Below are 69,928 nucleotides of genomic sequence, written 5' to 3' on the forward strand. Positions count from 1 at the left end.
AAGCTGGAATCCAGAGGCGTTGATGAAGTGTTGTTTGTGGCAGTATTATAATGCCTTTGTGCCACAAGCCTGCAAATTACTGTGCTTGCTAATAATCAGTGCAGCTCATTTTACAATGCCTTGTTGAAATAACCATTTTGGGAGAGCCCTGACTGCTTTCTGCACCAAAAAGCCTGGGTCTGCTGCTGGGCCATGTGCACTGCCTGGCAGGCTCATAGGAAGGCAAGAGACCCAAGTCCAAGGGTAAGTCCCTCCTCAGGTGCTTGGGCAATTGGCAAAAATGTGTCTGGTGCTGTGAATCCGGGCTCCCAGAGCATCTCACTTGTCATCAGCCAATGCACCTGCCTCAAAGCTTTCTCAGTCTGGAGTTAACTCCTCTCTGCTCTTGGTAGTGACACATGTTTTCCAGATGATGACACTATTTCTTGCACCTTTCATTCGCTCCTGTATCTTCTCTTTCTGGATGCAAGGAGCAGCTTGTTGGGGAGTTCAAATCTGCTCTCATATGGGTCTACGTGGGGAGCAGATGGGGACTGGGTTGTCTGTCCCACACTGGGAAACTGCCCACCAACAAGTTGCAACTGGCAGGGATGAGGAGGAAGAGAAGGATTTATAAATGTCACCCAGACTCCAGGAATGCCTTATACAATGTCCAGCTCTGGCTGCTGCTTCAGGGCTATAAGTGGCTGAGAAAGCTGATGGGAGCTGTGCTGAGTGATGGACAAGAGGCTCATGGCCCTGAGCAGGCTCTGGGTTTTTAAGGGGAGGTGAAGATCTGGAATAGGATTTCTTTTACAAGCGCAATAACTGCTGAGAGGGACTCAAAGGAGCAGAAAAGTCTGGCTTCGGGAGGTGTTTAGCCTCTGACTCATTGCCAAGCTAAACCCCAGAAAGACCCTCTAAGGGAAGCTCCAAATTTTGCTATGTAAATGTCAGGGAATTCCTAGAAGACAAACCACCCCAGCACGTGCACTTGGCATTGGCCGAGAAAGAGCTCTGTCTGTCTTTTCTTTACGGCCTCATGTCTCTGGCTTCAGAGCTTATCCCACACATCCTGCAGAGAGATTGTATAAGAGGATGTCTCTTTGAAGGCTTTTTAAAATTTTTTCCCTTCCCTTAGAGCTGCAGGAGGTGAGGGACAGCACATGCCCTGGGAGAGGGTGATGAAGGTCTGCTCAGAGCTTCCTCCTCAGCCACACCTGGGGCCCAGGTTAGAGATTTAGCCCAGGAGGCTGGCATCCTGCATGGATGTGAGCGTGCTGCAAGCTGGCAGCCTGGGCTGATCCCCAGCTCTGCTTTAGGGTGGAAGGAAAATTGCTCCAGGCTTTAGGACCGTGCTGGAGCTCCTGCTTGGGAGCTTGGAAGGGGAAGCAGAGTTTGCAGAAGGTGCTCTGAAGCCTGTGGCTGTGAGAACAGCAGCCCTGGGTCTGGCAGAGATCCAGCCTGGATTAATAAAAGTGCAATCCTCCTTTTATTATCTAACTCACATGAAACACCTGCAGACCAGCACATCTATGGTGTTCACAAGGCGTTCCTACAGCTATTTCTCTCCTCGTTTCACTTATCTTAGCTTTCTGAGACTGGATAAAATTCCACTTAGAAACTGCTTGTACCTTTTCATCACAGCCAGAAGATTTCTTCTTCAGCAGAATGGCCACAAAAGTGTCTCCATGAGGAACATAGATACGAATTTTATGATCTTTTTCTCTAAAAGAACCTTTATGCTGTTTCCCTGTTGCATGCATAAAGCTGTTTGGAAAAACCCATCCTGGTGGGATTTTCATCTGAAATTTCTGGGATAAAGAAAGCATAGCCTAAAGATGTGCTCATAGTCCCGTGAGCATGTGAGGAGATTAAAAGCCATCGTACCCCTTACCCTTCTGGTGTTACCCCCCTCTAGATGAGATAAATTTGGGAATCTCTCAAGGGATGCTCATTTTAAAACCTTTGCACAACAGCTTGTCTAATTTGTCATGGGGCCTCATATAGAGGATGAGTTTTTATCTTCTAATGCCACATGTGAAGTCTGTCTTTCATTCTGTGTGCAAAGCTTTGCTGTGAAAGGAAACGGCTCATCCTTCCCACTGCTCTCATTTATGGGCTGCTCTTCTTGCTGTTTGCCTGCCCGAAAGCAACAGCATGCTTAGATGCAAAAGGGCGATCACAAAAATGCACGTAAGGGGGATTGTATGTCCAAAATCCTTCAGAGACTGGAGACCCACAGTGGCTGGACATATTCATGTCATTGCTGCCCTGTGTGAGCCTCAACAGCTCATTGCGTGAACCTTTTGTCACTTTAAGTGTGCATGTGGCTGTTGGTAGTGTAAGCTTACACCAAAGGAATTGCCTCACCATTGAAGAAGACTCCCTGCCCCAAATGAATATTTTTTGGAAGTGTGTTAGAGAAAATACTGGAGAAAGAAGAGTAGACTGGCACTTGTGAAATGAATTAACCACTGAAGTGGTAGCATATAATTATAACAGCTTTTGTGGGAGCTAAGCAGTGTTTGAGAGCTGGGAAGAAAACAAAAATGAACAAAAAAAGGGCCATATTCTTAGCATGAGCAAATCCATGCAGCTCCCCTGATATCAACAGAGCGATGTTGATTTCCACCAGCTGCAGATATGACCCAGGTCACCACTCCCTGCTCTGTCCCCCATGCTGGGTGATGCTCGGAGGCCTTTTGCTGAAGTCTCGTCACCCAGGACCCCCTCTCTGAGCTGGGTCCCACATGTTTGCATGCACCACACATTTTTATCCTGGCAGCCTCAGCATGCTGCGCCTGCCCCATGGGGTCACCGCGCGTCACGCAGGAGCAGGCCGCAGCTGACATGCTAGCCTGTAATTGGAAGTGGCGCTGTACAACCAGGAGCAACAAAGAGAAAATGTTGAAAAAGTGGCTTTTTTTCACATTTTCCAAGCCAAGAGTTGGAAAGTCAGAGAGCCCCAGAGCACTGTGGGCACAGCAGCCCATGGTGAAGAGAGATGCTTCTCTCCCTTATCCTGCCATCCCCATGCCAGCTTGCCTTCTAAAGGGCCTCTAAAGCAAATGAACCAGGAGCAGGGGACTTCCCCACTCTTAATCTTACAGTTTTGGACTATATACACGGGAGAAGCAAAGGGCGTTCATCCTCCGCCCATCTATTCACTAACCGCAGACAGATCCACTTACGGTGCTGTGTAGCTCTTGAAGGCTGACTGAAATAACTAGATTCATAGAGACAGGGTATTTCCCTTCCCTCCAGCATTGCTATAGGAGTCTGTCCCTGCTTGTTACTGGAGAAATTTTATAGCCCTGCAAGTTGAGTCAACAGTCTTTACCCATGTCTGGAAAATACACCCTTGTTATTTAGCCCTGGGATCTTCATCTTAGGGCTCTGGGTAATTGGGATTAGCTGTTACTCATGCAAACAGTGCCACTTAAGTTTAGGTTGATCTCATTTCCACCCAGAAAAGGACTGGAGGGCCTCAGAAGTGTGTTGAGGGCCTTCCACCCCTCACTGTTCTTCTCTCATTGCCACTCTGTAAAGTCAGAGCATCTCCTTTACAGTCAGAGCTACTGCACCATCAGAGCAGTGGCAGAGTCCCAGTGCTCACATGAACCTCAGCTGCCATGACAAAAAGCTTCCAGTAATTCTCTTTCCGATGCCAAACGTGAGTAAGACCAGCAAGAGCACTTCCAGCCTGGCATGTGCCGTGCAATCCTCTTTTCCTTAAGCTCCAGCAAGGAGGGTTGCTCCTTGTATAGGTGTGCCTATACCCCTGTATAGGTGTGATTCCTGCCTGGTACAATAGCTCTTCCAAAATCTGGTTGTGGGCTTGTCCCAGACAGGTGGGGTTAACCATATTAAGGAAAACTCCTGCTCTCTCTTGAACCCTGTCTGAATGAATTTGAGGACCAAAAAAACACAGTGAGGAGGAAAGAGCAGCTCTCTCCCTGCCCAGCAAAACCTCTCTGGGCACAGAGCTGACCACACCAGGCTGACAGACAAGTCACCAGCACTGCTCCTTGCAGAACACATTTTAATGACAGCAGTCATCTCCCATTATTTCACCCAACTGCTCAATGCTAGAGCAGTCAGCAAGGTCTCCTGTCCGTCTGTCCCAGCTTGGGCAGTGGGTGGGAAGTTTCTCAGGTTTCTCAGTTTTTTTATGCTGTTTTCTCTCTGCTTTTGGAAATCTTCAAACCAAGATGAGGCACCTTCCTAGAAAATAAGCCACAGTTTCAGGATAATACAGAAACTCCCAGGTGAGTTTTTCTGCCCTGCACCATGCAGAAGGTCAGATGAGATTAATATAATGGTCCCGCTGGCCTTAACGTCTGTGAAAGTTTGCTGCAATGCCTTTGAATAGCCAGTCAGCTTAGCAGGAGATGACTTTTTAATTTTTTTTTTCCTGTTGGCATGTTATCAGAAGAGATCAGGCTAATAGTGCATTTATCTGGAATTACAGTTATGAAGCTGCTCTAATAAGGCAGTAATTCGTCTCTTGAGTGATTTATGGCCCAAGCCTGAAAGCCCTCTGAATCCATTGACTCCAGCAGGATTTCCTAAGGTAGCAAAATACAAGGTCATTGTAGAGCAGTCATTGCATTGTCGATACCCCAATGGCATGGAACCAGCACCTTCATATTGCCACTTCCTTGTTAGTATTTATACAAAACATCACAAAATAGCCCCAGAATAAATGCAATTTGTGTGTTATTTTCTTATTCACGTGGCATATTTATCTAACAGCTCCAAAAAGCATCTCCTGCCTACCCCCAGTGTGGCACCTGGATGTTTTGTGAGAAGTTTTAGGTAACATTTTTTCTTGCTCTGGAACTTACACTGCTAAAATTCATTTAGCATCAACAAAGGAAAGCAAGGAGCTTTTATAGTCCCTGTGAAGTAGTTTTAACCTAGGATTCAAAAGACAAAGACTGTTGTTGAATAGCAATGTTTATTTAGCACTTTAACATTTAAATATTCCTACATTTGTATATCTTTCCTTTTGAACTGGAGGCACAAGGTCCTCTATTTGCCTGCAAAACTCTTTTTTTCATCTTGCACTGAATCCCCAGAAAATCCTCAAATATACTTGCAAATCTCAAAGATATTAAGGCATCAGCCCCCCCCCTTACTCCCTATTTAGACCTTTGAAGGCTGGTGTGACTGGAATGATTTTGGAATTGCAACTCCATCTGAATAAAAAATGAAGAGAAGGATTTTGTGATACTGTAGCCACTACGATAACTAATTACTTATAGATTTTAGGTCACATTTGGAAAAGACAAATACTGAAATAAATGGATAATCATTTGGAGCTACCACTAACAGTTTGCTTAAATACCTTGGGTTGCATTCAGCTCAGCGTCCCAGCAGAGCAGCTGCCTGCACTGACCCACGCTCCAGCTTTACACCAGTGCTGGTGGGAGCCAGGCTGGCCCCTGTGCTCAGAGCAGAAACTTGCAGCTCAGGCTCATGCATTGCATGGGATGGGTGGTTGGGTCTGTGCTGGACCATGCCAGTTCTGGGCCAATGGAGGCAAAAGAAAATAACCCACAGTTCTGAGGCCAGATGCTGCCTTCCAACATTAGATTAAGAGGGATGAAAATACCATTAGTGACCCATATATTACAAGATGAATTTAATCTTTAGATATGTCCAGCATGCATTTTCAAATTTTTGCTTCTCAAATATGAGCAGTCATTCCTCTTTTACACTTGACATTTAATATGATGGCTTTAATGTACCTTAAAAAAGAACAACAGCAACCCTCAGACAGAACAACTTCTTAGCTGTGAACCAAATGAAGTTGTCTTTTTACATTTTTCAGCTGGAATTATCAAATGTTTTGCTAGTATGAGATGTGTACTGGATGCATTCAACATCAACTCAAGGCTTTAAAACCAGAAGAGTTTTTTTATAGTTAGAAACATTTTGTTTTTCAGCATCTCTGTGTGCCTGGGTGGTGCTTTGAATTGTCTGTGACTTCTGTTGAGCCTACAAAAATTGCATTCAGCCTCTTTCCACACTCCATTTTTAATCTGCAGCCTTCTCTGTTGTTTTTTTTTGTTTTTTTTTTTGTGTGTGTTTTGACAGTTATGCCAATATTGAGACATTATTAAATAAATACCCTTGATTTATTAATACATCGGCAGGTTGATCTGCAATCTAAAGCTCTGGAGCCATAAGATCTGCACCTCACTGAAGAGCTGAGCTTTCCAGATCTAGCTTGCCTTAGAGGATATGTTGCCTGGGGCCTTCCCAAGAGACAAAAGATCAGAAATTTCACTATAACTGCTTCCTTGTGGATTTTGGTAAATTCTTCAGCCATGGCTTACACACCTCTGCCTCTGGCTGCTCCCTGTTCCTTCACAGTTGAAAAAAAGATTATTATTTTTTCCCCCAAATGGACAGAAGTCCCAACTTCTGCCAGAGACCCTCTATGAAATGTTCAGTTCCTTGAAAAAGTGGGGAAAATGGTGTCAGATATGTTGGAAATAATGTTTTAGGGTTCCAGAGAAAATATGTGTTAAAGAGTCTTACTAAGTTACCTGGGAAATGCATGTGGGTTACTGAGATGGGGAGACAAACTACCCAAACCACTCAATTCTCCCCACTCCGAATCTCTTCAGATCATAAGAATTGGTCAGGGACAGGCGTCTGGAAATAACAGCAATCCTAAGGGAAAATATTACTTTTTAATTAATTGTATCCCTTTTATCCATGATAGTGTAATTACATTTTGCTTAACTAAATCTTTTTAATTGGTACTGGGAAGCAATGATGAGCAAAGCTGTACAGTTCCTTGCTAGCTGTTATAGCTAGCTGCCATAGGACAGTGAGACCCATTAGCTGGGCGTCCCAAAATATGGGACCGATGGCACTGAGCTGGGTGAAGGACATGGTGTGGCTTTGCAAGGCAGCCTCTGCACCTCATGGCTACATGTTTTTGTAGACAGAAAGGCTTTCCACTCCTCCACAACTACCATGCAGTGACTTGTGGTGCTTTTCCTGCCCTGATAGACCTTCCCTTGGACTGAAAAGGCAGACGCAGGGGACATGAGCACCCTCCAGGCCTGCTGCCTGGGCGGCCCAGTGCTGGCTTTCAGGCTCCAAGAGCCACCGCTGGGCTTTGTGTCCTGTCCTCACAGTGATGAGGCTGGGGGAGACCCACATGGCCATGTGCCCTCTCTACTGTGGCCCTCCAAAGAGGCAGCTCTGAAGTACAAGCAAAATTGAGATTTTTTTTTTTCCTTAAAAAAAGATGCTTTTAGCTATTTAGTGGAGAGAAAAGCTTGTAAAACTGTCCTGAATGCACAGCAATCTCTCAGACCATGATACACAAGTGACTGAATCACACATTTTTTCACTCTTTATTTTTTCAAAATACAATTCTGGGAGGACCGGTGGACCACAGCTTGATTCAGTGCAGACTGGGAAACCTCCATGGCCTGTCTCACCCCTTTAGACCAAGCCACTCAGGTTCTGAGCATCTGTGCCATCGGCCTGTCAAACAGAGCAAAACACCTTTGTGTCCCTTGCCATCACCCGCGCACAGCAGGAGTGGAGTGGGTGGTGGCCCTTGAGCTCCCCTTAGTGTCAGGAAGGAGCATCTTTAATCAATAATAAACCTGTGTCAGCCGAGCCTGGGTCTGGGGTCTCTGTGAGGCCTGCCTCAGGCCAGGCCCAGCCGCGCCGCGGTATCTGCATGGCCAGCCAGTGCCCTTGCAGCTCCGCAGAGCTTTACGTGGCACAGTGCTTGGTGTCGGGGTAACTCAGCTCTCCCCGTGCTGGTTTTGTCCAGAGGTTCTGAAAGAGAGCAGTGTTTGGTTGGTTGGTTTTGGTTTGTTTGTTTGTCTTTGCTTTTTCTGGAGTTAAATAGGGGCTTTTCTTGCCTCAAGCAAAACATGGCATATGACAATTCAGACCAGGTGAGGAGCTGCCTGGCTGAGATCTGAATTAAAAGCAAGGAATTTAATGTGAATTGTGAATCTCCTAAAGGTGGACTTCATTTTTTTTTATTTATTTTTTTCTGGCACTTGGACTCCTGGCTTCTCAGGAAGCAAGGCTGCACCCTAGCAGACAGGCTGACAGCCTCCCTGACTCCTTCAACCTATCTACATCCAATGGAAACCACGAGAAATTTATTAGTGCTTTAGTGGCCATGTTAGAGACTTCTATCTGGTTTCACCCTGCTTTGGACATAAGAGGATCAGACATAAACCATGCTGCCACCACCTAGCAGCCTTTGCCATTTATTCTCGGCTGGCCAGTGCCTCTTCAAGCAGATCCTTATGGACTGACATATTGTGTGACTTGGCCACGAGAACCCTACTTCTTACACATGGCACATCCTGCACTAGGCTTGGTTCTTCTCTCGCAGCTCTGACATGTTCTCCTTCAGCAGGCAGGATTCATTGTGTTTCTGATTCTTGCATGAGAGCCAAAAGCTTGCATGGTTTTGTGCCTGCAACTCTCTGCCCAGCTGGATGGGCTTCCCCCTCTGCACTGAACACACCACAGTGGTTTTATGAAACCAGTGTTTGTTTTTCTGCCAAGATCTGGTTTCACCAGCATGGTTATATTAACACAAGTTCCAGTCCTGAGCCTTGTGCTTGGATGTTTGTTTCCCTTCCCAGACCAGAATGAACTGTACTGGTGTGAGCACATGTGCACTGGGTTGGCCACTGTTGGACAGCAGCTTGGGTTCAAGCTGTCCTTGTTGTGCTTAGGAGCAGACAGGCTGGGCTATGGCATCCTTTGCCCTGGTCATACAGATCTAGCCCCTGGTGTCCTCACCTTAATCCTGGCACAACACTTATTTTCTGGGTGCCCGTCCTCCAGAAATGAGATTTATGGGGATTTAGGTCAGCCAAAGGCTCGCCAGTGGGGACGTGCTGACTTTGCCTTTGGTGGCAGTTTTGCCTGTTCAGATTAAATGCCTCAGCATTTAGCCTGAAAATGGTGAGGAGCATAACCTAGTGTAGTAGTAGTAGTAGTAGCAGCAGTAGTGAGGAAATAGAGAAAATGGGAGTGCAAGCAGCACCTGCTGCTGTGACAAGACAAGATATTTGGCTTATAAATCCTTTATTTTCTAACAGTAGCAACGCTTCATTTACATACTGTCACCAAAAAAAAAAAAGAAAAAAAAAAAAAGAAGCCCACACAGGTTCAGCAGTGCCATGGGAGAGCCTGCAGAAGCTGCTAGCTTAAGTGTGGGTACTGAGCGTGCTGGTAGTGCTGACCAGGCTCCTCACCAGAACAGAAAGCTCTTGCCTCTTCTCATGCAGATGAGCCACTGTCTATTTCCACCAAATCTGCAATATTTGTCATTTGTCAGGTTTCATCTGTTGTAGGTTGCAGATGCTGTTTGCCTCCTCTAAACTGGAGCCAGGACTGATAACTGTCTCTATTCATTTTTCTGCTGTCAAAGGCGCCAGAGGGCATAGTGGAAAACTTCTGGGATTTTCCAGACTCTCCTGAGGCCTTAGACCCTGTACCAAACATTTCCTCTAGGTCAAAACAGCATTGTTGCAGACAGCACTGCGTGGTGCTGGGTCTCCTCACTCACATCATCCCTGGATGTCCCATTGTCTGCTGCTCTTACCAGCACTGCTTGTTTTTTTTCCAGTTATGTATGGATTTGTGAGCACTAAAAATGAGTTTTGAAACTGTGTAAACAAGTGCAGTTATGACTAACATTAAGGCAGAGATATGGGGTTGCTTACATCCATTTTTGATATTTTAAAAATAAGGTCCACAAGCAGGGTGCTGCAATGTGCACAGCTATTTATACACAGGCTGCTTGTCACCTGCCAAATGCCCAGTGCTGATGAAAAAGCTTTAGGACAGAAGAAAGAGGAGCCTTTCAGCTGTTATCTCAGACCTGTGTAAGACTTCCCTTTAAGGCAGAAGCTTTTGGTTTGGGACCATATTTTCACTCTGAAAGTTTAATTAGCTGGTACTTTCCCATTATTGCTTTTATTCATCATCCCTTTACTTTAGTGGATCATCTAATTTCTAAAGATCTGAAAGCACTTACACCAGATAAGGTAAGGGTTTTGTTCTTGGGGGCAGGATGGGAAATACTGACAGAGAAGGCAGGGGACTTGGCCAAGGTCAAACACCAGGTCTGTGCTAAACCAGGATGGTAAGGCACCTGGATGGTGGCAGTTTAACCTCTGATCATCATCTCCTCTGGAGAATCTTTGTGTTTGCACTCCAGATAGATCACCTGATGATTTCTGAGCACCTGCTGCCTTGGGTACTTGCATTTTACCGGGGTTTTTAGGTTCAGGTTCACAGTTGCACTGTGATGAAGATGGACTGGGCCAGCTAAGCTGCAATAACTGCTTCTTTCCTCAGGCTTGTCCTGTTCTCTCTCCCTGCACTGAGCCCAAGCAGAGCAGCTCTCCTGTGCTGCGGACTGAGAGGGCACACGCATGTGAGCTCCTACAGGTGGGCTGATGTCGGGTAGCTGGCAAAGCTGTGAACTCACTCGTGTCTGAGCTCCAGTTGTTTTGTGACAGCTGGGATGTCTCAGGTTATCCGTAGGTCTTGTGATTGTTATTGATTCATCGAAAGTTCAGCTTTCTCTGTCAACATGTTTAGTAAATATGTTATAAGCACAGCCTGCAGAAGTTGGTTTGACGGTATGGACACGAGGAGCCCCGCAGAGCACTTTGGCAGGCAGTGGCTCCTGGGGCAGCCCTGGGTCCCATCAGATACACTCCACCCCTGCATCCTCACTGTGGGAGCAGTTGTGTGTGCCCCAGTCGGATTTTGCGCAGTCATAAATTGACTCTTCATTCCCACTGCAATTCACGTCATCAAGCCAAATTTGCCCAGTGCCTTTGGAAGAGGAATTAAGACAAATAAGTACAACAAACAACCAAAAGCAGTCACTGATGTACAGAGGAAATGGTAGTGTGCACTTTTCTAAAGGGAACCCTGTGGGCTGCGGGCATGTGTTGGGTTGCATGGTTGGCATATTGGAAAGCCAGCCTTTGGGCACAGTTCAGGCAGCACCTGACATGCAGCTATCTTGTCCCAAGGGGACAGAGCTGTCCCTTTGAAGCCATCCTCTTTGCTCTCCCATTGCTTGCAGGGTGTGCGATACCTCCCGTGCCAGGTGGGTCGTGCAACCCCTGCTTCACAGCCCAGCCTGGGGGGCTGCTGTGGACTCACCTTCTGCCGCAGTGAAGGCAGCGATGGCAGAGCTGTATCCCAGCATCTTGCAGACCACAGAGGCGCTTTGCATGTCCCAGCCATCATCACATATCGTTCCCCAGGACTGGTTGTGAAGGATTTCCACGCGACCCCTCCTGCCACCACCCACGATTCGTATGTAGTTGCTGAAGCGACCTGATGGATTGGAAGAGAGAAAAATAACTGTACTAAATGTATGGGTGGGGATGCTAAAAGCATTTTGAAAGATGGAAGCAGTGACCGCCCAAGCCAGATGAATGGTCCCATCTCCACAGCTGCAGCTGGGGTGGGACCTGAAGTTTTTAGCTCAGATCTGAACAATTCAAGGCCCTGTCCCGACTCCAGAGGCTGCAGCTCAGTGAAATTTTTCAGCTGAGACCCCTCAGTTCTGGTAGCTGTGTGGCAGGTTAACCTGTGTGTGCAGGAGACCCACTGGTCTTGATCTCAAAAGTAGCTTTGATGCCAAAGTCAAGTGATAGAAGATAGATAAAAGTCCCATACCTGATCCCCGTTCACCTTTGCTGCCTTTCGTTCCTGGGGAACCTGTTCCAAATTGAAAAATAAGAAAATATTTGACTGCTGCTTGGGGAAAAATCCAGTTATTGTTTTTTTTTTGAGTAATTGGGTGGGTCACATATGAGCGAAGGTTTCTGTCTCCACATAGAAGGGACCTTCTGAAGTGACTGACAGTATGTGAAAGGAATGTGAAAACAGTGTAGCAAGAAAGGTAGGATAATGCATGGCACAGTTTTCCTAATGCATGGCCCAAGAAAAGATCAGTTTACAAAACCCCATCCACTTACTCTTAGGAAATATACCTTATTCCCACTAACTGTAAAATGACATCTCTGAGAGCCTCTGGGCTCTCCAGAAGCAGGCACAGTGTCTCCCAAAGCATTTACAGGGAGATCTACATCGTGGGGTTTGCTCTCTAGGTGCTGCCATGGGACAGCAGAAAGCCACTCACAAGATCTCCACATTTCCATACAGCACCCTGGTCCTGAGAGTGTAGGTGCTTGAAAAGACACGGTAAGCTCTTCACCCCCAAAGCTACTTTGGCAAAGCACATATTGCCATCTCCTTCTGCAGCAGGGTGGAAGCTGAGACCCACCCAGAGTGCACTACCTAGCTTGGGTTCACCCCAGTTAGGCTATTCCTTGCCTTCCACCCCTCTTCCAGAGGCAAAGCTCCGGAAGAGGAGTGCATGGAGGAGTCCCACATAGCCTCCATTTTACTTTATGTCTGAGGACTCTTGTACTGTTCAATGTGAACACTAAAAAAATAAAAATAATAATAAAAAAAAAGCTGGTTTCTTCCTGTGGCCTGTTCAAATAATATTTTGTTTATTATTTTACTACAGGCCTTAGGGTTTTGGGAAGCATTCAGTGATTGGAAAAGAAGTGGGTAAGGATGGGGAGTTGTTGTAGTGTTGGCCCTTTTGAACTGTCTGGTTTTTGTCCTGCGACTAGAGAGGCTTTCTTAAATAGCCCTTGTGTTGCTGATTCTGTTTCTTACCACCACGTCAATCCCAGAAGCACAGTACATTGCAAGATGTCTCTGGACATGGATTTGAAAAAATCCAGTGCAGCTGTTTACTTGTGTATCTTTTAGCAAGACTCCCAAGGTATGAATGTGATACTCCTCACATTCACCTCCTGGGAAGACTGATCTATCTGTTGAGTTGCTCCTGAAAAAGTGCCCCAGAGCAGCTTGTGCCAGGCTGTACTGTACAATCCCAAACCCAAATGTTCCCTCAGCTCCACAGAGCCCTTGGCAAACAGCCTTACCTGGAAGTCCACGGTCTCCTTTTTCTCCTTTTACTCCTCGTTCACCTTTTAGACCAGAACTGCCATGATCTCCCTTGCTTCCTTTTTGACCAATTGGGCCTGGGCTGCCTGTGAGGAAACCAAAAAAAGTTATTATTTTTGTTCCTTGCCAAAGAAACAGTGTGAAAAGCATTTCACATTGATGCAGAGAACTGGGAAGTGACATCTAAAGTACTGTGCTTAATCATCATCAGAATAAGTAGTGCTTTCAAAAAAGTACTTACCTTGTGGGCCCTGGTCTCCCTTTGTTCCTTTTTGCCCTGGAATACCTAAGATCATGAAAAGAAGAAAAAAAAAAAAAAAAGATATTTATACGATTAAAAAAGTTTATGCAAGCTATTATTTAGGGTTGGTTTCACTCAGTCCAGGTTAGTTGTTTACACTACAGTCATCTATTTCTGAAGTTGGTGTCTTACTTCCCACTATACTCAGGGCAGACCTCTTCAGTAGAGAAAATAAAGACAGTGGAGAGTTGTGTTCGGTAGTAGATGGATTTCGGGTCATTTATATCACATCCTAAACTTCACTGTTGGCAGAGAGACCCCACCTCCAGGTAGGTCCTCGCTGACCACAGAGAGCCTGGGCACAAAAACTCAGGTTCACCAGACAAACGCATAACGTTGGGCCAGGTGGCTCCCTATCATCCGGGTGTCCAGGAGTGCAGGAGGGTGCAGCACTTCAACCTGATGGAGATGAGAGGCTGTGTGCTCTACATACATTCAGAGTTAAAAGGGAAATACACCGGAATAAGTTTGTGCAGCAGAACATTACTCTGTTGTTTTGGGTGCCCATGGTACAGAGGTGGACTTCCTCAGGTGGAAGGTCAAAGCAAAGGCCTGGGCTATGTGCTCCAAGCTGGTCTCTGAAGAGACCTCTTCCTGTGATGCTCCTTTACCTGCTAATCCGCTGTCTCCCTTTTCACCTTTGAGTCCCGCATTGCCTGCCATTCCTGAAAGTAAACAAGTCCGGGAAAGTAAATCTATCACTCAAAGAGAGGCCAGTGGGTAATGGATTTTGGTAGCTTTGTACCTGGACTACCCCTGGGCCCGAGGTCTCCCTTCTCCCCCTTCTGGCCAGGTTTGCCGCTGGGGCCAGCAGCTCCCGGGGGGCCTTGTTCTCCAGCTGAGCCTTGAGGGTGAACAACAGAACGTGTGAAATGCAGGCAATACACGAAGGAGGAAAGCAAAAGATAGCTCTGTCACTGACCCCCATGCCGTGCAGACTGAGTTATCCCTATGAAAGCAAAGCAAACACCGGTTCTCCCCAAAGAACCATGCATGCACACGTCAGGAAAGATGCGGTCTTCCATGGTACAAAACCTTCCTCTCCCTCTTGTTTTCTTGCACACTGAGTAGCTTCAGGACGGGTTTGCACAATGTTGGCATGGTTTCTCCATCTAATCATCATCTCTTATCCATGCTGGGAGCTATCCTGGCTGCAGCTTTCCTTGTCGTGACACACCATCTTAAAGAGATTAGTCTCCTATTCCCAGAAGAAACTGCACCTTCTGTGCTGCTTACCTGCCTCTCCTTTCTGTCCAGGACGTCCAGGCTCCCCCACGCTGCCTGTAACAAAATCTTGGCATCAGTGCTAGCAGGACTTAGCTGAATGCTTCAGCTGGAGGAGCCCTCCAGCACAGCACGTGTGTCAGCTGTGCTGCATCCTCTGCACTTACCATTGAAACCTGGCAGCCCCTGGTCTCCCTGTTTTCCCTGAGGACCCATGGGTCCAGGGGGCCCCGGATCTCCCTTCTTGCCCATTTCACCTTTTTGTCCTTGGACACCTACCAAACAGCACAGCACATGCGTGTAAATTAAAAACGAACAAACAAAACAAAACTAATACAACACAAAGATTTGTCTCTGAAGGCAGTGGAGCACCTCCTTCCAGCTGTCCCAGCACCAAAGTTTGGCCCAGAGTGGTGGGTTCTGGTGATTTACTTCTGACGAGTCTCTAGCCAACCTATGCAAATGTCCTTTCTCATCTGCACCATGTACATCTCCTGCTTTCTTTTGCTATGCTGCTTTCAGCCTTTCCTTTCCAGGTGCAGCCTACTTGAGACTGTTGAATTTTGGTTATCTGGGAGATGCCCACTAATGTGTGCTGCACAGGAGAAAAAATGGTGCATAACTCTCCTACTTATGGTGTAAAAAAGGCTTAAATAGGGTATAAAGTTCTCAGAAGTAGGTTTTACTATAGTCAAAACTAACATCCATGTGCTTCTGTGGATAAATTATATTGTATTATGTTATACCATGAAAATCCTACTGTAAACGTTGCTGCTTAAATCTGGGATATGCTGATAATTGAATACTTGTGCCTTTCATTAGACAAAGGTCACTCTATGAGGAGACTTCCATGGTGCAGAGTCAACATTTTGCAGGTCTCCTTTCCCCCCTTTGCGAGCTTTGCTGGAACACAACACAAAATGAGATCCCTCCAGATCAAAACCAAAGTCCTGTTTTTATGAAATATGGGACCTATGAAGACTTCACCTGGTGTTTTAAGTGGAACCAATTTAAAGAGGAACACATGGGAGAATCTTAAAAGTGTTGAGACAGTGAAGAAGCCTTACCTGCAAGCCCCATCTCTCCTTTTTCTCCTCTTACTCCAGGTTCACCACTTGGGCCAGCAGGGCCAGGATCTCCTTTACTCCCCTTCGTGCCCTGCAGTCCCTGTAAGCCTGCATGGACAAAACCACACTTCTGATGCTGCAGTGGATATCGTGCCTAGTGAACAGCAGCAGCAGCAGGCCATACAACGTGAGCCAAACACTGCTCTCCGTGTACCTGAGAGCGGTGCCAGAGGCAGAGGGCAAGACAATTCTTTCAGACAATATTTTTTCCAGGTAAGTTTTGCTCTTGTTCGCACTAGTTTTACATAGGCTTATTTCTTCAACTCCAATGACATTCCTACTAACTCACATCTTAACTGAGGACAAGATTGCCCATAAAATTATCCATAAAGTCACGTTATGCTCATCCACAGAAGTGATTCAGGTGTCAGAAAAGCCTTACCTTGGATTCCTCGGTCTCCCTTAGTCCCCGGTGGTCCCCGTAGCCCTGAGATGTAAAACACATCTATCAGCTGATACACATCATCTATTCACAATAATGAGCAAGAAGAAGAGGTGAATTTTTTAACCATCCTTTGTGCATGTGCCTTCGGTCACCGCTGAGGCCAATCTTCAGCTGGCAGAGGTGAAGGCAGGCACTCGAGTAAAGTCCTTGGAGCTGGGCTGAGTGCGTGCTGGGCAGGGGCCAGCTGTCCCCCAGCCAAACCCCGCTGACCGCCTGCTCACGGGGACCTCTGGGGAGATCTTCCCTGAAAAAGCCCTGAGCTATTGGGCTTTGAAGAACAGTAACAGTGTTTGGCTGGAGGTTGTGTTTCACTGTTGTGAACGCAGCCAGGAAGATATGAAAAAGATGATTTTTTAAAAATCTATTTTTTTTTCTTCAGCAAAGCTCATCAGCATAGCCAAGAACTAGGGATGGATGAGATACAGACCTGACCTAACAAGGGATGCATCTTAGATCATCATTACAGGATCACAGAAACCTCAGTTTCTTTGGAAAGTGCCTGGTCCAACCTCTGCTAAAAGCAGAGCCAACATGAGATCAGGTCTTGCTGCATCCTCACAGTCTGCAAACATTTATCTCCTGCAGCTGGTGCAATTCCACCTGACACCCCCAAGGACCCAGCAGAGCAAATTGTGCTTGTGCAGAGGAGAGCTCTTGCTCCCAGCTCATTCCCAAGCCCACGTAGCTGTTCCCCCAAGGACAGGGTGGACAAGGTCCCAGGTCTGTCACTGCTCGCTACATGCACTGTTTGTCTGAGGCCCCACAGAGCAGGGATCGGGAAAGTCTCCTTGAATTGTCTTGGGCAAGCTGAAGCTCCTGGGGATCAGTCAGAAGTATGACAGGTCTCCTCATCGCCAGGGCACTGCGCATTTGGTAGGACAGGGGTCTAGTGACCGAAATCCCAAATCCTCACCTCAGATCTCTTACCAGAAAAAAGAAAAGAAAAGAGAAAATTTTCTTATGGCTCATCTACCCACATACCTGGTGGACCAGGATCTCCTTTGCGTCCAGGAGGCCCTGAAATAAATATTTAATGGATATTTTTCAGTAGTCGTTACTCAGGGAAGGATATACCAATAAGTCAGGGCTGAAGACAGCAGCCTTTTGGAGGGCACTGAGTTACAGGAGGGGAGAGCAGCCCCCAGCCCCACACACAGCTGCAGAGGGAGCCAGGTGAAGCACAGGACAGTGCTCTGGCTTCTCCAGCTGCACCAGCTCCATGGACAACATCCGACCCTGGGCACTGGAGCATCACTAACTACTGGACAGGAAGACCAAATCTCGCCCAGGTTATTCCTTCAGAACTAGATTTTCCTTGGTTTGGCCCAGCCTTGCCGGTGGTGCAGAAGAACCAGCTCTCCCCACTGAATAGCCAGCATGGAGAAATGAAGCCATACCTGCAACCAGGCTGATGTTGCTCATCATCGTCTCCAAGTTTGCATTGCTGTTTTTAATGATGATGATTTCCTCTTCTATGCTTCTCCTCCAGTTTTCTTCATGTCTCACGTCCCCCTCAAAAAGAAGGTTGTTGGCATAGGATCTTCCCAGCACCCCTTCTGCATATGATGCATTATTTTCTTGACGTTTCAACATCTCCTCCTCCATCTTAAACACTGAGGAAACAAAACATCTGTGCAGTGGATGTTCCCTGCCTGATCCAGCTGGGAAATTCCTGGTCAGCAGAGCAGCTCCCTAGTACCTGTGCAGTTAAGTACCACCACTGGGGCCTGTTTTCACATGCTGGGCTTTGCTGCAGCCACGGGTGCAGACATTTGGACCCAGGGCAGATGCAAAGCACAGGGATGGGTTGGGAATTGGCTTCCTGCAGCAGACACATTGACTGTCCGTGTGCCCACGAGCTCTCAGAGCACCCAGCAAAGCTCCTTTGGTACTGAGGCTGTAGTAGGTGGAAGTATTACCTTTGTATGCCAGCAGCCCCTGGCCGACCGTCAGCAGCAGTAGGTAGATGCAAAGGGCAGTCCGAGCACAGCATGTGGATGGCTTTCTTTGGCTTTGAGGCTCTAAAAACCAACAAAAGTAGGACAAACATCCTCTCACATCTCTCCCGTTACAAACTCTACTTGTTTCCAGCCATTTCAGGCTTGGCCACACTAAAACCTCAGTGCTTTCCAGTGGCAGGGAGTCCTGCGAGGCTGCTGGGGCCCATGAACCAAACCTGGCTGTGCACTGCGATTCACCCTTGGCATCTTTTCCTTAGCTGGTTTAACCAGCTCGTTTCCATCAGGACCTAATCCAGCCTGTGACAGTATGAGCAGGGCTGTTGTCCCCTTTCTGCATCAATGAGCTCCCCGTTTCCATCACGTTTATTTGTCCCAGGCTGCCATGCAAGGAGGGCTGGTCAGAGCACACGCTCTCCCTCCCCAGGCACTTGCATACCTGTGGCTCTAACAGTGATGCAAGTGCACATCGACACAAATGAGAAATCAATAACAGACTGAACTGCAGAGCACATGAAAACAAGTTGTAACATTTAAAACAAATTGTCACCAGCAAGTGTAAAAGAAACGAACTGCTTTGTCAAATTTGGCCTTTAAGGAGAAAAAAAAAAAAGTATTTTTGAAGCATTAATAACTACTTCAGACATGCAATAAGTTACCCTTGAGGGTTTTTTTTTTTTTTTCAAAGTAATGTAATGAGGAGTTTAAAGTCTTAGCTTGAATAGAGTACAAAGATTTAATTAGTTTTACAATAGAATGGTTTAGTCAGCAATAAAGTATTTATATTCAGCTAAAAATTCATAAACTTTTCTTTTTTTTTTTTTATTGGATCTGGTGATTTCAGTATCTTAACTATTAAGACGTGACAGTTTGACTCAGTGAAATTAGGCATTTTCTGAAACAGGGAGAGAACTATTTTATGATGCTCAGCATCAGCTTTGGCTGGAAAGGACGATTTCATATACTGCTCTTTTTAAATGGTCAGTTAATTTAGTAGCATAATTATTGTCAAAAGCATTTAATAGTCAGTATAAATACATAATTTCCTTTTTATGTTTCTCATAATAAATCCACATCAATCCATTTAATAAAAAGAAACCTTACCACTTATCTGAAAGGTTGTAGTAGCAGCTGAAGCAAACCCAATCTTGTCTGAAATACTGAAAGTGCTCATATCACTTGAATTTCCCTCTCCTCCGTATCTGTCTTTAATTTTCATGACAAACGTATTGTGGCTGACCTAGATCCTTCTCAGACTGGGGACAACAGAGAACTGAAGGGACTTCCTATCTGCCTCCTGATTTGATATGCTTTCTGATATGCTTTTCCTATCCGCTCAGTTTTTATAGACTTGTGAGAACTCTGATGTGGTAATTTGAACAGTTCCTCAAAACTTCCCGCAGCTGAGATGTTCAGCTGCTCTTCCCTGCTCACTCACCACATCCACAGAGCTTCAAGCGTGGTCCTGCAAGAAGTTGAACAGAAGTTTCAGTTATGAAACATCTCTGCACTTCAGGAGGGTTGCGTGCCAGGTGGCCCTTTGGCTCCTACCACAAGTAAACCTCCTCCAGAAGGAAAGGAGACCCCTGGTTCAATGCTAGCTTCAAGATCCATCCTCTGGGAGGACAGGTGAAGTCCTGCATGGCGATAAACCCCATGCTAATGGGATGATTTATGACTGAAATGCAAGGAGGAAAAGAATCAGGGGGAGCTGTAAGGACAAGAGAGTGATGGTGGGGTGGGGGCGGCTGAAGCCAAAGTGGGCTTGGGGTGTAATGGAGGAGAGACACTTTCAGCCTCCTACTGAGGCTCTCTCCAGCCCCCAGCCTCCTTCACCCAATTCCACAGACACCATTTCCACCACCTCACCGCCTCACCCACGCCCTGTACATCTCACCCCCATGGCATTTTGCCATCTCCGAAATTTGTGCCGGGGCTGGCACAGAGGGAAGTGACTCACCCAGGCCATCAGGCGAGAGCCGCCGGTAGGTGCTGGGCAGAGCCCTGCGCGCCCACATTGCCACTGCCACCCGCTGTCCCCTCCGAGGCACAGAGGAGCCACCATCACAGGGTCCCCTCCCCGATGGCAGGTGCCTGCCCGGTCGTGGCCCTGCCAAGTCCTCGCCACTTTCTGTGGCCATGGGAGAGAGCACGGAGCCAACCTGGGGCACAGGCGGCTGGAAGTCCTCAGCTGGACAGCCCGGTGCAGTGAGACCCTCACTTCTGCACCTGCCGCCTTGCTCTCTAAAAGGCTTAAACCAAAAATAAGTGGGGATTTTGAAATCGACTTCTGCGTTCGCCTTTCAAACACGCAGCTGTGACCTGGCTTGGCACCAACAGAGAGGAAGAGGATCTCTCTGCTATTAGGGTGGCTGGAGAGGTTACCACCGATCTGCCGAGCTGCAGTAACCACCCGTGCATGCTCTCCCTTCACAGCATCACAGGGGGGTGAGGACTCACATCCAGCCCATCTCTAATGGTGTGAAGCCACCTCCAGCTGGGCCAGGTGATGGGCTGGGCACGGTTGCAGGTGGATGTTTATAGTGATGGATGTCATTCAGGTGCAGCACACAGCAGAGCTGCAGCACAAAGTCTTTTAGCCACACAGTCCTGATCCTCACTGCTTCAGGGTTCAAACTCCAGTTCTTCACTTGGCTACTGCAGGAAAGTCAATAGCAAAGCCATGATCCTGCCCAACTCCAGCTGCCAGCTTTGGTTGCCCACCCAGGTGGTCAAGCCTGATTCTCAGGCACCTGGCTGCCTGGGAGCATCGCAGTGTATATCCATCTGGATGTCAGCCTCTGCAAACCGGTGGCAGATTTCCCTATTTTTTCCCTATTTTCGCATGGCAGCGGGTGTCTCAGTCATGCTGCTGGCATCAGAGATCATGCACCACCGTGCTCACTTGGCCTCTGCCACCTCCCACTTTCTGCTGTCGTTCATTTCTTGCTGCCCCGCCACTGGCTGCAGCAGCAGACTGACTTTGGTTGTGCAATCAGGGTTACTAACTCAGGGAAGAAAAAAGAAAAGAAACTGCTGATTCAGTGTGGTCTCCTGGGATCGAGGGTTTGCTGAAACAATATGATTATTAATAGAACAGCAGTTTCCAGCACATTATGGGACATGTCTGCCAGGCCATCAGCCTCGCCCTCCAGGCTCTCAGCCTCCTCTCCCTCCTGAAGCTCCTCCTGCCTCTTTTGAAGCACTCTGCCAAAGTCTTGGGGAAGAGCCTGAAGTCCTCCTGCTCACCCTAGCCCTTCCCTTCCCATGCTGTGATGCTGGTGGCTCATGCTGGGCAGAAGGTACTCCTCATGCTCTCATTGCAAAGGTGCACCACAGCTGAGCTGAGTTTTAAGGATGGACCACAGCCACATCAATGTCATGGGCCCTCAGGTAACTGCTGGTGGAAGGCAAGGGAAGTGTCTGCCCCCTGGCCATGCCCACTGCCTCTCTCATGTCATTTCACCACTTGTGTCAGCTGCAGGTGTTTGTCACCACCAGAAGTTGCCTACTCATGGCTGAAAGAAGAGACGTTACACCAAGCTCTGGGCTGGCGTTAGGTAATCACGGTGCTTCTCAGCAGTGATACAGCCAGGGAGCCTGGACAGATGTCAGCTTCCTCAAGATAAGCATTTATCTTGAAGGCACAGAATCTGTGATTTTTTTTAAGGTGTTTTTTTTGTTGTTTTGTTTTGCCAAATGAGATGTCCTAGCTCAGAAGTGTTTTTCCATCAGCATGGCAGTGTTTCCAAACTCACCTAATGGATTCCAAAATGTCCGAGGTATAAATGGGCAGAATTCAGGGGGCTTTGGTGCCCCTCAAAAGACGGGGAAGAGGTGAGGGCACAAACAGGCCACGTGTCAGGAGAGCCAGGGCAGCAGCCTCTGCTGTTTTAGCAGTTGCCTCTAGACTGAAGTGAGAGTGGCAGCCATAAAGGTAAGAGTCTACCCCATATCCCAACACCTGTACTCAGTTTCTGCAGATGGACATAAAATAAAAAGTGTTCCTGCCCACAGACCGCAGTACTCTCCTGCAGGACCTGGTAGCCGTGGATGACCTGGGACATGTCTGGTAGAGACCAGAGCCTCTGCCTCTGCAGTGGTAGGTTTGTTCTTAAACTAGCTGATTTTGTTTTGTTTTGCTTTTGCTATTTCACATGATTTTTCTCTCTCTTCCTCTTTTTAGAATGAACTGGGCTGGTAAGCTTTGACATCCCAGTGGGCTCTTGTGATGAGTGGCCACCAACCAAACACCTGCTCAGCCGCTTGCTCAGCCTCCTCCTCCCTTGGGACAGGGAGAAAACAGAAGGAAGGCAAGAAGACTCCTGCAGTGACATGATGGCACTTTGGTGGGGAAAGCAAAGGCTGTGTGTGCAAGCAAAGCAGAAAGAGGAATGAATCAATTCTCTACTTCCCATTAGCACGCAGATACACAGCCACTTCCTGGGAAGCAGGCCCTTGGCACGTGTGATAGTTGTTTTGGAAGAAAAATGCCATAACCACAAGCATTCCCCCTTCCTTCTTCTTTGCCTGAGCTTTTACTGCTGAGCACAACATCACATGGGGGGGAATATCCTCGTGGTCAGTTTGGGGTGTGCCTTGCTCTCCCCGATGAAGACCAAGATGTTCAGTGCCTGTGCCTATCTGGGGACACTGCTGAACTCAGAGGGTGCCAGAGCATGTTGTGAGTGATCTGCCCACGGGCAGCTCACTGAGGGGTCAGGTCTGGGGTGTCCCTTGTGAGGGTCCCACTGGCTGCCCGGCTCAGCCCTGGTCAGCACACCCTCAAAGAACAAGCGGATCTGACTTGAAGGACAAGAAATGTTGTGGTGCCTGGAGGGTTTCCATGCAGAAGAGAGGCTGAGGTGAACACACAAGATCTGAACATCGGTGATTTCTGCTGGGGCATTAAAGGTGGAGCCTGGACCCATATGGGAGCAAGGACTTATAAATATTTTCAGATCCCTGGTGTTTAAATCCACAGACCACCTGCGGATGCAATTCTTGAGTGGGTATTGCCACAGGTGAGGTCCTTGTCCAATGCAGACACCGCCACAGGGAGTCCCGATGCTACATGCCTGAGGTCACCACACTGCAAAACCCACTTTTGCCCAGGGATCTGCCTCCCCATGGGCCTCAGAATGAAAGAAGACAGAAGGTTGGCCCCCATTTTGTGTCCCTCCTCACCAGCCCGGGGCCCTTGGAGAGCCCACATCCCCATGTGCCACCGCTCCAGCTGCCGCGGCAGCACCTGGGCACTCGTGGGGCCGCGGGGCAGCACTTGTGCTAAAGCAATAAAACCCCTGGCGCAGCCTGCCTGATGTCTCTCCTCTTCAGCTTGATGTGTTGCTTGGCTTTGTTGTAGTGATTGAAACCAGATTTTCTTTCCCTTCCATGAGTTATGTTAATTTGTGTTTCATCAGAACTTGCCTCTTCTCCTCCCTTTCTTTTTTATTTTATTTTTTTTCCCCTTTTTTCCCTTTAGGCTGGATCCAGCTGCACCACGAATTCAAGGAACAACCTGCAAAATATTTTAATGACTTCAACCTGCTCTTTGAGGTGAATTAATACCAGGTTGGCCTCTGCAGCCTGGTGGAATAGTCAGGGTTGGCTGAACAGGCCACCCTTGGAGCTGAAAAAATATGTTCTGCAAAGCAGCCCCTCCTGACAGGCAGCTCTGCCTTCAAGGAGCCCACACGCCTTGTCCACGGCTGTCCCCTGCTTGGGTACAGCTGATGCCAGAGATCTGATGTGGCTTTGGAGGCATAATGAGGTGTGCAAAGGGCAGCCACATGAGGATGGTTGGAGCTGTTGCTGGTGTGCTGCAGGGAGAGGTCAGCTGCTCCCTGATGGTCCTCTGATGGGATTCTTTGGCTTGTCCCATGCTTTCAGCAAGGCCAAAAGATTTCTCTATGCACAGCAGACCATTCGACAACAGCCCTGCTTTCCTCTACCCCTTGGGCTTTTAAAGTCCCCGGGTTGTTTTAGATTTGCTGAGCAGCTCTGTGCCCTGTGCAATGATGCTGCGTGTGCTGTTGTGGTCGTCTCTGCCCAGCTGGGTGCCCACAACCCACCCAGCAAGGAGGTCCTTAACCTGTCCTCATCTCCTCTGTGCAGGAAAACCTCTAGAATTAGGCAAGGCTCAGGGCAGCTGTAGTTTTAAATCTTAAGCCAGGCAGGTAGCCAGCAGATCGTTCAGAAGGACATTCCTACAAAGGTTTATTATCCCGTATTGACCTTGCACTGGGGCACATCCCAATTAATTGCCTGCACATTAACGTGTTACTCTGGATTTATCGCTGGGTAAACAAATTAAAAATCTAATACATGGGCTTCCACGAAAGGACAGCATGGGGTGGTTTGTCTCTGATAAGGTTTCTGGCCCAAATTTCCACGTCCTGAATGCTACTGGCAAACACTTCAGCTTGAAAATCCATTAACCTCTAACCACCCCGAGCCCACGAATGCGGAGAGCAGACATGTGCGAGCAGCTACGCACACAGATTGAAGCCGTCAGTGACAGCAGTCCATGCAGAATTAACTCAAAGCAACTGTCCTGCAAAACATGTGTGCAGTGCCAGACATTGAAGTTCAGCCTCTGAAAATGCTTTTCATGCTCCTGTTTCTCTTCTCCGGGTGCTGACACAACCCAGCAGCCCCTGTCTGGCAGGCAGCAGACCTCAGCTCCCTGGCGGTGACGTCCCTTTCTCCAGTGACAGCCACGCAGGGCTCAGCTTGCTCAATCCACTGCTAGGAAATAAGCATGGGTGTGAAACTGCCAGCATCAGTACATGGGGAAAAGAAAGTGACAGAAAAGGAAAGAGACACCCTTACGGGAAGCGTCATTTATGCTTTCCTTTAATTAGGGCCAATAATTGATTGCTGCTTGTCCGGCGTTGTCTTTAGCGAGGATAACTGGTTTTTAAATAGTTCTTTTGATTCTCCAGTGTTTTTCAACACGAAGGTGTTGGCCTCGCTCTCATGGGTCAGGAAATAGCCCAGAGGAAGGGAATCAGGAGTGGCAAGAGGTGGAAAGAGTAGGGTGAAGCATCTTCACGGGCAGAGCAGGGACCCCATCAGAGTGGTCAGGTGCTGCTGGCTTATGTGTATCAGCCCTGCGATGGCCAGGAATTGTTTGGTGGCTTGGGGGCCATCAGCAAGGCTTGCCCTGCACCGGGGCATGTGTTAGGACTGGCTGTTTGTGAAACATTTGGACTTCCCTTCTCACATGCCAGCAGCGGGCTCGCAGTTCACATGCACAAGAAAGGCAAGTGTCATCTCTGCTCCTTTCCCTTGCTTTTCCTTCCCAAACAAACAAAAGACCCTGATTCGATGTTCTCATCTGAGCATCTCACAAAATGAGCTAATGTTAGTAGCAGGGCGGACTTAAACTGGGATCAAAAGAGCAAAGCAAGTGGCTTTTTCTCTACTTGCTTTCAGACGCTTTTCTTCTTTCTAGCAAACCTAGCTGGAAGTGTCCAAATGCCTGGGGAATTATGTCATGCTCAGATCTTGCCAGAGGCTCACTTGCCCTAGGCGTGGGCAAGTCTTTCTAGGGAAAAACAATTCTTTTGTACCAGCCTTCAGCCCTTGGTGCCCATTTCCATATCCAACACAGAGATCCTTTTGGGAACTAGCTGGGAATTCCCTTTTACTCCCTCTATTCTGGCGATGACAGATCAAGTGGAGCTGAAGTGTTTGATGAATAAAAATAGAATTTGCCTCACATCCCTGACCCTTGTCTAATTCCAAACCTTAACATTATACCACATTTCTTTTCCAGTCTCTAGGTCTTCTCCAGTATTTATGTAAGAGTTGAAAACCCAGAACGGCTCGAGCAGAGGGGCTGGAGCCTCCAAAGCTGTTAATTCAGGAGTACAGCTGTTCTCACAGGTCTGCGGATGCTTGAGCAGAGTTTTGACAGAAAACTGTTAAAAAGGTCTTCAGATGACAGCATACATGCTGCTAACACATTTTTCAGTCTTTTCCTGACCAAGGTGCAAGAGGGCTTTCTCTTTTCTCTTCCTGGTGCAAGACAGCTTTTCTTGAGGGCCTGCTGCCTTGCAAACAACTCCATTCACCCAAGACAATTTCTGGTGGTGTCTCCTAATCCCACTGCCAGTTTGAGCTAACGTCGGGTAGTTTTGTGCAGAGAAACAACAACGGATGAGGGGAGGGAGCTCGCACCCTGGACACAGGTGTCTTCTCCTCCAACCCCACCATGCCCCTCTGCATCCCCTGTGTGTCCCCACAGCACTGGTGGTGGGCACTGGTGGGAGAGCAAAGCGTACCCAAATTCAATCACAGGCTGGTCCAATATCGTTGTGAAAATCACTGAAAAAAAAAAAACTATGATTCTTAATAAATTCCTTCTGTTCTAACCACCAGGAAACCTGGCAGAAGGCACAGTTTAAGCAAAAACAAACATCAAAACCACACATGCATATGTACTTTAAGAGAAACTTATTGAGGAGGACAGGGAGAAATCCGTTAGAAATAGGTTTTCATTATTGGTCAAATATTTAACTATAGCCCAATAAAATAATAAGATCTGCTTGTCATTATTTGCCTTCGTTAATAAGTCAGATATTTTTAATTCAATACAGCGCTCTTGATGGCATCAAGAAGTTCTACATGGAAGGCCCCGATTTATGTTCACTGTTGTGCTTAAATTAACTGAGCTGGTGTAAATGCCTTCACCGCACGTTGTTTAACCTTCCGAGGTGTGTGCAGTAGCCAGGATCTAGGGCCACTTTTAAAGTGTGTTGAAGCCAAGTGACAGCTTCTGCTGGATATCAGCTGGCTTTGGGTCTGGCAAGATCGGGGAAAGGACAAGAGGGACGAGAGGCTTTGGGGTCACATTTCCCAAGCAGGCCGTTTCTGTGCCCGCTGGTGTGGCTGATGGGACAGGAGAACTGGAGGACATTGGCTAGAAGACCCATGGACTGTGATGGAACCCAAGGCCCTCCTTGGTGCTCCTCAAAGCCACCTCCTCACTGGGGCCATTGGAGGAGACGCAGGTGCCTCAGGTGGCCCTTCTTTTTTGGCAAGGCTCCTGCAGGAGCCAGCACCCATTTCTCAGGGCTGAAAGAAAGAGGGTGGGTGCATGCATTGGGTTGGGTGAGGGTCAGTGAGGGAGGTCAGCCCAGCTGGTGGGAGGCCAAGCCAGGCGGCCTGGACCCTGCTCCCCCGGCTTCCACATCTGAAAGGGATTTGCAGAGAGCTAAGGACAAGGCTTCCACACCTCCCCTTGCCAAAAATATTAAGAAGAAGTTGTGAAAAATCAGAGACCCCGATGTCAATAAAGCATGTGACAATTGCAGTGAGTTTCTGACTATCCTAATTTCCCTAAATTGCAGCAAGCAAGCTGCTAAGCAGTTTTCACTGTGATATAAGTGCATAACCGAGTGAACCGGACCAAGGTGCCACATGTTAATCATTATGGGATTTTGTCTGCACAACATCAGACTTGCATGGATCTGCTTATGAAATCATACCTTTCCCATTAAACACGGTTTGAGTTTTGAAAGGGAGTTCAGATTGGCTTGGGACCAACCTTTGTATAGGGCTAAGGAAGCCTGGGATAGATGGCCTCACTGTAGGTAAAGAAAAAAGTATTAACCTGACTTCTCTTTTGTGGTGCATTGAAAAGTCTCTGCTTAAGGACTGTGGATTGATGGAGTGTCCTGAGGTGGGAAGAATATCAAAATAGACGTCAACATGCCAATAAATGTGTGTGCCAAAAATAAATGCATTATATGTTAGTACATCAGAGAAAGCTAAAGAAAGGCATTCTTTTATGGAGGGAGACAGTCCAGTAGCTCACACCATTAAGGAAAAAAATGATCAAAGCAGAAATGAGCTCAAGTTTCTGAACGCCACTTCACCTTCAGAGTTCATTCCTTCAACCAGTCAAGGGCTGGGTATTTGAAGAATAAGATCTGGAAGGGAACTCATCTCTACATAGAGACTTGGGAGAACACTTTTCTTTCCCAAACCAACAAGAAGTATATCAAAACCCTAGGCAAAATGAAAAGAAAGTGTTTCAAGGTCATAGATTTCATTCTCCAGCTTGAGAGAGTGGAGATCCAGACTAACGACAAGCAGATGGAAAGTTAGGCACTGGTCTAAGTTGGCTGCCTTTGCAACTGCAGTAGGGCTCGGTCTATAGTGCAACATGTTTCTGGTGAAGATGTACTGGCTGGGGAGCAAAAGACCATCACACATCCTCACAGAAAGCTGAGCCAAGGAAAATTTTGTTTCAGATAGTGTTTTGTCAGCCTAGTAACGTTGCTGGTAGAGATGATACAGCTCTGCTGGCACGGAAAGTCCTTCGCTGGTGCATGCAACGGTCTGATGTGATGTCTGCAGTTGCATGGCCTTACCCAGAGAGGATGCATCATGCTGACAAGCTCACCATGTTCAGCTCCTCCTTGGTGGTCTTCATGCAGCTGCTGGCTGGGGGTGAGCCCAAGCGGTGGGAGGAGGAAGGACCCGCAGTGTGTCCGGCACTCAGCTCTGCCCCTCGTACTCACACGAGCAAAGGGACAAGAGATGGGGTTTTTTGTTTGCTCTTGACATAGATAAAGCCCTCCACGAGGATAAGTCCTGGTGCTTGGTGGTGTGTGAACGATATGTGTGAACAGTGACCCTGCGTGGGCCAGCGGTACATGGTGGGTGTCGCATCGTGCAGCCTCAGCCCTGTCCATCAGTAAGTGCCTCTGAACTTTGTTTTTCACAAAAAGAAAAGGTTTCAGAAAAAAAAAAAAAAAAAGGTTAAAGAAACATTAGGAAAAAAAAAAGACTGGTAGAAATACTGCCAGTCCTAGGACATAAACACATCCCAGCCCTGTGGCAGTGTCCTAGGCTGGTGGCAAGCTCATGTTACTTAATTATGATATATTGCATATAGCAAATAGCAGGGGACAAATGACCTGTTTTATTTTCACAGTCTAGAGTGGCTGTGTCTGCCTCGCAGCTGTTCAGAGCACATACATCAATGCTTCTCAGCGTCCCAGCACAAATGGAGATGCTGGGGATATAACCCTGCAGAGAGAAGCTGCGATGGGGAAGTTCTGAGTTTACCCTTGGGCAGTACAGAACTGCCCTCTTCATCTTGCAAGTTGATTTCCTCCTCATTTAAAGTGAATTAAAGTTCTTTGTGGGGTTTTTCCTCTTACAGCACCAGCTGCCCTTTCGCCTTGACACCTTCTTCTTTGTTCCCACCGTGGTGTGGTGCAGGGGGAGCAGGCACTGTGATGCCACCGGGTAGGGTAATGCGGGGAATAAATGCATTTAAAATACAGAATATTTTGAGAGTAGTGTTCCCTGCACTGACTGCTAAATCTCATGGTCCCATGGACAAAGCATTGAGGCCCTTGGTACCCAGATACGTGGCCTCTGTGCTGGGCAGACATGAAGATGTTGCAGCTCCAGGGCACCAGGAAAAAAACAACCTGGGAGCATGGAAATGAGTTTCCTGGACTTCCTCCTGACTTTAATTAAGCTCATTGTCATTTTGGTCCACTCCCGCTCTCTTTCCCTCCCTCTCTCTGTCTTTTTGCTCTGGAAGTCTGTTCAGCAGACTCTACCCAGCTCTCAAAGCTCCATTTTTAATTAAAGGCCTTCAGTGGCTTTGAATGTCTAATGACCTCTTATCAGGTATTGTGCTACAAATAACAGGCGGGTGACCTTCCCTCCCATTCCTCGTTCATACACTATTATTTTTTTCACACCGCCTGCCCCGCAAAAGAAAACCTCCTTGAAATACATTTTAACTAGGTGCAAAAGGCACGATTAACGTAAAGAGGCTGATGGATGAAGATGCACCATTGCAGGCACAATGAGAAACCTGGCCATGAAAGGGTATAGTTTATCAGGCGACTTTCAGCCAAGAAAAAGCAAGTCCTATAGGATTTCTGAAGCCAAGGCCCTCTCTGACAGGGATTTCTGTCTTCTGGGGTGGTGAACCAGAGTTAGCAGGAGGCAGTACCTCCTTGCCCTGTGCCTGCAGCCATGCAGGGCCATCATGGGCAGCAAAGGGGCCAGCGCTGATTTAGGGTGCAAAGGAGTAAGTGCAGTTTCCATTTTGACTATATTGTTGGATCTCTCCCTGTTTAGCTGCTGAGAGTTTTGATGGAGGAGAAAGTCCTCTATGATCACTGTCCTGAGCCACCCCAGCCCTGCTTGAGGAAGAAAAAGAGCTGAGATGAGCAGAAGTCATTGGTGGAGCCTTTGCTAAAGATACAGAGAGAAGTAAAAAGAACAACACCAGAAAACAGTTTCTTTTCCTAGGGGCAGTTCTCTTTTCAGGGTGCGGGGTGGGGGTGGCACCTGGCTGGGCTACCTCCGGGTAAGGGCTTCTCTGGGCCACTCTGTTAGCGCTGTCCTTGTCAACAGCAGCTCGCTTTGTCTTCTGTCTGAGCTCCTCCACATCCTCTGCTGCTGAAGATCAATGTTCATAAGTCTCAGGAACCTTCTGAGGCGTGAGCTGGGTTCCAGGGGCTGACCCGCACAGCATCTGCCTGGTGTGTTGCTCCTTCAGGAAATTTCATCAGGCAGGTTTCCAATCCTTCAGGTGTGTGGTGAGGCCTTCACCACAAATTCAGTGCTCTGATGACAAGAATCTAAACTAGCAGGATCATTGAACACTCTTCTGGCTTCTTGAGCATATCCTATGAATCAAAAGAATAGAAAAAAAATGACTTCATAGGATAAATCCTCACATACAGGTGACACACCGAGAAACAGCTTTCAGACATAGGTGACAAATTGGGCTCATTTGCAAACGGCCACCTTGAAGCAAAATCTTCAGACTTAACATTTTATATCCTTTATACATCTTTTAAATCCCTTATAAAGGATGTTTTAATGAACTCAAGCCATGAGCACATCATATTAAGCTGACACTTTCCAGACACCTGGCCACAGTGCTGTCCCACAGCAGCAGACCTGGCTGGAGCTGAGGAGAAATGAACTTGCTGGTATTTCTCAGCAACTGCTTATCTCTTTCTCTGTCAGATGCTCAGCCTGCTCCCATCTGCACAGCTGCTATGCCGCAAGTTGCTCTGGGTTTATGTCTTGGAGCAATGAAGTGAGATGTGGTGATGTGTGGTGTTTCTGCAGCCCCAAGGTGGGAGATAGCAGCAGAGCTGGGCAGAGTGGGGACAGCCCATCAGCTTTCCATGGGCTTGGATTTCCCTGTGTGAAGCCATGGTGGACCTGCCCATGTGGATATGCTGGATCTTTTAGTGAAAAGACTTCCTGAGCTCTACTTCTGCCACAGTGAGTTCTGGGTTCCCATACCGACCTACTCATGCTGTTTGGCCTTGGCAGCTGCTGCGTGGAGGCTGAGCAACCCCACCTCCTCGTGCCTCTGTGGCTTGGAGAAACTTCTGGTTCCTACCCACTGCTGCAGGCTTCTTGGGCAGATGTACAGAAATCATATCAAGCCAAGTTCTGCTCCATCTGAGTGGGCAGTGCTTATGTGCCCTGCAGCACTTGCTGGGCAGATGCTTGGGCAGGGGTACAGGACTTGCTAGGGGCAGCTCAGGTTTGCAAGTGCTCCCTGACCCCAGCAGGTTTGCAGGGTGCCTTTCCTTCCTACCAGCACCCGGGGCCTGGTATCTCTAATTGTATGTAAAAAGTATCTCTAATTGTCTGATCTGTATAAATTGCCTGCGACAGTTTTACAGCAGTATGGCAAAGAAATTCCAGCTCCTGCCAATGGCGAGAAACCCAGCCATGATGTTAGCAATTCATACCACAACAGTGAGAGAAAGAATAAAACTGTGAGGAATAAACTGCTGGACATTATGTTTTGTGTGGCTAGACCCAGGAACAAAGCAGTTGCTGAAGAACACCTTCATCTCCTCAGCTGTTTATAAATAAAATAGCAGGTAGAGCTAACTTTCTTCTTTGCTGTTAGAATGCACCTGTTCTATCATGTCCATTAACCCATTAATCCTGGGTTGAAACAGACTTGTGGAATCATGCATGGGACAATGTATCAGATAAAAAAACTGGGTGGAAAAGCTGAGACATGCTGTCAAAAAGGCTTGCAGGACCATGCCTGCATGGATGATGCTCCATAAAATGCTCCCCAGACACAGACATTCCCTCCACCAAACCTTGTCTCTGGGGTCATGATATGTGAAGGTGAGACCTGGTGCAGGGCAGCCTTAAAAATCACAAAAGCAAAAAGCATTGATCTACAAGAGTCTTAGGATGATTTCTGACAGACGTTTGTGCAATCTGCTCTTAAAACTCAAAGACCATAGGTTCCAAGCCCTCCCTAGATAACCTGTCGTAATGCTTAATGACCTTCACAGTTAGAAAGGATAGTTTTTTTTTCCCCAAATGCCTACTAGTAAGCTCTGTTGCTAAACATTAAGCTCTTTCCTTTTTGTCCTACCCTCAGTAGCTATGGAGAGCAATTGACTGCTGCCCTCATTATAATAACCCCTTACATATTTGAAGACTATAATCAAGTTCCCACTTCTCTTTTCTAGGCTGTCAGGTACTTTATTAATCCCCTGAAGCACCCAGCTGCTGTTTGCCCCTACCCGTTGTGTGTGACACCCCGTTCCCATCCGGCTTGGAAGCCCACGGGCAGAGTGGGCAGCAGCGGGCCGTGTATCGGGGGAAATGCCTCCTGTCACCCACGACTCCACACTGCCCTGAAAGGCAGGGCTACTCAACCCATCCTGTGCTATTTAAGGAGCCATGACTTGTGGCCCCCACACAGGAATTGCTCTCGCTGTGTCATCTGCCTCTTTGGAAACCAAGTCAAAGTGAGCAGGAGCACGAAGCGCTGAGCTTTCCAGCCCAGCTGAGCCGCTAGAGGAAGAGAATCCCTTAATTGCTCGAAATCCATCACCTTGCCGTGACGGCGGTGTCACTTTGCTCTAGGAAAGAAGGAAAGAGGCAACCTGACTTCTCTTGCTGTATCTTTGCTCACCCCAGCCCCAGCAGCAGCCAAGGGGACAGGAGAAGCTCAGCTGCCTCCGGGACCACTCGGTTGCAATTTCTCTGTTATTTTCCACCCCTCATCACGCAGTGATGCTACGGGAAGATGCTCCGGGGGATAACCTCCCTGTGAGCCAGGCGAGGAGCACAGGGCTGAGGGACGAAGAAAATCCGCAGCTCTCAGGGGGAAGAGCTGGGGCCGGCGGCTCTTCGGCATTGCAGCATCCCCACCTGGCGGCGCGGCGCCAGCGGCACAGCCTGCGGGGGGCTCGGCCCGTCCCGGGCTGCAGGTGCTCTGCCACTGCTGGCAGGTGCGGAGAGAAGTCCAGGGTGGATAAGGAAAGGTTTGGATTTTTTTTTTTTTTTTGGTGTGTGCGTGTTGCTTCTGAAAAGACGAAATCTTCCCGGTGCTTAACTATGTCCCATGCAAAGTCCAAATATCAAAATATCACTCCAAATTTCCCAGAGATGTTGCACAACTGGCCAGCATGCTGCTTTTGCAAGTAAGGGTCTCAGAGGTGTTCTGTAAAATATATATATATATATATATGACAGGTATTACTGAAAGGGCATCTTGCGGGTGAAAAATATACAGGCATTTGTGAATTTGTGATTCCTCACTTAGTGCTGTGAATAGTCACTGGTCTTCAGAAAAAAAAAAAGGAAAAAAATAAGAGAAAAAAAAGGTATTTTCTAAACCTCACTGATCAGCTCAGTGAAATAATCCATCACCTGTAGTGGGTTATAATGTAGGGATCATTTTAGAGGCAGCAGTTCTGAGAAAAGCAGATATTTTTCTCAAAGACCCTGATATTGGTCAGCCACTGAGAGCATTTGCTGGTGAATAACTCAGGACCCTCCTGGGTCTGCTGCTGCAAGCTCCCTGTGGCTGTGGGAATAGAAAAAGCTCAGCACTGCCGGGCACCAGAGGTGGAAACGGGGAAATGTGAGAATGCAGGTGGGGACCCAGCATCTTCCTGCCCACCCCGCTGGTTTGGGTCCTTGCTCTTTGAGTGGCATAATGCTTCATCTTGTCAAAAATAAATAAATAGATAAATAAATAAATAAATAAAAATCATGAGGTTAACTGGAGTGAAGATTCAGAGGAGCAGAGCATGGCCAGGAGGAGCAGGAGGTGGCAGGAGATGCCAACCTGCAGGGTCCCTATTAAAATCTTTCTCTGGGGGAGCGGCAGCTTTGCAACCTGACGTTGAGTTAATGTGGAACAGAGCCCTGGCGGACTCAGGGAGTGTGAGGAGCCGAGTGGGGGATAAATATAAATCACGGGAGGCCCCATGCACGCAGATCCCAGGCAGGGCAGCGCTGGGGCCGCCGAGTCGTAAAGGCTGAGCTCGGCCCGTTCGCCACGGCCGCTTGCCGGGCTGCTCCGGAGCAAGCCGCCAGAGCTCAGCCTTACAAGCCCGGTCTTCAAAGCATTCCTCTCTTTACTGTCGGAGGCACCAAATGTCTCGCCCAGCTGTGTGGTTGGTTTGTGAGCCTTGTTAAGTGCTGGGTTTATCGTGCTTTCCCGAGGAATGCATGCTCCCGACGAGTAGCTGAAAGATGTTAGCTGGGTCGGCGGCTGAGGGCTTCAGGCTCTTTGCCTCAGAAGAGGCGATTTGGAGACGGACTAGGAGGATATAACTTGTGTTCTTACCAGGGACGATGATACCGGACGATGATACTAGGGTGATGATGCTGGGCAGCTGGACGTTTTTGATTGAACTTGATTGTTCTACTGGGGAGAAAGAAGGAGGAGAAAGCCCACCATCGTCACCCACGTAGTGGTGGAAATGCACCAGATATCACTTGGGAAGCCAGATAGTCACAGCATTTCAAAACCAAAGCCTTTAATCACTATATATGTACTCACATCACCATGAGGAAATATCCTTCACCTAAGGCTTGTCCACCAGAGCTCTCTGTGTAGGCTCACCACTGCAGACCTAACATTGTTATCCGGCAGGGAATTGATCTCACTGCATCTTCTCCATAAAGTGAGCCAGAAAAGTTTCTTGTCAGCAGCCAGGGCAGCATCTATACCAGGATCTGTTGTCCTGGTGGAGTGAGATCAAACCATTCCCACCCTCCTGGTGTGAGGTGAGAGGTCTGCAGCCCAGACTGCAAGTCGTACCCACACACAGAGTCCTTCTACAAAGATTAAGCTTTGCCCAAGATCCTGCCTATTAAAGTGTCCTTGGCAGCATCAGGCAACTCTGATCTTTCATTGAAGTTCACTTTAAACATCTCTCAAAGCCATAATGGGTAATGTGAAGGTGAGATATGTAATGGCCACAATAACCCCATAAAGAATAGAGTGAGATGGCCGAAATACCCGAGTGCTGCCGAGCCCCGAGCTGCTGAGTAAATGGGCTGGAGAGCTGGCCTCTCTCGTTTGCTCCTTCATCTGACTGATGCAACCATACCCTCCCCATCTGCAAGCTCCTCGGCCTCTTTCTCTGCAGGATTTGTCCATGCCACACATTTCATAATGTTCTCCTCTCCATGTGTGACTGGTAGGTGGGTGCAGGGTGAGGGCAGTGACCTGATGTGCGGTGCTCTGGAGGCTGGAGTGTCACATCACAGCCAGGGATGAGGGGGTCACAATTCGGGGGTGCAATGTCACAGGTCTGGGTGGGCATGGGGCAGGCAGTGGGGTGGGGAGCCAGGGGTCGAGGGGGAATATCAGGGAGCAGGCGGACACCCACACTGCCCGGCCCATTGTCCATCAAGACGCACCCTGGTCTGCGTTGCTGCCCCGTCAGACACAGTAGGGAAAGTAAGAAGTGGTTTAAAATCCTTCACTGGAGGGTGATGAAATGACAGCGTGATATGAGGACATGGAAAAGTAAAAACCATAAACCAGGAAAATCTGAAAAAAAATAATACAGGAGCCAATAAACAGACCAAATTTGCTTTGAAAGCGGTGTGAAGTTATCACTTGGGAAAGTGACAATGGAAGCACAGGTTGTACAGCACACTGCTAACTTCAGTGCTGTCTTCATGTTTCACATTTGAAATTCATAATCAGAGATAAAGGTTTGCATAAACTGAAGCCTTTTAAAGGCAACCAAAAGAACTGAATGGAAATCCAAAAGGAGACCATACTGAACCTGTGCAGAAAGGAAGCATGGGCAGGGCAACATTCATCTGGAAGGAAAAAGTGTGTGGGTACAATGGAAGGGGGGGTCCAGCAAAGTGGAAAAAAAAACCAAAAGGTTAAAAATATGTAAGCATTGTATATTAAGGTGGAGGTATTTTGGCTTGCCCTGGGATGGCATCACAGGCAGCAAAATTTTCTTGTGGATTCAAAATTCATTTTTTGTCCTTGGGGTCGGTTGGTTTTAAGTCACAGCTTGGGCTGCCTTAAGTGGAAGAGGGTTGTTGTTGGGATTTTTTAAATGTATGGAGCAAAATAAGAGAGCCTTTCCTTTGATGGTCCTCAGCTAGCCATGTTCTTGCCATAGAGGAGAAACAATGTTCACCATCAGCTCCGCTGGTCCTGTCCCACCTAGCTCCTGTCTCTGATGCCCATGGACCAAATTTCTCTTTGGTATGAGTTACAGGAGGAATCAGTTTGATTTGATAAGTTAAAAGTTTGCCCAGCATCATCCTGGATGACAGTTTCACTTCAGTAAAATCAGATTATTTCGCTTATCCCTATTAAACTGGACTGACTGGTATTCCCATTCCCACGTACATACACACATACCAGACAATAATCTCCTTAACAACCCACAGATGAATTCCTCAGCTTATGAATCTGCCAGAAAACACATAATTTTCCCCATCAAGGAATGTTGCTTGGCACATCTTTAATATATCACTTACACAGCCCTCAATCAACCTAAATGATTCATCTAGCAACATCTCTTAGGCAAGGCTTTACGTGATTGAATGGCTCATCCTCACTGAAAAAGCACACGCCATTCAGTCCCACATATCGGCTATAAAAGTTATTAATAACTAGGAATTATTTAGATAAGAGCCATGAGGCCGGCTTCAGCCTGGGTGAGGGCAGCTGGCCTGCTTTGAGCTCCATCAGCAAAATCAGCCAGAATTTGCCCCCGTGGGAACAGATCAGAGGCTCGCAAGCTCCGCGCTAACCCATGCATCATATTTTATGTCGTGTTTTACACTTTATCAGCCCTTGCATTAAGATTTATTGGTGTTGCCTTGCTGTTTAGTGGTTGTAGCTCACAACGTATTCGGTGTGTTGCAGTGTCGCGCTTGCACCCACGCCTTGATGGAGGGGCTGGCGTTTCCCTTGCACCCAGCTGCATCCCCACGCAGAGCACCAAAGAAAACCGCTCTGGGCAGGTCATCCACGTCCCTGCCAGGCCGCTCGTCCTCTGTACACAGTGCCTTGTGTCTGTCCTGCCTGACGATGTGGTCAGGTCCATAGGTGCTGCTCCTGAGAGCACGTTACAGGCTTAGCCACCTCTTGGATGGAGACGCTGATGATTAGCTTGAGGACAGAGCACAGCAAGCTGTCTGAGCCTGCACAGCCAGCACATTGTCCAGGGCACCTGGGAAGTCATTTTTCATCCGAGATATCTTCTCCCCTCCAGGGCCGGCTGAATTACGTAAGGTTCTTTGGACCCCAGACAGGCGAAGTGGGGTTATAGCACCATGTGATCTCAGCTACATTTCCCGTCTCAGCGTCCTGGTTTTGTGCACAGACATGGTAACTTGGCTCCTTTCCTGCTTGGAAACATTTGTTTGGATGTTCTGAGGCTTTCTCGAGGTTGTGGACCCCCGCCATAGGGTGTTACATGGCTTTAGATAAGAAATCTCCATAAAACTGCAAGCAATGTGTCTTCTGCAGTAAATCTTTCTTCTTAGTCGAGAGTGAAGCAGTCACATTATGTTGCTTTACATTGCAGCCCACCTGTTGCAAGGAAAGTGCCAAGAAAATTGTACACCAGTGGGAAAGTGTAGATTGCATGTATGGCTTGGACCCAGCGAGAGTCTGTGGGACTGTGGGATACGCATTAAAAAAATCACCCCACATCTCTGAGGCTTTCTTTGTGCAGTAGGAAGGGAATCCCTGGCTAAGCGGAGACAAGCAATGTGCTGGCTCAGATGCTGCAGCCACAGCTGCTATTATGGGATCTTTAAGGTTGGAAAACCTTAGGTTAGACCTCCGAGACCTTTGCATTGCAAGGAAAGAGGATCAGCTGGGCGCTGGGTGGACAGATCCTGCACCTCGGGGTGCAGGACGGAGGTGTGGGCTTCATTTCCCTGCTTGAGCTCAGGGCACTGGGCTGCCCCTGCCTGCAGGTACAAGCCTCCCGCCCCACAAAGCCAGGAGCTTGCTGCCTAAACAGGAGGTGTGTGAGTCCAGAAAAGCCCCATACCGAGTGGTTTAAATGCTCTCTCTTTATCTACTGGATAATTGCTGCTAATTTATTACTGCCAAAAAGATTTTAAAAACCCGGCAGTCTTGTTCCCAGCAGTCAGTGATCGCTTTTGTGCTGTGCAGCCAACGTGGGGACGGACGGGACCTTCACAATCAGAGGGTCCAATCCCTGATATTCGCTTCATACCACCCATTTCCATAAAGGATCATCTTTCTCACACCGATGGGGACTGTCCCTCCCCCTGAAACTGGGAAGTTGACCCTGGAAGCCTCTCCTGGAAATGGCCCTGCCACCTGCAGCGTGCACAGATGTGCAACCAGCCTGCAACTTCTGTATGTGCACCAGCACCGTCCTGCTGCTGCTGGTCACAAAAGCACTTTTCCTTGATATTTCTCGGTCTGCATAGCAGCAGCAGCAAAGGAACAGAGGAAAAAAGCCCCGTGCAGCACTGCTGCGGATGCACGGGGTGCAGGCAGGCTGCTGAGCTGCGAGCACACCAGCAGTGACACTGCTGAAGAAACCTCCTCTCCTGCACCCCTGCGGCTTGTTCTCCTGCCCCAGCCGAGGCTGCAAACCCACTCGGAGGGGGCACAAAACCCAAAAAGGGGGCAGCGAGCGAGCGGGTCGCGAAGCAGCTGTACAGCAGCCGGGGAGGAGCGGCGTGCTCGGGAGCGGGGCGGCCCGGCTGTGATAGCCGTCGAGAACCACAAGATGTCTCTGGAAACCAGCATTTGGAGCGTGGAGCCTCGCTAGCAGCGGGGAAGGGGCCGCGATGTTGCTGCCCGCAGCGGGCTCCGAGCCCCGGCAGCCGCGGGGAAGGGGCGGGGGGCTCGGGGACGGGGGCTCGGGGACGGGGGGGGGGGTGCTCGGGGGATCCCCCCTCGTCGGAGCCACCTCCTCCAGAGGACAGCTTGGCCCTTCAGGTGGCACCCGTGGGCAGGTTCGCTGCGAGCCCTGGCGGAGAGCACCTGGTGGGTTAGCACCGAGGGTGATTTTTGGGGGGGGAGCAGGGCTGGGGGCTGACCCCCAGGGAAGGGGGACAGCAGGGAACCCCTTCTTCGGGACCCTCCTGCATCAGATGTTGGAGCTTCAGCGTCACGGAGTGGGGTCGCTAACTGGAGCCCTAGAGGAGAAGGGAGCCGTCAGCCCCTGGGATGCTGCCTGCAGGCAGGAGGAGGCTGAAATCGGGGTTTTTAGCCTTAAAACCTGCCGCCTCCTGGGGTGTCACTACCAGGACGGAGGCTGTGGAAGGAGCCGGTCCCTGGTGCGGGGAAAAACCCTCCTGAACGTGAGTCAGAGCTCGGCAAAACGCCCGCAGGACCTGATCCTGCGTCCCTGTCAGTCACTCGGGGAATTCCTCTCCCTTTCACCAGCTCCTCTTGGCTTCCTGGTAAACAGCTGGAGGCTTGCAGGGTGGAAAAGGCCCAGAGAAGTGTAAAGTTGTTATTAAGAAATAGGCAAAGCACAGCAACTGGTGACTCAGAGTTTAATGCGAGAAAACAAATAGAAAGGGAAAAAACCCTTCAATGGACCACATACAGCGACAGGGCTTGCTGCAAACTGGGAAACCTCTTCAAAATCCAGTGAAAAATGTATGGCAAACACAATCCATTGCCCACCAGGCTGTGTTTCCAAGTATCATTTGTTTTAGGACTAGTTTTCCCGCTTACAAATCATAAGACAGGCATTTAAATTAATAATCAGCAAGTTATGGGGATAATGGGATTTTGAGTGAGCTGGTGTCGGTTGGGGGGTCCTTTTACAGAAACTCATACACTGCATTACAAATGTCACTGCTTTGCTCTGAGGCAGTGTGGTGAAAAGCCCATTAGTCTGAATCTGCTGGAACAGAAGGGCCAAACTTTGCTCTTGCAGAAAACTGAGCAGAAAACTGAGCTGTCCTTACATCCCCGTGCTCCGGGCACATGCATCCGAAAGGAGCAGGACAAGAAAAGAAGGCACAGTTTGAGGAAGGCTGGCTATTGCTAGGCTGCCAGAGTTGCCTCATCTGGAGGTCCTCCTCTCAGGCTCTAAAAAACTTTTTCAAGATTTTTATTTTATTTTATTTATTTTATTTTATTGCATTGCATTGCATTTTTTTATCATATTTTATTATTTTACTTTATTTTATTTTATTTTTCCTAGAGAGGCCAGCAAATTTCTGCCTAGCAAAACAGTTTGCAGACAAATGTAGGATGCCAGGGTGACCCGTGGTAACAGGATCAGCACCTCTGCAACACCAGTGCAGCTCTAGCAGAGGAACGGCAAAGGAAAGGATGGCTTCGGGGCAGACCTGACCACTTCATCCCATCCGCAGCACCTCGTGCCTGCAGGCAGAGCAGGTCTGGCAGGGGAAGGGGGATAAGGCTTCCGGATGTTTTTCTCCCTGCTGGCTGGGAACATGGTAACTTTTACAGCACCGCTTTATGGGGAGACAGATGAAACAACCCCAAAATGATTTAGGGGTGGTTTTGCCCTTCGTTGCACAGCTGGGGGCATACAGCTCTTCTTACTGATATTGCTGAGTAGCAGTCAGATGATTCGGACCCGTTATTGTGAAAGATCCCAAAAGATCCCAAGATTTGGTGGGACACTGATGACATTTGGCTCAACTCCACTTTGGGGTTTGTCTGAGATGGCTGCTCAGAAAGCACCAATCTCGCTCCAAAATGTGCTGCAACTCCGAAGCAAAGACCTGCTCCTGAAACAGCAACGTTACATATCCCAAGAAATGCCTGCCCCAAAGGACTGAAACCCCACAGAAGGTTTAATTTTCTTCACACACACACACAAATAGGGGGTGGTCCTTCACTTGGGGTCTGCGTCTGTCTGTGCCGAGGCCTCAGGGATGTTGTGTACCCAGAGAGAAGAGCCCACCCCAAACCCTAACCCTAAACACCCTGCCCACAGCCACGGCTTCCTGCAAAATGACAGAGAGGGCAAAACTGCGAAGGCAAAATCTCCTGAGTGAAAAGGAATTAGTAAAACCCCATATTCATGAAATATTGAGAGCTAATTATATGTGCATCGGAAACCTCTGGGGGAAGGGAGATGGAGGCCTTTCATTAGACGGTAACTGGAACTTTTTCATCATTTGTCTAGCTCAGGAATGTAAGGCTGCTGTCTGGAGAGGGATGTGGGATTTGGCTGCAGGGCTGGGTGTGCAGGTGAAGTGCCATGCCGGCGAGGGTTTCTATTGTATTCTGGCATGTCTTGGAATAGGCTTTCAGCTCTAGCAGGTCGGCTGGGGCTGGGTGCCCGCACGGCTCATTGCTCCTGCGAGTCTTTTGGGGAGGAATCCTTGCTCCCAAACGGTTTTTCAGCCTCCTCCCACCCAGCCCCCAAACGGCCCCAAAGTCCCCTGTCCCTCGCCCCAGCCCCGGTGGCACTGCTCGGGGGCTCTCCCCCGGGCTGTCCCCGTTTCTGTGCCTTTGATCCGCTCTCTGCTTTCGCAACCAGAACGAATTGCGAGCTGCTGCCACCGCGCCACCGGCCACATTCAAGGCCAAGAGCACAACCGGTGGCGGAGGGGGAAGTTTGTAACGTGGAGCCGGGGAGGAAGGAGCAAGGGAAATCCTGCTGCTGCCCGGCCAGCAGTGCCCGGCACCCACAGGGCACGGGATGCAAAGTAAAAGGGGACAAATGTGGAGCCCGCACCGGGTGACCGAGGGGTTTCTCTCTTAAAGCCTTACGGCAACTTCAGACACCGGGATGGCTGGGGGAAACCCGTCCCAGCTCCCTGCCTTCTGCCGGGGGGAGAAGCCACATCCCGGGAAAAGCTTTCCCAGGGGCTGGGGGCTCCCCTTCTCTCTGCTCCCCTCTGCTCCCCTCTGCCCTGCTCGGCCACGGCCACCGGACCCCTGCGTACCCCCCGCACCCGCGGAGCCGCCGGCCCTCGGCCCTTAAATCAGCGTCAAACCCATTCCCCCCTCCGCTCCCCGGTGCCACCACCCTTTACTCCCCCGGTGCTTTTTCTATCACCTTTTGTTAGCATTCCAGATCCGGAAACTTCATTTACCCGGGGCTTTAAAGAGAAATAAATCCAGGCAGGCCGCGGTGCCCGCGCTATGCCTGTTTAGCGCCGCGATCCGCCGCTGATTATGAACTGTTGTGATTTTCAGGCTGCTGCCGTCCTCAATACCTTCTGAGCCACTCTCCCTGGCTGGAAAAAACCTGCTCACCCTTCCCGAGCAAGGGGCAAGGAGGAAGAGAGCATAGCACTTGCGCTTGGCTTTATTTACTTTTGCTATTATTGTTGCTATTATTTTCGGAATTTGGAGAGAGCGAGGTTTTAAATCGCTGAAATAATTGCCTGGGAGAAAGGTTTCTTAATCTGTTCATACATTATTGATTCGGGCTCCAATATTTGGCTCGGTGCTTTTTATCGCAAGAAGATCACGTACGAGAGTCTTTTGCATAACAATTTTTAAGGAGGACACATCCTTATATCAAAAGTGGACGTGACTTGAATTTTGCCGGCGTTTGTCCCTAAAATGACCCAATTCCGGTTACTGCCACTGGGCAGCAGTAACATTGCATCATTTCTCCAGGCGATAGACTTATTTTGCTTTACTCTCTGTCCCTTCCCCTGCCCACCCCCCCAAGTCAAGGCATACTTTTAAAGCTGATTATTTTGTCTTGCCGCGCTCTAGCCCTACGCACGCAGTTTTCTTTCCCTGGGAACGGATGAGCGGAGAGGAGCAGGAGCGGCTCGGAGGAGCAACATGGCTAATTAACGCCCAAAGTTCCCGTGCAAAGCAGAAATAGTGCCTTCAACGAAATTTCGCCGCACAGAGCCGGCAGCTCCGGTGCCCGCTCCTCCGGCCCCCTCCCCGAGCAGCATTTCCCCCGACGAGGATCAAAAGAGCCCCCCTCTCCCCCGCTTTCTCAAATCGAAATCGTGCTGCCTCCCAGCCCCACCGGTCAAGTTAATTCCAGAACAAAGGAGGACAAAAACACAAAGGATTTCTCTTCCCCCCCCCCCCCCCCCGTCTCAAACTTCCCCGGTGCCTGCACCCTCGCCCGGCCCAAGCCGGGGCCGCCCCCCCGGGGCCGCCCCCCCGGGGCAGCATCTCCCGGGCCCGGCAATGCGGGGGGGGTGACAGAGGGGACGGCAGCATTGGGGACACGGGGCTGAGCGCTCCTCCCAAGGTTTGGTGGGGAGAAAGCCCCGGGCTGCCTGCAGGCTGCGAGGGGAGAAATTATTACGCCCGTGGCCCCCGGCACCGGTGTTGCTGTATGGACGGGGGGTGGGGGGTGTAAAAAATAAATAAATAAATTAAAATTAAAGACCGGGTCACCTCCCACCCCCGGGGCTGGGTGGGCAAGGGTCGCTGCTGGAGCCCGAGCCAGTCTTGGGGGGCTGCACCTAAGGGTCGGGGAGAGGACCCCGGGGAGCATCCTTCCACGCCGCGCTGGGCAAACTTCCCACGGGAGGCGTCCCCCTGCCCCCGGGGGGGGGTCCTGCGGGAGGACCCCCACGGGTGGGGAGCGGCGGCTCCGGCCCGAGTGGGAACCCGGGGGTCGTGCGCCCCCCGAGCTGGCGGCTACACCTATTTGCACACGCGTGTGCACACGCGAGGAAAACCTCCCCCGGCGCTCTCGCTGCACCCACGCTGGGACACGCGACTTGCACACGCGTGGAGAGCGCAGAAACACCGCACGCGTGGGGCTGCGCGGAGCGGGGCGCGCCCCACGCCCCCCCCCCCCCCCCCAGCCCTGCAGGGCGCGCCGCGGGGGTCGATCCCGCGTGTGCCCTTTTGTGGGATAAAGACTGGGGGCTATTCCCCCCCCGGCACCGGAGCCCCGCGGAGCGGCCCCGGCCCCGGTCCCGGCCCCGGGTGCGCGGTGGGGCGAGGGCGGGGGCCGGCACCCCCCGGGGCCGGGCGGCGCAAGGCGTGAGCCCTCGCCAAAGTGTCCCCAGCTCTCCCCTCGGCTGCCGGCTCGCCGAGCAGACCCAGAAGCAGAGCGAGGCTTAGGTAGCAGGGAGAGCCGGAGGAAATTGAAACCAGATTTCGCAATGTAAATGGGTGCGAGCCAGTCCGGCACCGCGGGCAGGGTGCAGCGGGGCGCCCCGCACGCCGGGAGCAGCCTGCCGGAGCCGGGCTGGGCGCAGCGGGAAGCCCCGAGCAAACTTTCAGCCCCCGTTCGTAGCCTATTTAGCGAGGGGACGGGAAGATCTGACCCGAAGTGGGGTAAGGCAGCCCTCGGAAACATCCCCCGTAACTTAAACCAGATTGTCAGGGAGGCAGCCGGGGCTGCAGGGAGCCGCTCGGACCGCTCGCCCGCCGGGAGGATGTCGCTGCCCTTCTCCGGTGCGTTCCTGCCCCGGGCAGCTCCAGAGGAACGGCCCCGGGAGCCGGCACTTTTTAAGGCAGCCGATCCAGGTGACTTGTGCTGCTCGCAGCGAGGTAGGGGGGGCTGCAGAGGTGGGTGGGAGGCGGGGGGGCTTGGGAAGCAGATGGGAAGGGGCTGTGCAGCCAGGCCACTGGGAAGCAGCGAGCTCTTCTCCCTCCTTTCTTCCTCCCTTTCTTTCCTTCTCTCTGTTTTTCTCCTTTTTCTTTTTTCTTTTTTCTTTTCTTTTCTTTTCTTTTCTTTTCTTTTCTTTTCTTTTCTTTTCTTTTCTTTTCTTTTCTTTTCTTTTCTTTTCTTTTCTTTTCTTTTCTTTTCTTTTTTCTTTTCCTCTCCTCTCTCTCTTCTCTCTCTCTTTCTCTCTTTTTTCCTCTTTTCTCTTACTTTCTCTTCTTCTTTTCCTTTCTTCTCTTTTCCTTTTTCCTCTCTATTCTCGTCTACTCTTTTCTTTTTTTCTTCTCTATTCTTCTCTTTTTTTCTCTTCTCTTTTCTTTTCCTTTCTTTTCTTCTCTTTCTCTTTTATTTTTTTTTCTTTGGTTATCCTTTATTGCTGCCTTTTCTGGTTCTCTGTCTTTTTCTTCTTTCTCTTCTTCCTTTTTCTTCCTTTTTCTCTTTTCCCCTTTCCGTTTTTCCTTTTCCATTTTTCTTTTTCCTCTTCTTTCATTTTCTTTTTCTTTTTCTTTCTTTTTCTCTTTCTCTTTCTTTTTCTTTTTCTCTTTTTCTCTTTCTCTTTGTTTTTCTTTTTTTCTTTTTCTTTTTCTTTTTCTTTTTCTTTTTCTTTTTCTTTTTCTTTTTCTTTTTCTTTTTCTTTTTCTTTTTCTTTTTCTTTTTCTTTTTCTTTTTCTTTTTCTTTTTCTTTTTCTCTCTTTTTTCTTTTTTTCTTTTTCCTTTTCTTTTTCTTTTCCCGTTTCTTTCTTGTTTATTTTCTTTTTCTTTTTCTTTTCTATTTTTCGTAAAGAAACAAACCAATAACACTGCTAACAAGAAAGACAGTTTTCCCTCCCCTCCACAGAAACTCGGCCGGACTATTTTAATCTCCGACCCCCTTGAGGAAGGAGGGGAGAGACAATGAAAAAAAAAAGAAAAGAAAAGAAACCCAAATTTTTCCCTGAAGTTCCCGAGCCCCGAAAGCCGGGCGGCATTGCTGGGGTGGGGTGGTCCCGGCGGTGTCTGCCTCGCAGCTGCCCGCGGGGACGCGGGGACCCAGCCCCGGCTGCGCCCCGGAGCTGCTCGGGCCGGGCTGCGGGGCTCCGGCCGGCACCGCCGGGCTCTCCCCGGCCCTCCTCCGAAATCAAAACCTCCCCTTTCTCCTTCCCCGCTCCGGTGCAGAGAGAGATTTTGAAGCCCGGAGATATAAACCTGTGCCCCGCAAAAAAAGTTGCGAGCGGGGCTGCTTCCACTACCTATTTACCAACGAATTACACTGCTATTATTGCTTTCAATGAAGACTGAATCCCCAAGCGATAATTGAATTAGTCTATTGAAGAGACTGTCAGGTACAATGACGTGGTATATCCCGCGCATTTCCCAGGGTCTATAGGCTTTGGGGACCCGGAATGTATAGTCTGACCTTACAGCTCATAATAATAATGCTGCACTTGTAGCAGAAATCTATTCGCATTCACTTTTAACAAAACCTCTGGTCAGCCAGTCCCTGTAGGAAGGATGAAATCTATTGTATTAGAACAACTCATTTATGTCCTTCAGCAAAGGCCCCAATGAGATCTGATCTAGACCTAGAAATAGGATTACCACAGCGTATATTAACCACGTTTCTATACTTCCTCCTTTCTATAAGGGCGCCGAGGAAGAAAAAAAAAAGCAAAGGATTTTTGATCCGATTTTAATTTTCATTTAAATCCCCGTTTCCTCCGCCGGCCTTCCTCAGAAAGAAGAAAAAAAGAAAAGAAGGAAAGAAAGGAAAAAAAAAAACCCTAAATAAAACGAAATCGGAGCGCTGATTTCGTCCCGTTCCCGAGGAGGCTGCGGGCGCCGCGGGCTGGTTTGGGGCTGCGGGAGCGATGCGGGCGCCCTCTCCGCGCCCCGACGGCGGGCAGCCCGCACCCTACACCCCGTATCCCGCGTCCCCGCATCCCCACGGCCGCAGGCAGGGCTTAGTCCCTCGCCCAGGTTTGATTTTCTCCTTGCCAGGGTCGCGGAGCGGTGGGGAAGGAAAGGCTCAAACGGCAGCAGGGCGCTTCCGAGGGGGGACCGGGCACCCACGAGTTGCGGAGGGAACTTTTTCTTAACCAGTTTTTTATTTTATTTATTTTTTTTGAAGCTGCCGTCCTTAAGACACGATGTAGACATATTACCCCGATTACTGTAACTATCTGCTAGCCGGAGTGTAATATTTATCTATCTATTTAGATAGGAAGGGTCGTGGTGGAAAAAATACCCAGCCTGGAAATATACTTCGTCTTTTCCTTTAACCCCTCCTCATCCATCCAGGCGATCCCCCACCCCCTCCATACACAAACCTACTCAATTTATAGAGAAGCCTTTAAAATCCAGAACAGTTTCTAGACGAAGGGAGGACTCCAGATGAAATACCCCCCCCCCTCCACACACACACGCACACGTACACACTCACACACTCGCTTCGCCCCCCCTGCGCTCAGAAAGGCAAATTAAATAGTTAAAGGCTTCGATTTCTCTCTCTCTCCCTTTTGTTACCCAATTTTGGAGCATTTAAGGATGGGTGTGTGTATTGTATTCAATAATAAAAGCTATAGGGCCGCCAGGACATTTATCATCCTATTACTGTAACAAATCCGGGCTCCCAATACATGAAAGGTAAAATGAATTACCGACGTTAAGCCGTCAATAAAGTCATTTCTGTAAATGGTGTCTCCGAAGGACTGCAGCATTATTCAACTAGCTTTATCAGCAGCTGGGAAATTACGTGAAGAAGCTCGCAGCGTGTAATATGGCCCTGCTTACTTTGATTAAGCGTCTTGCCAGGGAATAGTGACAGTGCTTTTGACCAGGTTTTATTCGCCGTCCTGTGATGAACGCCAAGCTGATCAGGCGGAATGAAGAGTAATTAAAACCTATAAATTATCTTTTGCAGCCCTTCTCAAGGCGTCTCTTGCAGGAGAGATAAGGCAGCGAGCCCCCATTTACAGCTCTGAAAGGGACCGCGGCTCACAAAGGCTACGTGGCTAAATGGGATATTGATAGTGTCCTAATTAGAATTTAATTAAGTACCCACGCTCGCTTTTGGGATAAAGATTTCAATTTTGCTAACTTAAATATAAATAAACCCAATTTCGGTGCGAGTAAATGATATGATATTGTGAATGCGGTGTGTGTGTGTGTGTGAGTGTGTGTGTGTTAACATTCATTTAATTGCGGATGAAGCCCTTGATTCCAGGGCTGATTGCGTTATGCCAGCTATTATTTTAGGAGATTATTGTGTGACTGGAGGTAACAATTTGGTAATGTTTCCCCGGTCCGGCAAAGAGCCGAGCGTGCCTCGGAGGTGTGCGCGCACAGCCGCGGCCGCCGGACCGAGGGAGACACCGAGGGAGACACCGGTGACAGCCGGCTCCCGGTGACAGCGGCTTCCCGGTGACCCCCGGCTCCCGGTGACCCCCATCCCCCGGTGACAGCCGGCTCTGGACCCCCAAAAAACGGAGCCCCGCGCTCGGCCGCTGCTGCCGGGATGCTCCCGAAACCAGCGATGCACCCGGCCGCCGCCGGCCGCAGCGGCCACTCGGCGGGCAAAAAACACGCGTGGCTCTCCCGGTGCCCACCCGTGGGTGTCTGAGCACGCAGCCCTATAGCATCGTGCACCTATAGGATCTATAGGCGGCGGCACGTGCCGCCGCGCCGTCCCCGCGGAGCAGCGCGGAGCCCCGCGGCCTCCCCGCCACCCGTGGCCGTGGGGGGGGAACTTGGGGACCCCCGGGAAGCTCCGGGGGTCCGGGTCCCGGGCTCCGCCCTGCCCCAGCCCCGGGGAGCGGCCCCGGGCTCCGGCGCGGCTCCAGCCCCGAGCAGGTGCCTGCGGCCGGCGGAGAGCGGAGCCGGGAGCCCTGAGAGGCGAGAAAGCAAAACCTGAGCTTCGGACTTGTGCTTTTTAACATTATTTTATTCCTCTTTCTCCTCCCCTATATTACTTTTTGGAAACCTGCAACAGTCGTGAAAAAAGTGCCCGGCTCTCCCCACCCCGCGAAACCCTTACATTTCCCTTCTGCCCCAGCACACTCCCCCAGGTGCTGGGGAGAACAAAATACCGGGTGGAAAAAAAAAAAAAAAAAAAAAAAGGCAAAAAAACCCCCACCAAACCGAACCCAAACAAACGAGCAAACATTAGAAAGCAGGCGAGGCAACGCGATCCGGAGTCAGCTGCAAGCCGGCGGCTGCTCTGCTTCTTCTTCCGAAATAATAAGAATAAAGAAACAGCCCAGCCCGGCGGCTGCCAGCCCGGCTGAACGCCGCGGCGATTACCAGTATTTAGTGTTATTTTCATTTTAATTCCTCCAGAAAAAAAAAAAAAAAGAATGAAAGAAAGAAAGAAAGAAAGAAAGAAAGAAAGAAAGAAAGAAAGAAAGAAAAAAAAAGTTTCCAATCCGGGCTGCCCCCACCTCCCTAAGCAAGAAATAAAAATAAAAATGAACAGGAGGAGGATGAGCACCGCAGATTATTTTTGGGGTGGTGGTGGGGGGGTGTTATTATTATGGGGTGTGCGAGCGAAGGGACAGAAGAGGCGCTCATCCCAGGGGGTTGAAGTAGTGTGGGGGGGGGGGGGTTAACGGGATGGGGGGGGTGTCCCTAAATACGCGTGGAGCCCGGGCGCCCCCGCCCCGTCGCGGCGCGGCTCCGGGGCGGGGGGGGGGGGGCGGCGTTGGCGGCGGAGCGCCATTGGCCGCCCCCACGTGCGGGGCCGCCTCACGTGCTTCCGGTGCGAGCCCAAAAAGTGGGGCCGAGGGATTTTTTAGGGAGAGTTTCTTGCAAAGACCGGAGCTGTCAGAGATTTGCCTTTTTATTTTGGGGCCAAAAAAAAAAAAAAAAAGGGGGAAAAAAAAAAAAAAAAAAGAAAAACCGGCCCCCCCCCCCCCCCTCCTCCCGGAGCCCGAGCACGCTGGCGGGGAAGGGCTCGGGCAGAGCGCGGCGGACACCGGGGCAGCGCGGAGCCGCCGCGGGGAGATGGGCAGATTTTGAGTCCTTTTTTATTTTATTTATTAATTATTTTTTTTTCGGGGGGCGGGTTTTTGGGGGGCCGCTGTGTGGCTGCACGCGGTTTTGGTGCTTTTTTTTTTTTTTTTTTTTTTTTTTTTTTTTTGGTGATGGAAATATAAGCTGATCGGGAGAAACGGGGGAAGAAGCCCTCGAGTGGCTCTCCCGGTTTTGGATCCATCCGTGCGAGGGGGAGAAAAAAAAAAATCTCAGCTCCAGCCCAACAAGTGGATTTTATTCTTTTTTTTTTTTCTCTCTTTTATTTTTTTTTAATTTTTGCCTTTTTTTTTTTTTTAAAAAATCTTAACATTTTTTTTCCCCACCCCACCACCCACCCGCGAAGTGGGGTGGGCGTAAAGCGGGTGGGTGGGGGGGAGGGTGGGGGGGGGCAAAAAGGCGGCGAGCTCCGTGGCGGGGGCTGAGGATGGAAGAGCCGCCGGAGGGGCACGGCCACCGAGAATCGGCGCCGCCCGGCCCGGCGAGCAGCGGCAGCGGCAGCGATGGCGAGAGCTTGCCCGTGTCCCCCAGCCCCGCGCCCGCCTCCCCCGCCGCCCCCTGCCCCTTGCCCCTTCCCCGCCGCCGCCCCCCGCCGCCTCCCCCGCCGCCCCCCCAGCGCACCACCAACTTTTTCATCGACAACATCCTGAGGCCGGACTTCGGCTGCAAGAAGGAGCCTCCCGCTCCGACCGGCGGCTGCGGCGGCGGCGGCGGCGGAGGAGGAGGAGGAGGAGGAGGAGGAGGAGGAGGAAGCAGCAGCAGCAGCAGCAGCCGGGAGCGGGATGGAGACCGAGGGCAGAGCTCAGGTAGAGAAAACATCAACCCGCTGCTGGCCCGGCCGCCCAACCCGCCGGCCCTCCTGTGCCCGGACTCGAACTGCGGGCCCGACGGCTCCCCGGCCGCGCCGCCCGCCGCCGCCGCCGCCTCCAAAGCCAGCCCCGGCGCGGCGGGGGTGGCGGCGTCGGGGGCGGCCAAGCCCCCCGGCGAAGGGGGCGACACTCACCCGGCCAAGTACGGGGAGCACGGCAGCCCCGCCATCCTCCTCATGGGCTCTAATAATGGAGGACCTGTTATAAAGCCCGACTCGCAACAGCCGCTGGTGTGGCCTGCCTGGGTCTACTGCACTAGGTATTCAGACAGACCGTCCTCGGGTAAGGAAGCGCGGAGCATCTGGGAGCTGTTAAAATCGTGACAAGGTCGCTCCCCCCCCTCTCCTTCCCTTGTCCCCCCCCCCCTCCTCCCCTTTGCTTTGGCTTCCAGCCTGCTGAGGACCTCGCGTGGGGCGGCGCGGGGGGGGGGGGGTCCTGGGTCACCCGGGGCGAGAGGAAACGCGTCCCCGTCCCCCCCCCCCTCCCTCCTTGTCCCCCCTCCCCAAAACCCCCTCCGCCTTCCTATTCCGAGTCGCCGAATTTGAATGCGGCGCCGGGCCCCGATTCGGCCGCATTCAGATGCGGAGAGGGGCTGCGAGCCCCTGCCCGTGCCCCCGGCCGCTCCCCCCCCCCCCCCGCTGCAGCCTCGGGGGGGCCGCACCGCGGCGGCGCTGGGCCGGGAGCGCTGCGGGGAAAAGGGAAAAAAAAAAAAAAAAAAAAAGGCAGCGGATTTGGCTTCTCGCTTGTTTTGTTCTTCCCCCCCCCCAAACACACCCCGGTTTTATTTCCCTGGTGCCGGTGGCCGCGGAGGGGCGGCTGGGTGGCTGGGGGGGGCTGGCCGAGCCACATGTTGAGCGGCTGTTGGAGGTGCAGGGGGGGGGTTTAAAGGGGGGGGAGAGGAAAAGGGGCTTCGGGCAGGTCGCCGAGAGGCTGCTTCTCGGGGCCTTCGGCCTCCATAGGCCGCGGGGGCCGCTGCTCCCTGACCGCTGCCGGGAGGGGCCGAAGCTCGGCCCGGGGGGGCTCCCGGCCGGGCACCCCCTGCGAGCACCGTCCCCTTGGCGCGACCCCGCAGCCCCTCGTTTTGTCCCCGCTGGTCACTGTTTTCCACTGTCAGGTTTTTTAGTTTTATTTTTTAAAGCGGGGGGAGAGGAGAGGGGGTGCCCCCCAGTCACACCCCAGGCCAGCAGCCCGGGACCCTCCAGCGCGGGTCGGGACCGGGACCGGGACCGGGATTGGGACCGACCAGGACAGGGATTGGGACCGGGACCGGGTCCGGGACCGGGGCCGGTTCCTCTTCCCAGGCCCGGGCAATGCGGGGCCGGGGGACCCGGGGAAGGCGGCGGTGCCCGCCGCGGTGCTCCCGGGGCCGGCGGGCAGCGCTCCGCTCCCGGCCGAGCCACCTCCATCCCCTGTTATTGACACGTCCAGCGACTCGCAGCTCGGAAAAAACCGTTTTGATTGACTCCGCTGATTGATGGAGTGATAGAGCTGTCAGGCTGCCCTCGCCGCCGGCCGGCCCGGCAACGGCTGCTGCGTTATTACCGCTTCCCAGGCCCGCCGGGCGCCAGGCATCTCGCATTGCGCCTTTATTTTCTTCCCTCCCCTTTCTTCGGGCAGAGGGGTATTTTTGCACGTCGTCCCTTAAGCCCCCAGCTCATCCTCCGGCTGCTCGGCTTGGCCCGGCCCGGCCCGGCCCGGCCCGGCTCGGCTCGGCTCGGCCGCGCTCTTTGTTGTGCTCGGAGCCGGCCCCGGCCGCCGCGGGGCTTCTCCCGGCCCCGGGGACGAGCGGGCTGAAGGGGCCGGGGGCTGCGACCCCCGCTGCAAGGTGCCGGCCTCGTTCCCCCCTCCCCAGCGCTGCCGGGCCCCGGCCCTCTCCCCGCCGAGCCGGGGCAAAGCCGGGCTGAACCGGGACAAGAGCTTTCGGCCTACTCGGAGGCCTCGCCGGGCTCCGGCTGCTGCAGCCGGCTGGGGGCTGTGGGCCCGGCAGCTGTCAGGGGATTTTCGCAGTCCCCATCCTCCAGGGCCGCCTTCCCTCTCCGCTCCCGGGACTGCCGGTGCTCGGGCCCGGGATGCTGGCACGGCACGGCTCGGCACGGCACGGCTCCCGGCCCCAGCGCGGCCCGAGGGATGGGGCTGCGAAGGAACCCCCTTAGGGTTTGGGTGTCCGGGGGTCGCGGCGGGCAGGGCCGGCGAGCTGGCGGCATGCGGGGTCCGCCGGGGCCGGGCAAACACCGGAGCCCCGGGCGACCCCCGGCTGCTGCCGGGGCTGGCCGCGGGGACCCCGGCCCCGGGACGGCGGCCGCTCCCCGGAGCCCCGGAGCACCCCCGTCGGGGCGGGCAGCGCGGCGCCCCGACGGGCCCTGGGCGGGGGGCTAGTGGGCGACTCTCCCCCCTCGCCCCCTGCCCGTTGCAGGAGATCGGCGCGTTTCCCCGGGCCTCCCCGCTCCTCCTCTCCCTTTCTTCCCCTTGGCGGGGCCGGGGCGGCGGGGCCGGGCCGGGGGTGCCGGCGCGGTTCCCCCCCGTCGGCCATTTTCCGTCGGGCGGCGGGGCGGGGGCGGCGGGCGGCGGGCGGCGGCGGGGCCCTGCCCAGCGGCGTGTGTGTGCCCTGCCCGCAGGCCCCCGCACCAGGAAGCTGAAGAAGAAGAAGACGGAGAAGGAGGACAAGCGGCCGCGGACGGCGTTCACGGCCGAGCAGCTGCAGCGGCTGAAGGCGGAGTTCCAGGCCAACCGGTACATCACGGAGCAGCGGCGGCAGAGCCTGGCCCAGGAGCTGAGCCTCAACGAGTCCCAGATCAAGATCTGGTTCCAGAACAAGCGCGCCAAGATCAAGAAGGCGACGGGCATCAAGAACGGGCTGGCGCTGCACCTCATGGCCCAGGGACTCTACAACCACTCCACCACCACCGTGCAGGACAAAGAGGAGAGCGAGTGAGGACAGCCCTAGCCACGGACAGGTGCTATTTAAAAGCAGATCTATTGTCTATCCATAGTATAAGGACTCCACTTAAGAAAAAAAAAATATGAACGCTTACAAAAAAATTATCTCTATATAGCCAAACAGCATATGACCTTGTATATATTTAATTTCAGGTAAGAAATATGTGTAGCGATCTCTATTTGCTGGACAGTTTCTCTCTCCCCTTCCCTCTCTCTTCCTCTCTTTTGTTCGTTTGTTCGTTTTGTTTGCTTTCCTTTTTTCTTTTCCGATGTCCGTTGCTCTTGCTTTACAGTAAATGTCCGACTTTCCTGATCTTTCGTTCGATCTTATTTTTTTGTGTGTGAATTTCTGTCTCTCTTTTTATTTTTTTTCCCGAGGAAAAAAAAAAATAAAAATCTGATCCACAGACTGCGAGACTGAACCCGCCGCTACAAGCCAAAGATTTTATTATGTTCAGAAATCTGTAGTCTGAAATAAAGTGTAGACTGTGTTCAGGATCCAGGCTGGCTGTAATTCTTTATTTTAGTGTATGGACGTTTGTGTGTATATATATATATATACAGATAAAATAAATATATATGTACATACACAGTACGCTGCGTATATGGTGCCATTTCAGTGGCGTAATTAGTTTTTGTTTTTGATGGATCAGTGCAGCAATTTTTAGACCGGTCGTCCCCTTTTTTAAACCCTTCCGAGACCTTCGATATTTCCACCCCCCCTTTTTTTCCTACCTTTTTTATTTTTATTTTTTAAAATCTCTTTGGTTATTTCGGTCGTGCCTCGCTGCCCGCGTCTCCCTTTTCACCAAGAAATCTCCCCCCCCCCCGCCCCCCCCGCGGTGTGATATACGCGGCGATATATCGCCAGCCCCTGCGGGAAAATGCCTGAAAGCCGTGCGGCCGTTCCGCTCTCGGGGATGTGTTGAGGAGGGATCTGCGTGACACCTCCTCTGCTCCCATCTTGAATTTCCACCGCGGAGCCTTCCCCGGGCAGAGCGGGGAGGCCGGAGGCCGGGCACGGCTCCCGAGGCCGCTCCCGGCTCCCTGCCCCTGCCTCCCCTCGGCCGCTGGGGGCCGGGGGGGCGATGCCGGTGGCGTTAAGGTGCCTCGTGGACCACCCCCCCCCGCTCCTCTCCGGCGCCCGGCCCCGTTTCGCTTCGGCTTCTCGCCGGGCTCGCTTTGTCCTCGGCCGTCGAGGCTCGGCCTCGGCCCCCCACGAGTGTCTCGCGTGGGAGCCCCGCGGGGTCGCGGCTGGCCAAGGGGGGGCTCTCGGGGTCCGCTCCCCGCGGCCGGCACCGGGCGAGGCCTCCGCGGTGCCGAGCGGTGGGGCAGACGGAGCCGCGACATCCGACGGGGCTGCCTGTCGGCTCGTCGTGGCGCCTCTCTTTCTTTTCGCCCCTCTGGAGCCCTCCCCCGAGGCCCGGGGAAGTGGGGAGAGCTGGAGTCAGGGCGAGAAGCCGAGGCCGGAGCCCCTCTCCCGCAGCCCCCCGACTGCCGGGGCCGGGGTGGGCGAGCGGCAGCGCCGGGCAGCTCCCGTCGGGTACGTGGCTCCCCCCGGCCTCGCTCCGTCGGAGGTTTCAGGGGTTTTCCGCCTAGGAGAGGGGAAGGGGAGCAGCAGGGCAGCGGAGAAGCGGCCTGTGAGATTTTTATTTGCTTTTTTTTTTTTTTCTTAAAAAAAAATACACAACTATTTCTGCTCAGCGCCGCCACCCCGCAGCCCGGCTGGAGGCGCAGGCCGGGGCTGCCCTGCCCGGAGAGAGCCCCCCGCCCTCCTCACCCGCACCCCCTGCTCCACCCCACGCTGCCCCACGGCATCTCCCCCCCCCCCCCCCCACGGCATCCCCCCCGATGGCACCCCCCCCACCAGCATCCCCCCCAGCCCCGCCCAGCCCCCTCCTCTGCCCGCCGAGGTCTCTCGGCAGGCCGGAGAGCCGGCAGGGCTCGGAGGCTGTAAAGAAACGTCGTAGAGCGCCATCTAAAGTTCTTCGCTTCTTTCTCCCTCTCCCCTTTCCGTTGGAATCGAAACGTAAATTTAAAGCTTCTGTCCACAGGAAAAAAAAAAAAAAACCCTCCTTCGACGTGCCAGCCCCACTGCCGGGCACGTCCAGGGGCAGGTGACCCCCGGTCCCCTCACTTGCTGCCGTCGGGGGGGGGGGGACGCGGAGAGGCTGCGCCCCCCTCCCAGAGCCCGTTTAAATTCAGTTCGCTGCTTTTCTCAGCTCTGACCCCCGCCTCTCGCTTCCCTGGAGCTGTAGAGGCGAAAATGTCATTTCTGCGGAAAATTGGGGTGATGACGCACCGGGGGGGGCTCTGGAGTTGCGGCCTCCAGATGTTTGGGTGCAGCTGCTGGAGCCGGCCCCGCGTTGATTTCCCTGCTCAGCACCCATGGGTGACATTAAGGGTGGGGGGCCCCGGCCTCCCCCTGCCCCGCCGTCCCCCCACCCGGCCCGCTCCTACCTGCAGCCGGGGAAAGGCTCCGGGGCGCGGGGTCGGGCTCAGCAGAGCCGGACAAGGCAGGGATAAAGACGACGAGGGGAATATAGAGCAGATTAAAGGCAGCCTAAAGAGGATTATTTAAGCAAATCAGGCTTTTTAATGTAATTATGCTTTTAGGATTTCTCTGCGAGCGTAACCAGGTGGAGCGGACCAGGGGAACTGGGTGGCGTGGCCCTGGTCTGGCCTCAGTGGGGACAGGAGGCTCCAGGAGCGACCCCCGACCTCCTGGACAGGCACCTACCGGGTGGGGGGGGGGGGTTGCTCCGGTGGGCAGCCAGGGGGGTCGAGGGTGCCTTCCCTTCTGGGTAGGGGCCAGGGGCTGAGAGCAGGAACCTCATTGCCTTCCCCGTCGGACAGGGAGCAGGTGTGCGGGCTGGGGGCTGGACGGGGCGGACCGGACGCCCTGCCCTGGGGAAACCCAAGCCTCACGTCGGGGAAAGTACAAGCCCGGACGGAAAAGCCCTGGAGAAAAAGCAGAATGTCCTTCCCGTCCTGCCGTCGGAAATTAGGGTCGTTTCCCCCCTCCCCAACTCTGTGGAGCCGCGGTGGGGGTGTGACCGCAGCCAACGGCCAGCAGACGCCCCCATCACCCCGACCACCTCCCTGCACATGGAGGGACCCCCAGAAGCTCGTCTCTCCCCGCTCCCGGGACCCCGGCCCGCTCGGCCCCCCCCCCCGCCCCCCGGCTCCCCCCGCCCCGCCGCTTTGCATATGCAGATGAGACTCGGGGGGTGGGGGGTGGGGGGAGGCCACGCGTGGTCCCCCCCGTCGGTCCCCTCGGGCCGGGGCGCAGATCCCGCTGCCTCCTGTCACGGAGCTTGTTCCTTTGTGCCGCCTTTCGAGGAATCAAAGCGGACACGGTTGTGACACGTAGCCCGGCGGGTCAGAGGTCAGATTTCACAATCCCAATTACAATGATTTCTAATGATGTTTATCTTGAGGGCTCCGACGGCCGGGAGCTTTACAAGAGGGCTCCTCTTCCCCTCCCCTCTCTGCTTGGAGGGCCGTGGGTGCGGGGGGCCCCCGGCTCGGGCCCGTCGGGGGAGCGGCGCTGCCCGGGGCACCGACGGCGCGGGGCCGCGGGGAGGCTCGGGGGGCTCGGAGCTGCCCCCCCGGCTCCCTCCACGCCTCCCCCGGGGGTCCCGAGGCCACGCCGGGATTAAGAGAGTGAATCTCACGGTGGTTTACAGGGAATATTAGCAAGCGCTGCTCCTCTCCCGCCCCGTCGAGTCAGGTCCGAGGCAGCGCTAACAAGTGCCTAAGCGGAGGTAGGAGCTCTGCCCGCCGAGCCGGCGCTGATATTTGTTTGTCTGGAGCCCTCGGCGGCTGGGGGGGGGGGGGGGGGGGGTAAGAGGGGGGCTGCAGGGGTCGGTGTCGCCCCCCCGAAGCCGCCCACGAGGTCTTGGGGGGCAGCGGCGGGGGGCTCCCGGCGGGGCGCTCGCCCCGGGGGTTCCCGGAGCAGAGGGCACGGCCCGGAGCCTCCCCCGGGGCTCCGGCTTCGTATGGGTGAAACCGATTCGATCCGACTCGATTTTGCCTGACAAGAAATAAAGGCAGAGCTGCGGGGCGGTTTAAAACCACGACTCGAACGGTTTCAGGGTAAATGTAAAACCGTTTGGGAAAAGCTTTGCCAGATGGCGAAGGGCTGAAATCTGGGGAGAAGGGTTACAAGTTCCGAGCCGAGAAAAATAAATAAATTAATCTGTAACTTTCCCCGTGCTGGCAAGTTGGACACGGAGCATCCGAGCCGCCGTCTCGGGCTGGCTGTCGGACTGCAGCGCGTAAGGTGCATCCTTGTGCTCCGTCCACACCAAATGGCTTCGAAACTGATTTAAAAGAGTGTGTGTAAACGAGGTGGTGCAGCAATTTCTTCCGGCTGAGTAAGTCGGTGAGCCAGGTTTTGCTGGAAGTAGGAGTCATTTTCTCTGAGCTCTGACCTTGACTGCACCAGGTGAGCAGCGAGGAACGAGGGGCCGAATAAAACTTTGGGAGCGGCGGCCGCAGGGGACGGGTAAAGGGGACGGGACTGCCGAGCCGGGCCAAGCCGAAGCGGGCCAAGCCGAGTCGAGCCGAGCCGAGCCGAGCCGAGCCGGCTGGGCCCCGTGGCGGTGCCGGTGTCATCTGCCCGGCCCCATCGGTGCGGCCGGAGGGGCTCGGAGGGGACAGCCCGGGAAGGAGCCGCCGCGCCGGGGCGATGCCAGGGGCATGGGCACATGGCACATTCCCTGGTGGTTTATTTATTTATTTTTTTCCCTTTCTCATCCTCGCTTGGGCTGTTTGGAGCCGCAGGGCTCGGGGGAAAGGCGGGGGTAAAGCCGCCCCGACGGCAGGGCCGGCGAGGATAGCAGCGTACAATAACAGGGCGCTTCTTTTTCCCTTTTTCCCCCCCCCCTTTCCTTTTTTTTTTTTTTTTAATTTTTTTTTGACCGCCAGATTTAAAGACCCTCCATTGCCCCCCCCCCCCCCACCCGCCAGCGCTGGGCCTGGGGCTGGCGGGGAGCGGGGCTCGGTGACCCTGCCCGGTGTCGCCCCCCAGCAGCAACCCCAAAAGCAGAGGAGGGGGGGCACCTGCACGGCCTCCCCGGCTGCCCCCAGGGGCGGCTTAAACCCAGAAATCGGGAGTGAGGACAGCGAATGGGGTCTGTGCTGCAGTGGGTCCCCTCAGCTGTGAAGAGAGCATGGGAAGTAACTAATAATAACTTTAAGATCAACCCTGTTGTTTTTTTTTCCTTTTTTTTTTTTTTTTTTTCCTACTTGCAGAGAACAATGCGTGCCTTATCTCCCTGAGAATAAATAAATCATAATTGCCCGACAGTTACCCATTACAATAAACTTGACCAGATCTTCCAACAATTAGTTACGCGTTCTCTCCACTCTGGTAAAAGTCTTGTTAAATGTGATTAATGTTAAAATAAGCTACTCTTGAACGTACTTTCCAAGATCTTTATTGGAAAACTACGAGTACTTAACCCTCTTAAGGGGACGAATCCATAATGAAAGAGGATGGCTGTTAAAAGATAAGACTAGAGAAAGATAGCACTGGATTCTTAGAAACACTAATTGGGTCGAGCCCCATTAAAGGGTGTTTTCCTGATGCCCAGTGTAGCTTTTTGTTTTGTTTTGTTTTGTTATTATTTCATTTAAACCTGTACGTTTTTGACTCCAGGAGCTGCCTCCAGCAGCAGTTTTGCCTGCAGAAGGGCTGGCAGCTGAGGGCTTTGACTGCCTAAAATTCAGTCTAGGAGCATCACACCTTGCGTACTTTCTCCCAGGGGGTTCCTGCAGCAGCCCCTGGCCCCAGCTGAGGAGGTGCTTCCCATGCGGCCAGGCTGGGGGCGAGCACACGCTGCCCTTCAGCCCTTAGGGGCAACGTCAGGGTTTTTGGTGGAGGGGGGAAGCTTGATGTGGGGCTTGCTCCTGCCTCTTAGGCAGAGAGGGGGAAAAAAGAGCCTTGAAGCCCCCTGATTCCAGTGCCTCATCTGTCAGGTGCTGTTTCTCCCCACAAGAGCCCTGGGCCAACTTTGTGGCCAGGGACAGCCAAGGAAGCTGCCCCAAGACATGGAAGTGCAAGGTGAGAGCCAAGCAGGAGAAGGCTCAAGCACCAGCATGCAGGCAGCCCCAGGAGACATCCTTCTGGGTAGGAACTGGGGTAGACCTTGTCAGATCTGAGGATATTTAATTGGATTGGAAAAACAATCTTTTTAGTTGTTGTTCCCTGAGTTTTTCCTTGGGATCTTCTCATTCACATGTTCCCGGGCTACTGATCTGACGATACCTGGTGGAAACCCTGGTCCTCCCCTGGGCAGACCAAGCAGAAGCTGCACTGAGGTCCTCTCTGAAGGTGCTGTGAGTCAGGATCAGGCCCTGGAGTGGGCAGAGTGATTCCCATTCATGTCAGTGCAGAGCAGGGCACTGAGTTTTGCCTGAGCCGAGCAAGGCTCCTGGGCCACCTACACACCAGGGAGAGCAGCAGGAAAATCTTGCCCATTATCCAGCTACACCCATTACGAGGTGTGGGATCCCATGGTTGACATGGCCCAGGCGTGGGTATTTATAGGACCAGACCATCCCCACCTATCTGTGCTACTGGGGGAGCTGCTGAGGCTCCTTGGCTGGGGCAAAGCAGGCAGGGAATCTCACAGGGCAGGGTCACAGCTTGGAGCAAGAGGGGAGCTGGATGTCAGCACAGCAGCCTGGAGGTTTCACGTGCAGCCTTTTACTTCTTTAGGTCTTTTTACATGCAGAGACGTATACTTAAAGTGGATTTCTGGATTAATTTAAAGTTGTTTGGGGTTCTTTGCCTTAAGTAAAAACACACGAGGGCCGTGCTTTCTTGTGGAAATGGGCATAAATGTGGATCTGCTTCTGTAGCAGTGTAACATGCGGCTGAGTTTCCCTCAGAACATGTCTGTTATGGGATGCATCATATAACTACATACTGAGTCACATTTCAGAAACCGATCATGTCATCCAGAGATAATAATATCAGTTTGGGGGTTATTACAGGTTCTGTGATGTAGCTGTTTCGTATTTGACTTTTTAAAATATGTTCCACTTACTTGTAGACCACACAGGCTCTATCAAGGACACCTGGTATCTATTATATCGTTTCAGTCCATGGAACAAAGCTCATCTGATACAACTAGAGAAGTTGGGAGTTTTGCCATTGATTTCGGTGGCAGAGGGATGGGACTCAGAAGGCTGAGCTGTGAAAACACAGCACCATATGATTTTATTCACATCCAGCCTGTCAGGAGCAAAATCCCCCAGCCCCGAGGTCAGGGGAGTTGCACTGGGCTGAGGTGCACGCACGCACGGTCGCAGGCAGAGACAAAACTCACGTGCATGCAGATTTGCCAGCTTTCACCTGAGCTTTTTTAATTTAAAAGTGGGAATCAGCACCGCCTGAGCTGCAGCAATGGCTTAGTGGACTCAATATTGCCGTAGATGGGATAAAACAGCCTCTTGGCAAAAAAGTAAAGGCACGTAGCAGTGCCAGCAGATAGCAAGGCATTGGTGCCTCCCACCTTTCTCTGCGTCCTCCTGCACGTTGTGCCTTTCTGTCTGTACAGGTGGGGGCACTGGCACTTGTCACCCCACTGGAGGCCATTTCGGAGCCCTGAGCCCTGTGTGCCATGAGAGGTGCAGGGCGCTCACTGAGGGGCAGCTCTAACTTGCCAGGGACTTGAGCAGCACAGATACATTTTTTTTTTTCCTGAAAAAAGTAAATTCCAGAGTGCTGTGGAAAGATTCAGGCTCCTGCAGGTCCCCTTTAACCCACTAACTCTGACCACTGCCCCCCAAATCCCGCACTGAATTGGTTTCAGAGTCGGTGTCCGAAATTGAGGGCTGGTTTCTAGTGATTTGGCACGGCTGGGCTGTGCTGGGCTATACTGGGCTGTGCCGGCCCCAGAGGAGACCCTGCAGCAGTGGCTCTGAGTAAAGCGGGAGCTCAGCACCCGTCCCGTGCTCCTGTCCTGCAAGGAGGTTATAGCTCTGCCATGGATTTGTGTGTTCAGATGTGTGTTACTCGCTATTGGGGTTCACTTCCATGAGCCTGAAAAGTTACTTGAAAGCTTTATTTAAAATTGCAGAAGCTTGCCACACTTCAAGCTCCTCGTTATATCTAATAAATTATTAAAAATGATTTATGAAAACATGCATGTGACTGAACATGAACAACATCATTAGTGTTGTTGCTACATATTAAGGGACAAATCCTATCTGTGTTTTGTTTTTTTTTTTTAATTATTATTATTTTTATTTTTTTTAATGACTCCTTATTAGGTTCTTCCTGCTTCAGCAAAGCCACTCTTACACCATTAGGATTTCTGATAATCAAACTTAACATCTTTGTGTGTCTGGCGAAACTGTTCTTGAATTTTGTAGGAATTTTGCCTGTGTGAGTCTGAAAGTAAATCAGGGCTTCAGAATCTGCTTCCAAGTGTTTCAAAAGATGTTTAGGCATTTATTTAATTTGGACAGAGTGAGCTTGCAAGGAGAGTTCAAGAACTAAAAATAAATACGGCTATTCCCTGTGCACAGAATCACAGAAGATGGACTTGCAGGCAACTCCTTGAGTCATCTGACCCAACCCTGTGCATCAAGTAGCATAAAGGTTGCACAAATCCAGCCCTACACTTCTCTGTCCTTATCTTATGCATCTCTAATGCTGGTGCTTTAATTATCTCAATGAGCAGTTACTGTGTTTACCGGGAAAGCAGTGACCAACCCTACTGTTGCTGTTCTTTTTATATTCCTGTTTCTGCAAAGACTCTGTCATTTAAAATAAGATCCAGGAAAATGCTTGTGTGTTAAATTTCTGGTCAAACACATAAATAAATAAATAGTGTATGAACCTCAGTGGCTGTTTGACCCAGTAACTCTTTAATATTCAGTTAAATAACAGAGTTAACTTTGTACTAATTGGTGTCAATGTTAAAGCATGCAATGAATGGCAAATATTTTAGAATAATTTCTGGGTAAACCAAGACAAGTACTAGAACAGACCTGCATATCAAATATGTCACAAATCCCTCTCTGGAGCTGTATTTTGGGAGGGAGAATATCAGACTCATCCAATTTGAGTCTACACAAAAGTAGCAAACTAATCACAAATTCACAAAATTTATTATTTGCCACAGAGTAACCGAAATTATTATGTGAACAATTCAGGCAGCCCTAGAAGGGAGAAAATCTGTAAAGCCAGAGATCAGAGCTGCACCAATTTTCAGAAATCCACAAGTCCTTGGAGTACAAAGCCATCGGCAGAGTCAGCCCAAATTCAGAATAACTCGAGCTCCTGCATTCCTGGCACACCACAACAAAAGACAATAAATTGAGTCAGGTTTTGTCCGGTCCAGTCAGCCCTCGCCGCTGTGCTGCTCAATGGTTTGCTTCACACGAATGCAGGACTGGACTCAATATGTGCCTGCTTTTTCTTTACTCTTCCCCTCCTCTTCTTTTAAAATGTCTGTAGGAGGAGAAGTCCCTCCACAGTTTTCAGGATCGGCCCCCCAACTGCACCTTTTGGTGTCTCTTTGCCATATTGCACGTTTGCGGCCATAAACACGTCCGAAGCACATTGAGGTTGTTAAGACCGGGGGTTTGCAATGTTATCGAAAGGGACATTGAGGAATAAAAGTTTTAAAACTTGGGGCCTGATCCTGACCGCATTGAAATCAATGGGAGCTGTGGCATAGGCTTTGGTGGGAGCAAGGGCTTGTACTGTATGTGCAGAAGCATTAAAGTTAAAAGCCAGCTGTTTAAAAGGCTGCATTGTTTCTTGCTTGTACCGATAGTTTCTCATGTAAAGTTCTATATATTCATTCACAATAAATACATGAAACAGTTAATCCAATGCTATATTGTTTAGTGATATTTTACTTGCAAATGACCATCATTTCTTCTCTGCTCTGTTTGTTCTTCTGAATGTCTGTTTTATATTCTGGAAATGGAAGAGCTATTCTTTTAATGCCCATTTCTTTCTGATGATAATCGCTCTTTCTGGCAAACACCGTGGCTCGCAGCTAGTCTATATTTTCGATCAGTAAATATTGAACCACAATGGCAAGGAAGGTCTGAGCTATGATACGGCTAAAACAAATAAATAAAAACCAGCCCACTTTGTTGTTGTTGTTGTTGTTGTTATTATATTTCTATTATTTTCTGGATGGCCACCCCTCCTCTAAGGTGGCTCTGAATTAGGTGTTTTCTCCTCCCAGAGGGGCCATTGGCTGGGTTGTTTTCCATGGGGGGACAGGTGCCTGGTGGATGATGCTCTGCCTGCTTGCTGTCCCATCCCTGGGTGGCACCCACATGGCTGTGCATGGGGACAAGGGTGGGCACCCATGGGGTGATGCTGCACAACACGGGTCCTACTGCGGCGTTTTGGGGCTGGAGGGAAGCCAGTGGCAGACCCCGCCGTGGGCTCAGTGTCGTGGTAATCCTCTTCTCCTGGCGCTGCCCAATCACAACGACAACCACGGGGCCAAATCCCCAGCCCTCACTGAGGCAAAATGCCATTGACTTTAATGAGCGTTTGCAGGGAGATTTGGGGTAAGTCAATGTGGACTTTTGTCTGCGTGAGGACTGAAGGATTTGGCCTACGGTCTTTTACAGTATGAGGTTAATCAACATGCGGGAAATTCCCACACCCTGTAAAGGGCCCCTTTGTACCTCTGCTAGACACAAATCTCTGCTGAACCACCGGGCCCTCTGCTAAAAGGCTGTGGGCAGGAGATGAACCAAAGTAACACCAAGTCAGCTAACAGGATCTTCCCAGGAAAATGTCAAAAAATGCTCCCACGAAAAAGAAACCTGGATCTTTCACTGGAGCTGGTTTTGGAAGGGTCCATTACCGCCCTTGCTGCCACCCTTGGAAGCTTGCCAGAGCTGGAGCCCCTTCAGCGGGAGAGGAACCAGGCTCTGCTGCAGCGTTTGAAGTTACATCCAGAGGTCACTTAAATTGTCTGGTCACTTCAAAGACGCTCTGCAGAGACCTGAGTGATATTCAGTTCTTGTCTGAAAGTGCCAATTAGGCTCTCTTTACATCCATTCATTTCTCAAAAAACCGGTTGGCATCAGCAGTGTGTTGGAGAGGCTGCTGCAGTCGAGGTGTTAAAACGAAGCATTTGTTTTTGAAATGACCTATAAAGCCTGTCAACTTGCAGGCGGTTGTGCAGGGCAGGCTGTCTGGTGTCCAGGCGGATGGCTTGCCACCTTGGGAGGGGTCCAAGCTTTTGAGGGAGCTGAAACAATCTCTGTATGGTATCAGAAAAACAAGCGTTCGGCAGCATGAAGTATTGATAGAGACACCACCCTATAAATAATCTATTCCACCTACAGTGCTAGGAGATGCTGGAAATAATATTCTCTACTCTGAATGAAAGGTGTTGAAGAATAGGTTGGAAATTCAGTGCGGTCCCGACGCTGAAGCACACGCGCAGCCAGACAGCTCACCTGCCAGCACAGGCACAGCTTGCCTGGCAGATAAGTTACCTCTGCTTCCCTCGTCTGTGCTACATCTCTAAGAAGCATTAACCAGTCTAAAGAAAGCGTTAATTCCCAGCCTTATCTCTTATGGATCCATTATGCCTTCATATAATTTACTAATATGTATCTAGATGAACTAAATGTTACAGAAAATGTGAAGGTGGTGAACATGCTGTCTGCTGAATTATTCTGTGCGTGCTCGGAAAGTGGCTCATGGCAGAATTGAATTATTTAATATTATTTTCCTGTATCACGTAGACGAAGTATAAGCTTCATTTTTGGATTATGATTTGTATTATGAAATGCTTATCAAGTGTTTTCCAAAGATTAGTTTAGTTTTAATTAAATAAACCTTTCTCAGGAGAAAGCTCCCAACTACTCTTCGTACCCAGAGGCTACCGTACTTGTTGTTTTTAATTATTTTTCACTGTTACCCAAACTGCTTTGGGTACTCCTGCCCAATTAAATCAAAGACACGGGCTTCTTATACACAATATGTTTAATATTTAATTTTAATTAAATTAATTAAATTGTTTATTTAATTTTATGTGCATTATTGTGCATAGAGCAATGCAAAATTTATGATAGGAAGAATTTGTGGGAGCTTTCGAACAAGCTAATTACTGAGGTAAAAAGAGACTTCTGCTCTCTTTCCAGGGAATAGGCATTCGACCATAAGGAGATAACAAAAACAGACATTGTTTGGATAAAATAATAGGTGGTTGCACAGCATTAAGAATTATTTACCTTACTATGTCTTGTAACCATTACCTGATCACCTTATAGTGGATTTGACATCAGCCTTCTGCCACCTTTGGCACAGGCAGGTAATCAAGTATTTACTGGGGTAAATAACCTAAAGCTGCAAGAGAAATGTATTGGGAATGTGAAAAAACAGCAACTCACTTGCCACAGATACACGTTTTTGGTCACACCCTGAACCTTTTTTTCCTCCCACCACATCCATTTATCCCACAGGTAATCTTTACTAGAGCTGGCTGTTTATTAAAAGGAGTAGTGAATAAACAATTCTTTTTTTTTTTTTTTTTTTTTTTTTAAGTAGGTGTTTTTTGGCAGATTATATGTTGTGATAGATTTTTTTTTTTTTCCTGATGAAGTTCCCTTTTTCAGCTGAAATGACGGGCACACCATTTTAGATGCTGCTCTCCCCTGGCGCTGTGCTGTCGCAGGGAGGTCTGTGGAGCTGGCTTTAAGCAGAGGCAGAGAGCTGCTTTGCCTGAGCTCCATTCCTGCTATTTCTGGAGGAAGCTAATAAGCAAGAAAAAGCCCATTTGTAACAACATTGCTTGTTCCGAGTTATCTGAAAGTAGCTTTCAGGCCTCCTGTCTGTGTGGGATCACCCCTGGGTAGGCGCTGTGGGTGCCCTCTGTGCTCAGTGGGAGCCTTTCTGGCACTGCTGGGTTTGGTACTGGCTCTTGGAGTCTGAATTGTTCATTTTGGATGAGGCAAAACCCACGGCTGTGCCCCAGCCACATAGTGTCAGAAGCATAGCTCTGGGAGGGCGAGCAGGATCAGGCCCCCGTGCTGCTGGGTTGCAGAGTAGGCTGCTCGCTGGGGCAGCCCCGCTGGCTGTGGCAGCCTTGCAGGAGTTACACAGCATGTAGCAGTGAATGTGGCCATCCTGGCCGAGCAAGATGCAGGTCCTCACAGGAAAAAATAGAGGGAAGGTGATATAGCGTTGTTTGGCATAGTTTTTGTGTTGTTTGGTGTTGTTTTTCCATGGAAATGCAGAACGCATTTTAAGAACTTGCTGCCGGTGCAAAGCAGTGATGGGCATTGTCCCCTTGCCCCCTTACAGGGTTAAAAGTGAGTCTCTAGTGAACTATAACACATGACTTATTTGAGTATTGTGACAATTAAAGCAAATATAAATAAATGTATTTGCAGGAATAATTCATATGCTAATTAACAGCTCCCCAGCCCCAAGAACAGAAAGGCTAAAAACAATCTTTCTTGAATGTTAGAGGTATTCATAGAGCAATAGTTTTATTTCAGCAGATAAAATAGTATCATAAAAGTAGCTGATGATGCAGTAAATTAAAAATCAGACCGGGGTCGACTTTACAGCAGCTTTTTTTAGTCTAATACAATTACCCATTACTGGCTAAACATTAGTTTTAAATCAACAGCAGTTGTCACAAAAAATTTTCTCATAAAATTATTAGGAAAATCCAAAATGAGAGCAATATTACCAGGCATACAAAGCCTGAAGAGATCTTAATACTGAAGGAGCACACATCAGAAAGCCTCCTCGAGATCCAATTTTTCCCCTGCAGTCCCTACCCCTGCGCAGGCATGGGCAGAGCGCTGCGCACACATCCTATGCCTGCCTAATGTACATGCACACCCTGCCAGGCAAATCCACTTGAATTCACAGATATATCCTCACCCTGGTGCGGTTAGACTTAAAGGAGAGGCGTGAATAAGCAATGAGGATGGGGCTGAGCCCTGTGCAGCAGCTCAGCGCCGTGCAGGGCTCGTCGCTGGCCCCGGAGGCTCGGTGAGACTTCACGTCTCCGTGCGCCCCAGCGCAGGCAGTGGCGTTATTGAGGCAATATCACCCAATTATTTCCAGCCCCTTCCTAAAATATTCCGTGCAATATGTGAGAGCCTGAGTTGGGAGTGCATGGGGAGACTGGGGGTGCCATGGGGTGCCGTGGGGTGCTGTGGGGTGCCCAGGCAGCACAGGGGCTCCCCTGGCCAGCATCGGCACAGCCCTGTGACCACTCCCATTCCCAGCAACCGCATCAAGAATGGGTGCAAAATGAGCATTTTTGGGTGCCTTCCTTTCCCTCCTTTCTCAGAAAGACCTGAGAGAAGACTCTGGAAAAAAGAACAAGTGTGTCAAGCTAACGGGGCATAGCTATAGTGGGACATTTCAAGGTAAAAATGAATGGCTTTGCCAGCCACAGAGACATGCAGAAGCCTGTAGTCTGTGCTCCCACGCTTGCAATAAAGCGGGGAGAAGCTCGGAAATAAGGTTCATGGCGTAAATCAGGGCAGGCAACTGTAAGGAAGAAGTAGCTATATGATTTACAGGGTAAATTACTGGCTTCACTAGATTTCATTATCTTCACCAAACTGTTCTTTATATTCCAGCATGTTTATATTTTATTCAGAGAGCTTTTCAGGGAAGGAGACTGAGCATGCACGCCGTCGCCATTTCCGCCGATGCGTGCAGGGTTCCTGGAGTTATTTATAAAGGCAAACTTTGACTTTTATAGGCAGGGCAAGATTATTTTCCCTAGCTAAATATATGTTTTAGTAAGTGTGCTAAAGGTACTTTAATATATGTGCGTGTTATCTGATGAGCTTACTGCAACAGCTGCTGTGTGTCCATGACGGCATGTTGCTCTAAGATTGATGGTGGGGGACTGGTAGGAGCCTGCACCTGGGAGAACCTGCCCTGGTACCCCCAGCTTCTCCAAGCAAACACCTGCCCATGGACACCATCTGACCTCACTGCTTTGGTTTTGTTCATCCCCGGCCAAAATAAAGCCTCGTGGGAAGACTTTTTGGTTGGCCCCAACGTTGTTGTTTGTTCCTCAAGGTTTGCATGGAGAGATGGGAAGAGATTCATGCAGTGAGTTTTCCCCAGACTCACAGTTTGGGTAGGGAGCTCATAAGAAAGGGGGCAAAGTGAAGGGGAAGAGAGAAGGTGAAGGCTTTACTAGCAGAAACCTGAGTCATCTTCTGCTTATGACAATTTGTCCCTTCCCGTTGGTCAGTCCCATCAACATAACTACATCATGTGTCGATGCTATATTTAATTTCTCTTTAAGCCATCACTTGCCATTTCCCTTCCCTTTGTCCATGTTATCGGCTGTGGCATCATCTAACTTCACCTGTCCTTCCTGCAGAAAACCCTCTGCCTGGGACAGAAGCTGTTCCCTGAGCTCTCCTGCAGCTGCAGCTTCGTTCCCATGGCTGTGGTAGTTGGAGAACGCATCTCCTTGTGCACCAGCCATCTAGTGACAGCAGCAACTTCCAGGTCTGTGCCCCAGGCTTCATGGCACTCATCATCTGAGTTATCATTGCAGGTCTTAGGGAAGGAGAGTTTTGACCTGATGGAGCAAAACCGCTCCACTGGCACCATTCAGATCCACCACGCAAACCCCATCAGCTCCAGCATGGCCACCCCATACTGTGATGGCAAAGCTGTATGTCATACCACACATAAAAGCCCATGCTAATTTTTAATGGAAAAAAATATAGTGTTTTTAACAGAATAATCTGTTTGATCAGTGTCCTTTTTAAGCAAATAAACTTTAAAACTGGCACTTCTGGTCTTAAAAATGCCATGAATTTAAAGTGGTAACAGGGCTCCCCTTTCTGGGTCTGTATCTATTTGTCCAGCAGATAATCTCTCTCACAGACATTTTAGAGCATTTCATAGTGTATTTACCATTACAGCTGTTTGATGAAGTAGAGCGATTTAATTGTTCCCGTTTTATAGCGGCCGAGCTGAGGAGCAGAGAGCTAAATGATTTGCACAAAGTCGGACAAGAAGTCTGTGGCAGAGCAAGGCTCTGCCCTGGGGCTTTGCTGCATGACATGATGAAGACTCAGCTTCAAAGATGGGACATTTTGGTACATAAAGCAACTGCTGCTATTCTAGGACGGGGTTTTACTTCATCTGTCTCAGCTTTGGGGCAATGTAATTTGTATTGGGTAAATATAAAATTTATG

At 50.6% G+C, this 69,928-nt stretch overlaps 2 protein-coding genes across 2 annotated transcripts; one reads left to right on the forward strand and one right to left on the reverse strand.

Moving 5' to 3' along the window:
* Positions 1-10,708: 10,708 nt before the first annotated feature.
* MARCO (macrophage receptor with collagenous structure) lies at positions 10,709-19,279 on the reverse strand. The gene is made up of 15 exons (XM_035556109.1): positions 19,165-19,279; positions 18,022-18,123; positions 17,500-17,715; positions 17,084-17,119; positions 16,040-16,084; positions 15,598-15,705; positions 14,694-14,805; positions 14,543-14,583; positions 14,052-14,150; positions 13,918-13,971; positions 13,247-13,291; positions 12,984-13,091; positions 11,698-11,739; positions 11,176-11,352; positions 10,709-10,839 (listed from the first exon to the last, which is right to left on the reverse strand). Exons 1-15 carry the CDS (start codon positions 19,277-19,279, stop codon positions 10,709-10,711), a joined length of 1,431 nt encoding a protein of 476 aa, XP_035412002.1.
* A 31,067-nt stretch (positions 19,280-50,346) lies between these two features.
* Positions 50,347-54,116, forward strand: EN1 (engrailed homeobox 1). Its single transcript, XM_035556112.2, has 2 exons — positions 50,347-51,070; positions 53,404-54,116. The coding sequence occupies exons 1-2, from the start codon at positions 50,347-50,349 to the stop codon at positions 53,718-53,720; spliced, it is 1,041 nt and encodes a 346-aa protein (XP_035412005.1). The 3' UTR covers positions 53,721-54,116.
* Positions 54,117-69,928: the final 15,812 nt, after the last annotated feature.

The sequence above is a fragment of the Cygnus atratus genome, chromosome 6 (assembly GCF_013377495.2).
Source record: "Cygnus atratus isolate AKBS03 ecotype Queensland, Australia chromosome 6, CAtr_DNAZoo_HiC_assembly, whole genome shotgun sequence".
NCBI lineage: Eukaryota > Metazoa > Chordata > Aves > Anseriformes > Anatidae > Cygnus > Cygnus atratus.

What these genes read in the sequence shown, in the direction of transcription:
- MARCO (XM_035556109.1), bottom strand. Translation starts at nt 19,279, where the DNA reads ATGAAAATTAAAGACAGATACGGAGGAGAGGGAAATTCAAGTGATATG. An exon ending in GGGAGACCAGGGCCCACAAG is followed by an intron (nt 13,092 to 13,246) that starts GTAAGTACTTTT and finishes GTTTCCTCACAG; the next exon opens with GCAGCCCAGGCCCAATTGGT. An exon ending in TGCCTTCACTGCGGCAGAAG is followed by an intron (nt 10,840 to 11,175) that starts GTGAGTCCACAG and finishes CCTCTTCCAAAG; the next exon opens with GCACTGGGCAAATTTGGCTT.
- EN1 (XM_035556112.2), top strand. Translation starts at nt 50,347, where the DNA reads ATGGAAGAGCCGCCGGAGGGGCACGGCCACCGAGAATCGGCGCCGCCC. An exon ending in TTCAGACAGACCGTCCTCGG is followed by an intron (nt 51,071 to 53,403) that starts GTAAGGAAGCGC and finishes CCCTGCCCGCAG; the next exon opens with GCCCCCGCACCAGGAAGCTG.